The sequence below is a fragment of the Camellia sinensis genome, chromosome 3 (assembly GCF_055761805.1).
Source record: "Camellia sinensis isolate YWXY chromosome 3, ASM5576180v1, whole genome shotgun sequence".
NCBI classification, from domain to species: Eukaryota; Viridiplantae; Streptophyta; class Magnoliopsida; order Ericales; family Theaceae; genus Camellia; species Camellia sinensis.
Window position 1 is genome coordinate 90,300,152 of NC_138963.1, and position 72,089 is coordinate 90,372,240.

General features: G+C 39.4%; 1 protein-coding gene across 1 annotated transcript; it reads left to right on the forward strand.

Annotated features, from left to right (window-relative positions):
• Positions 1 to 38,207: 38,207 nt before the first annotated feature.
• On the forward strand, positions 38,208 to 43,279 carry LOC114258549 (Leucine-rich repeat (LRR) family protein). The gene is made up of 9 exons (XM_028198520.2): positions 38,208 to 38,616; positions 38,981 to 39,521; positions 40,901 to 41,364; positions 41,701 to 41,839; positions 42,146 to 42,217; positions 42,314 to 42,382; positions 42,478 to 42,549; positions 42,743 to 42,814; positions 42,918 to 43,279. Exons 1-9 carry the CDS (start codon positions 38,352 to 38,354, stop codon positions 42,952 to 42,954), a joined length of 1,731 nt encoding a protein of 576 aa, XP_028054321.2. The 5' UTR covers positions 38,208 to 38,351; the 3' UTR covers positions 42,955 to 43,279.
• The last annotated feature ends 28,810 nt before the right edge of the window (positions 43,280 to 72,089 follow it).

Sequence of the window (72,089 nt, forward strand, 5' to 3'; positions counted from 1 at the left end):
CATTGTTACTCACAGAGTACTGGGCTACAGATAGGCTAATGAGCGTCATCGGATGCCAACCCTACAGTTGCAGAACAAACACACACTCGGGATTAATAACTTAGCTCCTAATCTTGACTTGGTGTGGTTCTATAACATTATCCTCATTAAGATGCCTTAAACTTGGCCTAGGAATGCCTAGAATGGAATGAGGATGCAAAAGTTACACTTTAAAACACTTTTCAAAATTTGCTGAAACAGGGGTCTCGCTCGAGCGTGGCTTTCTACGCTCGAGTGGACATGCAAACAAAGGAGCTCCACTCGAGCGTGACTTCCCTCGCTCGAGCGGACTGTAAACTCATGAAAAAAGTACTGGATGCACAATTTTCACACTCGACGGACGCTCGACCTCCGCTCGAGCGTGAGACTCAGATCCTCACTCGAGCGTAAATTCTCTCGCTCGAGCGGACTGCAAAACATATGAACTTCTGGGCATATGCATTTCAAGCTCGAGCGTGACTTCCTACGCTCGAGCGGAAGTGCATGTACTCAGAGTGTACGCTCGAGCGTGAAGTCCTCCGCTCGAGCGTGGATCCAAAATCTAGAATTTTCAGATTGATCCTCAAGCACAAAATTCAACTTCTAAAGCTTCAAACTCGATTCTTTTGGGCTAATTTTCTGGAAAACACTTGAAGACTCATAGTACAACATGTTTCAAAGATCAATTTTGTAAAATCAAGCCCAAAGGTGAGACAATTGAACATAATTTCAAAGGAACTTTCATGAACAATACAAGAACTTAACATGCATGAGTTCTAATGAATTCCAATGCTCCAAAACATAACCAAATGCAAGATTGAGCTCAAAACTATGGTGAATTCATGGACTACAACCAAAATGTAGATATGCATGTGGAAATTCATGAAGAACAACCTCAAAATTCAAGAATATGTACATGCATGCATGAATTCACTCTCAACTCTATACTTTAAACCAATTCTTGACTTTAACTCCAAATTTCCATGAAACATGCAAGAGATAACTTGAATTCACAATTAAGAATATGATTTTCCTACCTTAGGCCTTGAATTCAAAGTATAGAAGCTCAATTATGCAAATTCCTTTCAATTCTCCTAACTCTCCAAGCCAATTTTGATGAACTCAAGTTTTCTCTCCTACTCTCCCTCTCTCACGGTTTGGTCTCAAGAAGATGAGCAAATGATGCCTCAAACATATGCAAGGGTGAGAGAAGTAGTGGCCTAGCATAAACCACTCAATGGCAAAATGGTAGTAAATGCAAACTAATGTAATTTAACTTTATTTAATCTAATTTAATCATTCCAAACCAAATTTTCATTAAACTTACGATAAAATCAGATAACTTCTAACTAGCATATAACACTAATCAATTTCTGCTTCGGCCGCCGATAAGGCCTTCAATTTGCGGTTCGAAATCAGATCACGAACAGATCAGTCTATAGTCAAACAGATAGAAATGCAAATACAAACAATACACTCATGTAATCAATCTAGGATTTCATCCTAATCAGTTACTTATCATGCTTAAACATAGATTAGCACTAATCAGAGGTGAGGGTTGTCACAGTCTTCCCTCCTTGGAAAGAGTTTGGTCCTCCAAACTCGAATTACCTTCATTTTGGAAGAACACCGAATTCAGGGGGGAACAGTTCAGGATATCTTTTCATCATATCATCTTCCCTTTCCCAAGTGGCATAAATGCCACCATGGTTTTGCCAGTCCACTTTCACTAACGGGATTTCTTTATTCCTCAATTTCTTGATTCGTTGGTTTACAATCTGAATAGGTCGTTCTTTATAAGTGTAGTCATCACTTAGCACTACACGGGTAGGCTCAATAACATGGAAGGGATCCCGAAGATAATCCCTCAACATTGAAATATGGAAGACATTATGCATATGCTCCATTTCAGGAGGGAGCGCTACTTGATACGCCACCGGATTAATCTTTTCAATGATCTCATACGGTCCGACATATCTCAGTGCTAGCTTACCCTTGACTCCAAAGCGAGTTTGGCCCTTCATTGGTGTCACTTTAACAAAAACATGATCACCCACTTCATATTCCCTGTCCCATCTTCGGACATCCACATAACTTTTTTGTCGGCTTTGTGCAGTTTTTAATCTTTGTTGGATCAGTTTCACTTTTTCAGTGGTTTCTTGTACAATCTCGGGCCCAAGCAAAGGCCCATCTCCAACTTCTGCCCACCAGATAGGAGATCGACATTTTCTGCCATATAAAGCCTCAAAAGGCACCATACCAATGCTCGAGTGAAAGCTATTGTTGTGGACAAATTCGGCTAACAGTAAATGATTTTCCTAATTTCCTTGGAAATCAAGAACACACATACGCAGTAAATCCTCCAAAGTCTAGATGGTCATTTCTAACTGGCCATCTGTCTGAGGATGGTAGGCACTACTCAGCCTCAATTCGGTACCCAATGCTGTCTGCAGACTTTGCCAAAATCTCGATGTAAACTTCGAATCCCTGTCAGAAACAATAGATACAGGCACTCCATGTAATCTAACAATCTCGTCAATATAAATTATAGCCAATTTGTCCACATTATAGATTGTTTTGACAGCTAAGAAGTGGGCAGAATTAGTCAATCTATCAACAATAACCCAAATTGAGTCCATACCTTTACTAGAGTGAGGTAAACAGACAATGAAATCCATAATGATATGTTCCCATTTCCACTCCAGTATTGGTAAGGACTGAAGTAAGCCTGCGGGTCGTTAATGTTCGGCTTTGACTTGTTGGCAATGTAGACATTTCGATACAAACTCGGCAATTTCCTTCTTCATTCCCAGCCACCAGAAATTCAGTTTCAAGTCTTGATACATTTTTGTATTTCCTGGATGGATGGAAAGTTTTAAGTTGTGGCCTTCTTGTAAAATTCGTCTTTTCAGTTTGGAATCATTCAGTACACACAACCTTTCCTGAAACTTCAACACATTGTTTTCAAATTTGAAGCCTGGTCCTGGTTTGGATTCCCGTTCATCAATGATCTTTTTCAGATAGTCATCTTGGTGTTGTTTCTCTTTAATCTCCTCAATAAGTGCCGGTTGAGCAGAAATAGCAGCCAATGTTCCACCTTGTTCACGCAAAACAATCTCAAATTCAAATTTTTCAAGGTCACATAGCAATTCTTTGTCTGGTGAGTAAACAGGCTAAATTCCCAATTGATTTCCGACTCAATGCATCAGCAACGGTGTTGGCTTTCCCAGGATGGTACAAAATTTGTAAGTCATAGTCTTTTATCAGTTCTAACCATCTCCGCTGCCTCATGTTCAACTCTTTCTGTGTAAAGAAATATTTTAAGCTCTTGTGATCGGTGTACACCTCACATGTAGCCCCATATAGCTAGTGGCACCAAATTTTCAATGCAAAAACCACAACGGCAAGTTCTAAATCATGAGTAGGGTAATTCTTTTCATCCGGTCTCAGTTGTCGGGAAGCATACGTGATAACTTTTCCATTCTGTATTAATACACATCCCAAACCCTTATAAAAAGCATCACTAAAAATAATAAATCCATCCGTACCTGAGGGTAGGGTAAGAATCTGTGCAGTCGCAAATCGAGTATTTAATTCTTGAAAAGCTGATTCCCTTTGATCCGTCCAGTCAAATGATATACCCTTTTGAGTCAACTGAGTCAATGGTAGAGCTATTTTGGAGAAATCTTTCACAAATCTTCTGTAATACCCGGCTAAGCCTAAGAAACTTCAGACTTCAGTAACATTAGTCGGTCTAGGCCAATTCACTACTGCTTCAATCTTCTGTGGGTCAACTGAGATGCCATCCTTACTAATTACATGTCTCAAAAACATAACATTATCAAACCAAAATTTGCACTTTGTCAGTTTAGCATACAGTTTCTGTTCCCTTAAGTTCTGTAAGGCAATATTCAAATGACGTTCATGTTCTTCCTTACTCTTGGAATAAATCAGAATGTCATCTATGAAAACAACTACAAATTCATCAAGGAACGGTTTAAAAATTCTGTTCATAAGGTCCATAAATGCGGCCGGTGCATTAGTAACTACGAAAGGCATAACAAGGAATTCATAATGTCCGTACCTCGTTCAGAAGGCAGTCTTTTCAATGTCCTCTGGTTTGATTTTCAGCTGGTGATATCCAGATCTAAGATCAATTTTAGAGAAAACCTACGCACCCTGTAACTGGTCAAATAAATCATCAATACGAGGTAATGGGTATCTGTTTTTCACTGTTACCTTGTTCAGTTCACGGTAGTCAATGCAGAGTCTCAGTGAGCCATCTTTCTTTTTCATAAATAAAACTGGTGCGCCCCACGGTGAAGTACTGGGCCTAATGAACTTCTTATCCAGCAATTCCTGCAGTTGAACTTTTAATTCCTTCAATTCAGTAGGTGCCATTCTGTAAGGAGCTTTAGAAACTGGCTGTGTACCTGGCAATACTTCAATGGTGAACTCAATCTCCCTATCAATCAAATCCCCTGGCAAATCATCTGGAAAAACATCTGGGAATTCTCTGACTATAGGAATACTGTCCACATCAGCTTTAGTATCAGTAAGTACCGTCAATATGCAACATAGATACCCTTTACACCCTTTTTTAATCAGTTTAAATGCTTTCATGGATGAAATCAGATATGGGGGAGGTACTACTCCAACTCCGTTAAACACAAATTCAGGTAAACCAAATGGACGGAAAACAACTTATTTCATCACACAGTCTATGGTAGCATGATATTTCATTAACCAATCCATTCCCAATATTACATCGAAATGGTCAATGTTCAAAGGCTATCAATATATAAATGTACATCCCCAATAACAATTTCACATGCAGGATACACATAAGCACAAGTCATGGATCCCCCAGCAGGTGAAGATACAGCAAACAAATAGTTCATGGGTTCTAGTGGTCTATTCAGTTTTTGTGAAAAAGCATGCGAAACAAACGAATGCGTAGACCCCGAATCTATCAGAATATATGCATTTTGAGCACAAATTGAGAGTGTACCTGACACAACTGTCTCGGTATTCTGCACATCTCCCGGTACGAGTGCGAACACTCAGCCTTGTCTTAAAGGCTCCTTTCCAGTAGTTTTGGGATTGGGTTTTGGTGGGGCAATTGATGCTGCGGCACTAACTGCAGCTTTATTGTTGCCATGAGATGTGGAAGGGCAATCTTTAACGATGTGGCCCGCCTTGCCACATCTGTAACAAGCACCAGAAATTTTATAACAAACTCCTTTATGCCTTTTTTCACGTTCGGAGTAGGGTGGTATGGAGTTGTTTCCTTGACTAGAGCTGGTCGTTGACCCTGTATTTTGCTTCTTGTTCGATGAGTTATTTCGGCCTTTCTTAAACTTGAAGCCCCGTCTCTTACCGCGCCACTCAGACACTGGTGTTTCAGTCTGTTTCAATGCCTCGATGTTCGACTCAGCTATTATTTCTCGATCAAGAACATCTACATATTTCAATAACTTCAGAACATTAATTCGATCAAGTATCTCGACATTGAGCCCGCCTTCAAACTTTCGGGCCTTTTTATAATCAGTGTCCACCATGTGTGGTGCATATTTGGCGAGTTCAGGGAATTTAGATTCATACTCTGCTACCAACATGGTGCCCTGTTTCAACTGTTCAAACTCAGTCACTTTGCGGTCTCGGACACACTGGGGAAAGTATTTTTCAAAGAAGGACTCCTTAAACTGAGCCCAAGTCATAACATTATTTACATCACGGACAAGCATTCACCACCGCCTAGCTTCTTCTTGCAAGGTAAAGGTGGCCAATAACACTTTGTATGCCTCCGAACACGGAAACACCTCAAATAGTTTTTCAGTTTCCAGAACCCATGCTTTGGCCTTTAGTGGTTCGAGGCCTCCTTGGAATGATGGAGGTTTCACTTTACTGAAATTCTGTGTCAGAGCAATTATATCATCATTAACATTCTGTTCAGGTTGTACTGGAGGAGGTGGGGGCTATTGATTCTGTTGTTGTCTTAAAGCTTCAGTCAACAGTTCAACTGTTCTTTCTAACCTTGCCATTCTTGCCTCAGATGATTCAGATTCATCGAGATTTCTTGCGTTGTCCATTTCACTATAGGCAATATGGTAATAAACATAGGAAGTTGTTGACTTAAGCATATTAGCACATTAGCACATATATTCATATCATAGCCACACACACTTTCTCGTGTTCATGCAATGATTACTTTTCTAGGACATCCTATAGCTCACTTGGACACGTGTGTACGGTATAACTCGTGCTTGGTATCGCTCTGATACCACTCTGTCACGACCCAAACCCGCCCCTATGGGTTTAGCACCGTAACCGGCCAGTAATCCGTGATTACCGAAGGCCTGCTTAACAGTAATGACAGTAATACAGAGTAAAGGTGCTGGCGGAAGCCAAAACGGTAAATAAAATATGTCCAATGAGCTGTGACAGTCTGAATGCAAAAAGACTTTATGCATAAGTCACGTTGATAAACAAAACATATATACATGCGATATATCCACAAACATCTATGTCAGGGACCAAATCCCTAACTATAACTGTACAGTCAAGTCATAAACATTTATTACAGATCAGAAACAAAAGGGTGAAACTGAGACACCCCAAAATAGCCTTAGCTTGAACAGACTCGGAACCTCGAGGTGAGGCACGGTGGTTGGCTTGACAAAACGAGAGCTTAACCTGACGCTCCTAGCTCCGGTCTGGTGCCTGGACACCTACATATAAATATAAACAGTGAGCTAAAGCCCAGTGAATAACAGTTGTGTAAAGAGGTTAAGAATGAATGTCCTTTCAGTAATTAAACAGTCATATCAGTCATTTAGAAACCAAAGTAGTCATATGAGGTACATCCAATAGCAAAATAGTACCGTAGGTCTTAACAGACTGAACAGTCAGTTGATGGCCTTCATAACGGTAAACAGTAGTAGTTCCAACATGGGAACTGATAGAGATCTCTGTAACAGTAGCAGTAGCAGTAACAGTAAAAGTAGGTTGCTATGGATGCCACGAGTACAATTTACAAATAGGACAAACATTCATTCATTGAACAATAACATTTCAGTAAGCAGTATAGTTGATCATTCAGAAAATAATCATAATTGAACATATTTTTACAACATTGTTACTCACAGAGTACTGGGCTACAGATAGGCTAATGAGCGTCCTCGAATGCCAACCCTACAGTTACAGAACGAACACACACTCGGGATTAATAACTTAGCTCCTAATCTTGACTCGGTGTGGTTCTATAACATTATCCTCATTAAGATGCCTTAAACTTGGCCTAGGAATGCCTAGGATGGAATGAGGATACAAAAGTTACACTTTAAAACACTTTTCAAAATTTGCTGAAACAGGGGTCTCGCTTGAGCGTGGCTTTCTACGCTCGAGCAGACATGCAGACAAAGGAGCTCCGCTCGAGCGTGACTTCCCTCGCTCGAGCGGACTGTAAACTCATGAAAAAATTACTGGATACAGGATTTTCACGCTCGACGGACGCTCGACCTCCGCTCGAGCGTGAGACTTAGATCCTCGCTCGAGCGTGAATTCTCTCACTCGAGTGGACTGTAAAACATATGAACTTCTGGGCATATGCATTTCATGCTCGAGCGTGACTTCCTATGCTCGAGTGGAAGTGCATGTACTCAGAGTGTACGCTCGAGCGTGAAGTCCTCCGCTCGAGCGTGGATCCAAAATCTGGAATTTTCAGATTGATCCTCAAGCACAAAATTCAACTTCTAAAGCTTCAAACTCGATTCTTTTGGGCTAATTTTCTAGAAAACACTTGAAGACTCATAGTACAACATGTTTCAAAGATCAATTTTGTAAAATCAAGCCCAAAGGTGAGACAATTGAACACAATTTCAAAGGAACTTTCATGAACAATACAAGAACTTAACATGCATGAGTTCTAATGAATTCCAATGCTCTAAAACATAACCAAATGCAAGATTGAGCTCAAAACTATGGTGAATTCATGGACTACAACCAAAATGTGGACATGCATGTGGAAATTCATGAAGAACAACGTCAAAATTCAAGAATATGTACATGCATGCATGAATTCACTCTCAACTCTATACTTTAAACCAATTCTTGACTTTAACTCCAAATTTCCATGAAACATGCAAGAGATAACTTGAATTCACAATTAAGAAGATGATTTTCCTACCTTAGGCCTTGAATTCAAAGTATAGAAGCTCAATTATGCAAATTCCTTTCAATTCTCCTAACTCTCCAAGCCAATTTTGATGAACTCAAGTTTTCTCTCCTACTCTCCCTCTCTCACGGTTTGGTCTCAAGAAGATGAGCAAATGATGCCTCAAACATATGCAAGGGTGAGAGAAGTAGTGGCCTAGCATAAACCACTCAATGGCAAAATGGTAGTAAATGCAAACTAATGTAATTTAACTTTATTTAATCTAATTTAATCATTCCAAACCAAATTTTCATTAAACTTACGATAAAATCACAGAACTTCTAACTAGCATATAACACTAATCAATTTCTGCTTCGGCCGCCGATAAGGCCTTCAATTTGCGGTTCGAAATCAGATCACGAACAGATCAGTCTATAGTCAAACAGATAGAAATACAAATACAAACAATACACTCATGTGATCAATCTAGGATTTCATCCTAATCAGTTACTTATCATGCTTAAACATAGATTAGCACTAATCAAAGGTGAGGGTTGTCACACTAAGTGAAGTGCATGCAAAAATTTATCCTCTTTTCCTCTCCTCCACTACCAAGGTTCACTCTCTTCCTCTCCTCTCTCTCTCAGCTGAATATGTAAGTGTGTGAGTGTGTTTTGTGCTTTAAAGTCTAGAGAGAAATGGTGTATTTATAAAATAAAAAAAATTAAAAAATATGGTGAAAATTCCAAAATGTCCTTAGTTCCAATTCAATTAAATGGTCTTGGATTTAGTTAGGATGAAATGGAATGTATGGTGATTAAAGCCTTAATTACTCCTTTAAACATGATATAGTTAGGCTTAGGTTTAATCAAAGTTGAATTGGTTACAAGTACAATATATATCAATATATAATCATATTTGTACCCTAGGTCTCTTTTTCTTCCCTAAATCAAGCAATTTGTCCCCAAAAGGACATCACATATATATAGGCATAGCATGGCCGGCCATGGGGAGTGGATTTGAGGAGATTTCTTTTGATTATTTGTGTACAATATGAAAATATTTTGTATACAAAATTATTTATTTAAGAAAGGTACAAGTGTATATATATATATGTGTGTGTGTGTGTGTGTGTGTGTGTGTGTGTGTGTGTGTAATGGTACTAGTTTGGGGTCAAAATGTAATTCAAGAAAAATATGGGGGCCAAAGTCTTAATTTATGAATTTGAACATTTAATTAAGTGTAGTGTTTAATTTATTTAGAATCTGAAATTTTAATTCAGTTAAAGTTTCTTTGTTTTGAATTAAATGCCGAATTGTACTAAGAACCGGAAACCTAGGGTTTATATGTGGAAAATATACTTAGAAAATTAATTTAATTATTATTAGGGTTTTAGAAATGATTCATGAGTTTCCGGTTTCAATTTAGGGTTTGCGAGTTTTTGGTTGACGCATGTTTTCGATTCTAGGGTTAAAATTGAAAGTAATTAAGAAATTGAGGAACTATTTAAAAGTAAGGGCTAAAGAAAATATTGCAAAGATTAGGGGTTTCATACCTAACCTAGCCATCACTGCCATCGTCGTTGGAAAGATAATAGCCGACGTCCTTCCACCTAGCCTCGTCTCTCCTCCCGCCATTGTCATTACAATTCTTATCTCAACTCCTTCATTTCAGCAAATCCCCAGGCCCGTCACTCCTCCCGTCCCCACTACCACCATGCCCGCCCCTGCTACTCATCATTAAGGTTTTCAACCCTATAGTCATGAGTGATTGTGACTACAATTCACATCCCTATTTCTTCTTCTTCTTCTTCATTTCTTGTGACAGTAGTGGGGGTTCGCGGATGCTGGTTGGGTATTGGTGAGGTGGTAATGAGGTTGCAAAATGAATGGTGAGATGACGGATATAGGAAAGCGATGGAAACAAAGCGATGGATCTGGAATGGTGTGGTTGAAAGGTGTGTTGGTTCACGGTGGTGGCGGGGTGAGGCTATTAGCGATGGCGAGAAAGAGTGAGATGGTTCATGATTGAAATGGTGGCTGTTGATGGTGATGGAAGCAAAGGCTGGTGGTGGAGAGGGCGAAGGAGTAAGGGATGTAGGATTGAGGAGGAGATTCGCCAGAAAAGAAAAAAGCAACGACGATGAGCGACGAACAGCAATGGCAAGAGTTAGGATTAGAGGTGGTGGGGTGAAAATGAATGTAAAGGTTAAAAATGTAATTGATTGCAAGGATAAAAATGTAATTAAAAAATTAAAAAAAAATAGTATGTACTGAGAATATTGGTGATGTGTAAATAGAATTTCCCATATCACTACCATTGTTCAGTACGATCGACAAAAGTAATTAGATTGTCTAAATTACCCTTGTTCATTAAGTATAACTAACAAATGATTGTAATTGACAATTTTTAAAGTTGAGGATTTAAATTGAAATAATTAAAAAAATTAAGATTTGATTTTTGACCCGATGTCAAATCATGATTTTTTTTTAAAAAAAAAAATTTCCAGTCATTTTCTATTCTCATCGCTCGAGCGACGGATTGTTCGCTCGAGCGATCTTACGGGTCATTCAGTACTTTTGCAGGTCTGAACTTTTGGGAGTTTACGTTTTGAGCTCGAGCGAAAGTTTCATCATTCGAGCAGTCTTATGTCTCTGACGCTGGAATGCAAGTTTCATCACTCGAGCAGTCTATTCGGAATCAACACTTTAAAAAGCCATTTTTGGTCAAATCTAGATCATTCTCTCTCTCTCTCTCTCCTCTCTTGCACCATTTTTTATGGTTTCAAACTTTCTAGCTTAGTTTTCAACTATTTCCACTCACTTTCTACCCTTAGTTCCATATACCAAAACGTAGAGCACAAAGAGAGCTTTCTGGTAATTTGAGCGAATCGTGTTTTCATCGAAATTGGATTTTGGGGCTTTCTCCTCTTCTTGCTAGAGGTAGGAATTTCTTTGCTCCTTCTCAATACTTCCTTATAGATAGACATGTGGTCTATTTTTATTGCATAAAAAACATTTGAGTTGTGGAAAGTGAAATTGCATGTTTTGGGAGGTTTTGGTGCATTGAAAGGTAGTCTATCTTATTTATCTCATGAAATGGAGGAAAAACCCTAATTTGTATTATTTAAGGTTTGATAAAATGAAAAAGGGGAAAAGTTAGATAATAGTTATGTTTTGTATTATGTGGATTGTATTAATGTAGTAATTGCTAAAAACGGAGTTAGCCGAGATATTGAGATTATTTTGAGAAATATATGTTGAGTTAAGTTAGGTTGTGGTTTTGGTCTACTATGGATTTGGAATTATTGAAGAATGAAAATTAATATTTGGAACATGATTGGAGTATTAGGAATGACATTCATAACACTTCTGTAAATTGAGAATGAACGGGGGGTTAAACTTTGAATATCTTACATGTCATTATTGTTGTTAGGCTTAATGCCCCATAAGTTTTGGATTATTGTATTATGTGTATTAAATGTATGTGCCTATAGGTTTTGTCCTTGGTCATCAGTGGAGGATAACATTGACGTGTTGAATAGATTATGTGTATGTATTATACTTGTGTTATTTATGCTTTTTGCATGTTGTTATGATCGACGATGCTCACACGCTAAGAATGAAAGGTACCAGTATCTTCCAGCTAGCTCTTGGAGAACTTGGTAGCTCTTAGAGTGAGAGGTACCAGTAACCTCCAACTAGTGCCTGGAGAACTTGGCAAAGGTACTGTGGACGCGCCTGAACGTCACGGGGGGAAATCCCGTTTCGTTCATTTAGGCTTACCACAGTTCGGACTCAAATGTCACGGTTCTGAATCTAATCTCACAATGTGCGATGTAAGATCGATAAATCACCAAAGAGTCTAAATCCAGCAAATCATTTTGGAAAACTGATTTTTAATAAAGAAGTGCCAAACATGGACTGCTTTGCCAGATACAGAGTCGCTACCTAAATATTTTACTTTGGGGGAATTTAGGAAACCCTGACTCGTGCCTAAGGCCACGTGTCCGTCATCACCAAAGTTGCCTCGGCTCGAGAACTTGGGTACGATTAGGGAAGGTCATTTAATGAGCACCCCCGCTCACCCGATCAAAGATTGGCCTATACTAAGCATGATATCTTATTTTTGAAAACACATGTGTTCTTATTCCGATTAATTAGCTAGTCTTACTCTGTGATGCACACAGCATACAAGTATAGACTAGATCGCCTAATTTGAAACAAAACATTGCATATCCGTTTGTTTGGAAAATGGTTTGAAGTTTACTACTCGCAAGTAGGCTAAAATACGGATTTCAATGAATTGTTCCAATTCAAGTAATCCAACCTTCACCCACAGGCATTCAAGCAGTTAATCAACTAAGCAGTTAGCCTCATGGAAAGCATGCTTTCATGGCAACATTAACACATATGCAGTATGCTAAAGCGTAAACACTCACAGTGTACTCCGAGCCAAAATAAAGAACTAGTCAGAAATCATGCATGATCCTAGTTCATGTTAAGATGGTTAATGCAACACATGCGAAGATGCAGCTAAGATAGGCTCGGCTATTCTAGTCATGTCATGTGAAATGCAACTTGATACATGTATTCAAATAGGTATTGAAAATACAATGCAGTTAGTATGATGCGCCAAGCCTGGTGCATGCAATACAGATGAATGGATGCACGCATGCGAACATAAGGTATACTAAATGAAATATGCCCTAAAACTAACCATCGTAAGCAGTTAAGTAAAAGGGAGAAAGAAATAGGGATTGGAAGACATGCATCACACACACGCACGCTTATTACAACACTTGGCTCTCTCGAGGGAGAGACCGAATAAGAAGCTAACTAGCTAATCTAAGCTAATTAAACTAATTATTACAAAACGAATTGAATAGCTAACGCATTAACTATTAAGAGTACAAACCAAAGCGTAAACTAGCTATCTAAGCATGGCAGCTAAGGAAAGCAGTAAAACAGGAAATTCTCGAAGGGAGAAGACTGGATGCATGCTCGGTCGCCTCGTTCGGAAATCCAATGCGATGCCCCGATTTGCCTCTGTTTTCATTTGTTCTCAGAAACTTGCACCAAGCTCCAAAAACCTGAAACTTCACCTTGGGAGTCTTGTGGGAGGGTGGCTGTAGACACCCCATTTTTTACCGCCTTTAAGACTCGGACGCGACTGCTGGTTTTGGAAGATGTGCAGGGCAAAGGTTCAATTTCTTCAGCAATGAGAGAGTCAAAGCTCAACTTCATACCCCTTTTTGGACCAAAACAATCTTGATCAAAATATTTTAGCCGTAAAACCCTCTCTTTCAAAACATTTTTGAAATAAAGTTTTTACGATGTTCCGAGGCTCGCATTTTGTCAAATGTTGCGCTTTTCGGTAAACCGAGCAAGGGCAAAGTGGAAAAGAATGAAAGAGAGATGAAATCTTTGAAAAAATCTTTCAAAACACCTTGCTTAGGGGTTTGAAGTTGAAGAAAAGAGGAGAAGAGGGAAGATATCCAGTTGGGGGAGAAAATGGGCATGAACCGTTAAGAAAGAGTCGAGCAGCCCTCGCCAAATCGGGCCTATTCATTTGCACACTTGGAATCAAGCTATGAGGCCACCACCATTGGAAATAATACTTCTGGGGCTTCATTTTTCACTCAAGAATCTCCTAAATCCAATTCCGGACGGGGGAGATATAGTTGATTGAAGTAGGGCATCACTCCGGTTAGGACTGAATCTGCGCGGCTTCACGGAAACTGGTATAACTTTTTCCACAGGAGTAATTTTAATTCAAGGTTTGCGCCATTGGAAAGCTAACTTCCGGGGCTTCAATTTGGACACTTGAATGGTCACCATTGGACTTCCCAATCACCCACCGGCCACTTTTCTTTTCGGCAGCCCATTTTTTTGTCCTGAAAGTAGCAGGCCGGCCACCTAGCTGGTGAAATGACTTTTTTGCCCTTTTTAGCTAGCCGGCCATAACCCCCTCCCCAAGTGTGTCCTAGAAGTGAATTTTGTTTTCCTCTAGGCCTTACGTCCGAGGGTTTGGCCTTTTGGGGGGAAACTTGAATTGTTTTCCCCCCCATTTTTCCCCCTCTTTTCCACCCTTTTTGTCTATATAACCAGCACTCCCAGCTGGTTTTGGGGGTTACAAAAATTTGCTTCAAGCCTCTTGCCTTGTATCTCTCCCTCTCTACATCCTAACCCTCAAAACCCTTAAGTTCCTACACCATTTCTACACCACCACCTAGCACCACACCACCACCTCCATTCCAGCCACTTGGAGCTGCTTTCCAGAGCTGAGGAGCACCATTTCTTGTGCCAAGAGGTTGTCAAAGATTGGTCTACAAGGGTGAGTCATTTTTTCCCTCTTTTGAGTTCATTTTTGCATGCTTTCTTAACCATTCTTTCTTACACTTTTGGGCTTCGACCCTAACTGAAAATAACATTTTTTTGAGCTCTTTTTCATGTTTGTTTAAGGGCCTCTCACTGTTTGAGACTTCCTTTTTGCACTTGCTTCTTTACCTCTCTTGTATGCCTATTTCTTGTGTAGTATTTTTGGCCTACGTGTAAACTATTTTGAGCTCTGTCATAAACTGTAAAGTGGCTTATTTTGAGCCCTTCTTAAACATTGTTGAACGGCTCATCACTGTTTGAGGCTTCCTTTTGGCACTTGCCTCTTTATCCTTCTTTTGGCCTTATTTTTGCATGATTTGTTAGCCCTTTGTGCTTATACTTTTCGGCTCTGGTCCGAACTGTGAATAGCCTTATTTTGGCCCCCTCTTCATATTTGATCAAGGGTCTTTTGCTGTTTGAGGTTCCCTTCTTGCTCTTTGTGTTTAAACCTCTTTTTAGGCCTTATTTTGCATAGTATTTTAGGCTTGCATGTGCACTGTTTTGGGTTTGATCATAAACTGTAAAATGTCATTTTTTGGGTCCCTCTTCAACATTGTTGAAGGGCCCTCTCTTTTTTGAGGCCAGAAACCATGACTTGCTTCTTTATCTCACATTTAGGGCCATTTTTGTATATTGGTTTAGCCCTATTTGTGTCCATTGTTTGGCCTTGATTAAAACTGTAAGTATGCTTTTTTTGGGACTTCCTTGAATCTTTCTTCACACTTCATGTTCAAATAATGCATGTTTTGCATGGCTATAGGCCATTGCGTGTGCCTAGTTTTGCATTTCGGGTCTCATTCCGTGCATCGGGTGCCATATTGCCATGTTTCAGGGCTGTTTTATGTCATATCTTAGCGCTGAAATTTTCATGTTTGCATACCATGTTCCATGCCTTGCCATGCTTTGGTAGAGTGGCATTCGTGCCTTAGGATCGGTCCTCGGTTTGCGTGCATGCGTGCACGCATCTCGAGTATCTCATTTCCATCTAATGGCCTCTTATGTGAGTGTGGCTGAGGTCCACTCATGTTGGTGTAAGTCCATTATGCATTGTGTATGCCATTTCATTTCATAGCATTGCGTATGCTAGGTTGTATGTTAGCGCATTGTGTATGCCATGTTATCTCGTGCATCGTGTATGCCATTTCATAGCATTGTGTATGTTAGGTTGTATCTTAGTTGCATTTCATGCATATCATGCATATCGCATTGTGTTTGGGATAGGAGTTAGCCCGAGCACGAGAAACGAGGGACGTTTCGTACTTCGAGTGACGGAACGTGTCTCAAATCCCAGTCACCGACACTCCAGATAATCCATGATGGAGTTTAGGTCTTGTTGTGTTTACAGGTGCATTCATCTCATATTGAGTCGTGCAATTCGACTCCTCAGCCATCATGCATCGATATGCGTGATTGGTGGCACGAGGATCGAGGCATGCATACATTTGTGAAAATACATTGCCATGCCCTTTTCCTGCTCTCTGTTGCAGCAGATCAAGAATCAGTAGCCTTTCAAAAGCCTTGCACAGCATTCCAGCATCAATCGCAAACAGAGGCTAATTGGGGCATCGCAGTGGATTTCCGTGCCAAGCAACCCAAGCATGCATCATTCATCATCCGGAGCGGAGTCGAGGCAGTCCCTAGCTTGCATGCTAGTTTACAGCTTTCCTAGTTTAATTTGTTAATTTAATTAGGATTTTGTAATTATTTGGACTGTAATATTCATTCGAGACTGTATATTATTTATTCGGACCCTCTGCGCGAGGGTAATATTGTAATAAGTGTGCGTGTGTGTGATGCATGTCTTCCAACCCCACGTCTTTCTCCCTTTTATTTATCTGCTTATGATGGTTAGATTAGGGCATATTTCAATTAGCATACAGTATGATAGTATGTTTGCATTCATTCATCTGTTTTGCATGCACCGGGCTCGGCGCATCATACTAACTGCATTGTTTTTTCAATTCCAAATTGAATACATGTTAGCTGTAGCATTTCATATGCCATGTTTAGAATAGCTGAGCCTGCTATAGTTGCATTTTTGCATGTGTTGCATTAGGCATTTCTGTATAGTTAGGATCATGCATGGATTTTTAATTAGCTTTTGTTTTGGCTTGGAGTACTCGGTAAGTTTTATGCTTTAGCATCCTTGCATACGTGTGAGTGACTGCCATGAATAGCATGCTTACCATGAGGCTATATGCTTATGTGATATAACTGCCTGAATGCCTGTGGGTGAAGGTTGGGTTACTTGGATTGGAATAATTCATCAAATGTGTGTTTTAAGCCCACTAGATAATGGCAAAATCATATTTTCTAAAGCCCACCTGAGGGTGGCAAATCCACGTCTTAGCCTACTTGCGAGTAGCACCATCAAACCATTTTCAAACAAACAAACAAACATGAAATGTTTTGTTCCAATTCAGGCGATCCAGTCTATACTTGTATGCTGTGCGCATCACATAATAAATCTAGGCTAATAACCAGAATAAGAACGCATAATATTTTCAAAAATAGATATCATGGTTAGTAGAGGCCGATCTTTGATCGGGCGAGCGGGGGTGCTCACGAAGTGACCTTCCCCAATCGTACCCAAGTTCCCGAGCCGAGGCAACTTTGGTGATGACGGACACGTGGCCTTAGGCAAACGAGTCAGGGTTTCCTAAATTTCCCCAAAATAAAATATTTAGGTGGCGACTCTATATCTAGCAAAGCAGTCCATGTTTGGCACTTCTTTCAAAATCTGTTTTCTCAAAACGATTTGCCGGAATTTGGACTCTTTGGTTCAGATTTAGAACCGTGACAAAATTGAGAGTCCTGAACTGTAGTGAGCCCAATATTGAACGGAACGGGGGACTCGTTTCCTCCCGGGGGCGTTCGGGGACGTCTACAGTTTTTGGCGACTCTTCTGGGGATTTAGAGAACTTGACTCGAACTCTTGATATCTGGTTTTGACTACACTTGTGTGTTTCTTTGCATTGCATTTGCATTGGTACGCTTTGGACACCGTGTTTGCCATCTGCTATTCCTGAACGGTTTACCGGAGGCTTGTCTTGTCAAGACATGACCATAAGGCTGACCGGTTGTGGGCTCTGCCAGTATGGGAACACAAACCCCGGTTTTACCGGGGCACCCTTTTGACCATTCGACCTAGTGCATATTCGAAATCCATAGTGACCATTCCAAGCTAGGACAGGTTGCTTACCCGATTTAGGTTGTTTGAAACCGCTGCGTGCGTAGTGAAACCCTAGTTCCTGACAAAATAGAATAGGGAAACCCTACCCCATCATAGGGGTGTTTTGGCTCTCACTTGTTTGCTATGTGCTTTTAGAGTGCGTCTCTATAGGAATGCATGTATCAGTCTACAAGTTTGGACATCAGGCCTGCGGGCACCAGTTTAGTAGTTTGGGCATCAGGCCTGCGGGCATCAGTATTTGGGAATCAGTTTTACCTGAGGGTATCAGATTTGAGGCAGAATTTTGGGGGCAGAATTCAGTAGAGGGCACAGTCATCCTACTATGCTCGTATCTGTTTTGGTGAAGTTAGGCTGAGATGGTGCATGTTTTCTCTTTTGCTAGGGTAGTCTGGGAACCATAGCTTCAGAAGGCTCTGATATCCCCCGAGGTTCATCGAACTTGTGCTGATAGACTTTGTCAGGTCAGAGATTCAGTTCAAGGGCAATCAGTGTTCCTTTGCCAGAGGCAGGGTAAAAGGGCCAGTCAGGCACAAATCACCAGTTCAGCAGTTACCAGATCAGTGGCCCTTATCCACCCCACCAGTGAACAGTCAGGCTGAGGTCTCAGTTTCTACTGCAGGGATAGATACCAGTCAGTTAGATGGATCAGCAGAACACATCAGGGATGGAGGCAATGATGCACCAGATGCAAGAAAGTATGAAACTCATGCAGCAAGATGCTGTCCGCCAAGCTGAATTCGCCAAACAGCAAGCTGCGGTCATGGCCCAACAGGCAGAGCTAATCACCAGATTGCAACAGCAAAACGGAGCATCTGCTTCGCACCAAGCCCCTCCCCCACCAGGAGTTCCAGCACCCGAGGAGGCACCAAATGTCCAGGGAGATACGAACATTTCGAGAGGACCGGCTCCGCCCCCAATCTTACCCCAGCTGTCTAAAGCACCGATCAACCTGCCGGATTCACCCTTTGAGTTCGAGTTAGACCCTACAGCGCTGAAGGTGAGCAAGCTGGAAAAGATGTTCAAGAAATCTCAGGGAGTAAAATCCATTCCGGACATTGAGGACGGGTATACCGACGCAGCTGTGATGCTGCCGGACAGATTTAAGATGCCACACATCGACCGATTTGATGGATCTGGCGATCCCATAGTGCACCTCCGGTTGTTTTCGGACATACTAAGGCCGATGGGCCTCACCAGACTGCAGAAACTTTCATTATTTGGCCGGACCCTGTCGGGTGTGGTCGCTATCTGGTATGCAAAATTAGAAGACGATGTCAAACGGAACTGGGATGAGATGGCCGAGGCCTTCGTTGCGCAGTACTCCTATAACACGCAAATCGAGGTCACAACCCGTGATCTTGAGACAATAAGGTAAGAGCCTAAGGAGAGTTTTTCTGATTTCGTAGCCCGCTGGAGGGCCAAGGCCTCAATGATGACCCTTAGGCCCACTGACAAAGATCAAATTCGGATGATTGTGCGCAATCTCCAGCCCAAGCTTATGCAGAAAATGATCGTTCTCCCCTTCCCCACCTTTTCAGACTTACATGAGATGGAAGTACAGATCGAGGACGCTATGAAGCAGGGCCTTCTTGACCAGGAGAAAGAGCAGCCCAGGAGGGCGTTTACCCGCAGTTCGAATGCGACCACCAACGGTGACGCAGCTGCAAGATCTTCCGAAGTGGGCATGGTCGCCACCACCACACCAAGAGTAGCCACCCCCTTTGTTGGTGCATCCACTTCAAACCCCCAAACTTCAGACTATCTACCCCGAGGCAAGAGGGTTTTCATCCCACTCTATATGTCTTTGTCTAAAACCCTGGGGGTCCTACTCAGGAAAGGACATCTGAAACCGTTAGAGCAACGGCCTCTACCCGATCCTCTCCCTCCAAAACATGACCCGACTAAGTACTGTGCTTTCCATCAACAAACCGGTCATGACACCGACAGTTGTGTCCGTCTCCGCCACAAGATACAAAATTTGATTGACAACGGGGTCATCCCCGCACCAGGTCCTACAAAATCTATCGGCACTTGATCAGTGAACTTATGGGGGATAATGTGATGTGATCAAGGGATGAACCACCTGCGGGCGGCGCTCAGTTTACTCCTGATGTGGCGTATGGCACGCACTGTTCCGAGCATTTGTGAATGCTAGTTTTTGTACCTTCTGACTTAGGTGTTGAGTCAGTTCTGTGGTTTTGTTTTGAGTCTGTCTCTTTGTTTTGAGTCGGTCTTTTTGATTAAGGGTCTGCCTTGTTGTATCGAGTCAGTCTTGTTTTGTTAGAGTCGGGTGATTCCGGGGGTGTTACTTCGGATATCACTATTTTATTTTGTGTTTGTCCTTTTGTTCTCTTTTGAGTCTGTTTCTGCCGGGGAGCCAGTTGTGCCAACAGATTCTAATTAAAACAGCAGTGATTTTCACACTCTTATGTTTGCTTCGGCCGTGCGCCAATTGTGCCAGAAAGTTTGAATGAAACGGCAGTACTTTTCGCCTACTCTTCTGCACCCCAAAATCATTGCATTGACCTAAGTTTTTCAAAACTTTTTAAACACTGCGGTGAAAACGAAGAGGAAGGAATTCCTCGGGTTTTACAAAAATTTGATCATTTGAGAGAAAGAGAGGCATGCTAAGCCTTTAATGATCGAGATCATGCTTGTTAATGTGAGTACTGAGAAGGATCCTAGCTTGATCCAGATTGGTCCCACACTGTCTTCAGCGCAAGCGACTAGTCGCTTTCTTAAAAGATTTCAAAAAATGTTTTGCGCGGTCCTGCGAAGAATTGTGTGGAATCGCTCTTGAGATTGTGCAGCTTAGGATCGCTCTCAGCCTCGACACTTGAGCCCTTGCTTTCAAACCTTGACCTTGGATTCAGAGTGTTCAACGGTCAACCGTGATATGAGGCCTGTGTGGCCAGATTTGAAACAGCCCTCGAACAAGAGGCACCAAAGTCAGATCAAGAAGATCGGACCTCATCAAAGAAAGCTTGTAAAGCTAGATCAGAAGCCCCCCCTCAAACTAGGGACAAAAATGTCAGATATGCTCGAAGAGCCGAAGATGGATCCTTCAGTAAATCAATACAACAGCCACTCTCCTGGATACGGATGGCTTCAAAACCCTAAAACCATTTGGCATGAACTTGTTACATTTTTACCCTTTGAGAGGTTCGCTGGGCCGAAAACCCGGAAGGGCGACCCAGGCAAAAGTTAGAGCAAGAGAAAACTACAAAAAAAAAAGCAAAAAAAAAAAGCAAAAGAAAAGAAAAAAAATGCAAAAAAAAAAAAAATGCAAAAAAAAAAAAAAAAAAAAAGAGAGAAAAAGAAATTGAAAAGGAAAGAAGAACAAAGCTCGCAAGGTCGAAAACCCGCAACGGGCGCCTTGGCAAAAGTTAGAGCCTAAAAAGGAGAGGATAATACCCGAGTGTACCTTACCCCGAACTACGTGAGGCTTGATTCCCATCTTTGGGATACGTAGACAACTTCATTCTGAAGTCCAGCCGTAAAATACTTCAAATTCAACTGTGTCCATGTGACGGTTCTAGTCATCTTTGTCTTTTCTGTATCCGGGAGTTCGGTTGCAATCATCGCTCTGAGGACTGATTACAATACACTACGGTGCCATTCAGACAAGGGGCAACTTTCCGTTGCCATTCAATGCGCTACGGTGCCATTCAGACAAGGGGCAGCTTTTCGTTGCCATTCAATGCGCTGCAGTGCCGTTCAAACAAGGGGCGACTGTCCGTTGCCATGCAGCTCCCCTCAAGCAAGGAGCAATTTTCCTTCGAGTCTGAGGTTGTGCATCTCGATAGTGGGTTCCGTGCTCGTTGAGCAGTGGCCGTTTGCAAAAATAGTTTTTGAAAATTTTTAATGAAGTTGACTAATTTTCTCTCTAAAATTATTCCATTTTTCCAAAACTGGACCATTTCTTGGACCCCAAAAAGGAAAAATTTTCAGTGCTCACAGCCTAACTTGCATGATTTCAAATCAGAAAATCGAACAAGCGCGTTAACCTAACTCTCATTTTGATCAAAATTGTTTTAGAAAGCCAAAACAAAAAAAATGGTCAAAATGATGAACTAGGGGCACAGTTGAGTCAGGTGTTCTGTCTTTTCCCCTTTGTCAAAATACTTGCCAGAAAGGGCACTCTACTTGTTGGAAAGGGCACCGTATTCGCCAGAAAAGGGCACAACAAAGGGCAGAAAGCTCTCACATCCTCCGAGCAACGAGGTATCAAGCAAAGCGCGAAGCACGAACTAGAATGGGGCAAGATATTCCACTCCATCATCTGGACAGATCTTATCACGTACAAGCTCCCCAGCAAAGCATCATCAACTGATGTTAACTGCAGATTTGCTACACACCCAGTTGTAGCACAGCCCCTCTGTGAGAGAAACTCACTAGCTGCGTACAGAAGAAGAAGAATCTAGCGGAATGCTAGGGGCAAGAGCCCACAACTTTCTGTTTATCCATCAACCACCCAGGGGAGGGATTTAAAATGAGAGATTGAAAAATAGAGAGGTGTGCGCTGAGAGGAAAAGTGAGAAGAGGGCTTTTTCAGAAAAACAGAGCTTGAGGGCCGAGTGATGTGAGAACCACAAATGAGAAAAGGGTGGGAAACAATACCCAGAGAAACTGGCTCCTCGTGCGCGGAGAGGTCTCTCGTCTTTGTAACACGTCTGTGCGTCGTGTCTCTTGTTTTGTTTGTCTCAATTCTTGCTTTGAGTCGTTCCGAGCGTGTCTCGATGTGTTTAGGTTGTTTTACCTTGTTTTTCCTTTGTTGAGTGGTGTTTAGGTTGTGTGCCTTTTATTTCCGTGTTGAGTTGTCTCGCTGTGTTCAGTCGTAGGCTCAATACCTGGTCGAAAACTCCTCTCTCAATTTCAAAAATAAAATAGTTTTGTGCTCAAAGTGCTGTGCCATTCTTCACGTTTGTGCAAAACAAGATTCGTTCTTTCATAAAACCGCACGGTTCAACCCAGGTCATGTAAGAACAGTAAAACCAGGACCTATCTGAAGCTATATGGGTTCCAGACTGTAAAGTAAAAGAAAAGAAGGAAAATCGAAGCATCTGAGTGTGTTTCACCTTCAGCAAATTCCGTGATTGTACTCTGGATGTACCTCTTCAGGCCTTGTCACTACTCCGAAGTATGGATGTGCCTCTACCTCAAGATCAGGTCTGCTTCAAGCCAGAATGGCAATCAAAGTGCTCCCTCAGAAAACCAGTCCTTGCCAGGAAAGAAAGGTAGTAACTGCGTTTTGGAAGTATAAGCAAGAGTAGCCCACTTTCAGCTCAAATTGTTTCTGCGGAATTTTCAATTCATGTCTTCGATGCGTAGCTCATCGTCAGTCGGCATGCACGAGGTGTATCCTTTTGAAATATATATTGTGACCCTTCTGAGAGGTAAATCGGAGGTTGTGTTTGAATTGGTCTTGTTAAGGCTTGTATTCCTTTATTCGGCATTTTGTTCCAAATATGCGTTGTCATGCCCATTCCACTTGCATTGTGATGCATGTTCCAATTGCATTGTTATGCACCCACTTCACTAGCATTGGTATGCTCATTCATTGCATTGATTTTGCACATCTATCTAGCATTGTCATGCTCATTACTTGCATTGTTATGCACCTTTTCACTTGCAATTATCATTCTTTCTCCTCGCGCGTGCGATGAGTTAGACCTTCTCTGGTTAAGAGCATTTGGAATACGTTTCAATGCTCACACCATTCCGAAACACCGGGATACGTCCCTATGCTTCTCCTTCTCTCCGAAACACCGGGATACGTCCTTATGTTTCTTCTCCTTCCGAAACACCGGGATACGTCCCTATGTTTCTTTCACCTTTTTTGAAACACCGGGATACGTCCCTACGTTTCTCTCTCATTCTGAAACACCGGGATACGTCCCTACGTTTCTCTCTTTTTGAAACACCGGGATACGTCCCTATGTTTCACTCCTCCTTTTCCGAGACACTGGGATATGTCCTTATGTTTCTCTCCCTTTTCCGAAACACCGGGATACGTCCCTACGTTTCTTTCTCCTTTTCTGAAACACCGGGATACGTCCCTATGTTTCTTCTCCTTTGTCGAAACCTTTGGGATACGTCCCTAACCTTTGGGATACGTCCCTAATCCTTGGGATACGTCCCTAACCTTTGGGATATGTCCCTAATCCTTGGGATACGTCCCTAATCTTTGGGATACGTCCCTAATCCTTGGGATACGTCCCTAACCTTTGGGATACGTCCCTAATCCTTAGGATACGTCCCTAACCTTTGGGATACATCCCTATGTTTCTCCCTCTTCGGTTAAAAGTGTTCGGAATACGTTCCAATGCTCACACCATTCTGAAACACCGGGATACGTCCCTATGTTTCTCCCTCTTCGGTTAAAAGCGTTCGGAATACGTTCCAATGCTTATACCATTCCGAAACACTGGGATAAGTCCCTATGTTTCTCTCTTTGTCCCCTTCCTCACACGATTTCAGCGTGTCTGGAATTTATCTTAGGATGCATGGAGCACGCTCCTGATTAATCTTCTTTATTCTTCCTCCACTCACGAGTCCAACGTGGTTGGAGTATGTCACCATTTTGCATCTATTGTACTCTCTGTTACATCGTATCTATTATCTATTGCATCACATCTATTACATCCATTGCACCATATCTGTTTTATCGTCTGGTCTAAGGAGACCTTAAATCTTGCATCATCATTCACACTGTTTTGCGCATCGTACTTGCATTTTACTTACATTTCTTCGCACTATCTTGTGCACTCCCGGTCTAGGAGACCTTAAATCCTCTAAAGGTGCAATTCCTTTGGTGTTTGTCGTGCCCGAACGACTTCCAGTGGTTTGGTATACCCACCTGCCTATGTTAGCAGTGAGTTCCTAGGAGATCAACTGAGACGGTGGAAACTAGAGTTCGAATGGCTCTTGCCTAGAACACAAAGGTTCTGGATTTCCGAGACTAAAGTCTGGTTTAAATACCCAGAGGTATATCCTCGGCTTGAAATCTGTATGGCAGCCCCATAGATTGAGATAGCATGTGTATGCACCTCAATTCTGGATACTGAACCAACCTAGTTTGTCACCCTGTTGGAGAATAGGGAAAGCTGCAACCATAGTCAGGGAGAAAAGTAGTACCTGCGGTTCAACCAAGAAGAAGCGAAAGATCCCCAGCAGCATGAGGTAAGTCATTGCCAATTGCCCCTGTAAGGTACCTTTACCTCTTAGCTATTACATTGCATTTTAGCCACTACATTACAGTGCATTGCATGAATCCTCAATTTTCAAACCGGCTTCGCGTAGCGTATAAGTCCAATTATCAAACCGGCTTCGCGTAGCGTATAAGTCCAACTTTCAAAACCGACTTCGCGTAGTGTATAAGTCCAACTTTCAAAACCGGCTTCGTATAGCGTATAAGTCCAATTATCAAACCGGCTTCGCGTAGCATATAAGTCCAATCTCCAAAATATTTCTGCATATCATTTTGCATCCTGCCCCTGAACTACGCTGGTTTGATTCCTTGCAAAGGGGTACGTAGGCAGCCTGCAGGCGCAACCATTTATTTGTCTGTACTCTGTTTGTTTGTCCAAAGTCTTCGGCCTTGTCAAAAATGGGTCGTCTCTAGGCTTTGACATTCACTCCCTTCACTTCATGACTTCCGAGTTCTGTCAAAGAGGGGCAACTGTAGACACCCCATTTTTGATCGCCTTTAAGACTCAGACGCGACTGATGGTTTTGGAAGATATGCAGGGCAAAGGTTCAATTTCTTCAGCAAGGAGAAAGTCAAAGCTCAACTTCATACCCTTTTTTGGACCAAAAGAATCTTGATGAAAAGATTTTAACCGTAAAACCCTCTCTTTCAAAACGTTTTTGAAATAAAGTTTTTACGATGTTCCGAGGCTCGCATTTTGTTAAATGTTACGCTTTTCGGTAAACCGAGCAAGGGCAAAGTGGAAAAGAATGAAAGAGAGATGAAATCTTTGAAAAAATCTTTCAAAACACCTTGCTTAGGGGTTTGAAGTTGAAGAAAAGAGGAGAAGAGGGAAGAAATCCAGTTGGGGGAGAAAATGGGCATGAACCGTTAAGAAAGAGTCGAGCAGCCCTCGCCAAATCGGGCCTATTCATTTGCACACTTGGAATCAAGCTATAAGGCCACCACCATTGGAAATAATACTTCCGGAGCTTCATTTTTCACTCAAGAATCTCCTAAATCCAATTCCGGATGGGGGAGATATAGTTGATTGAAGTAGGGCATCACTCCGGTTGGGACCGAATCTGCGCGGCTTCACGGAAACTGGTATAACTTTTTCCACAGGAGTAATTTAAATTCAAGGTTTGCGCCATTGGAAAGATAACTTCCGGGGCTTCAATTTGGACACTTCAATGGCCACCATTGGACTTTCCAATCACCCACCGGCCACTTTTCTTTCCGGCAGCCCATTTTTTTGTCCTGAAAGTAGCAGGCCGACCAGAAAATCTAGCAGGCCGGCCACCTAGCTGGTGAAATGACTTTTTTGCCCTTTTTAGCTAGCCGGCCATAACCCCCTCCCCAAGTGTGTCCTAGAAGTGAATTTTGTTTTCCTCTAGGCCTTATGTCCGAGGGTTTGGCCTTTTGGGGGGAAACTTGAATTGTTTTCCCCCCCATTTTTCACCCTCTTTTCCACCCTTTTTGTCTATATAACCAGCACTCCCAACTGGTTTTGGGGGGTTACAAAAATTTGCTTCAAGCCTCTTGCCTTGTATCTCTCCCTCTCTACATCCTAACCCTCAAAACCCTTAAGTTCCTACACCATTTCTACACCACCACCTAGCACCACACCACCACCTCCATTCCAGCCACTTGGAGCTGCTTTCCAGAGCTGAGGAGCACCATTTCTTGTGCCAAGAGGTTGTCAAAGATTGGTCTACAAGGGTGAGTCATTTTTCCCCTCTTTTGAGTTCATTTTTGCATGCTTTCTTAACCTGCTTCGACCCTAACTGAAAATAGCATTTTTTTGAGCTCTTTTTCATGTTTGTTTAAGGTCCTCTCACTGTTTGAGGCTTTCTTTTTGCACTTGCATCTTTACCTCTCTTGTATGCCTATTTCTTGTGTAGTATTTTTGGCCTACGTGTAAACTGTTTTGAGCTCTGTCATAAACTGTAAAGTGGCTTATTTTGAGCCCTTCTTGAACATTTTTGAAGGGCTCATCACTGTTTGAGGCTTCCTTTTGGCACTTGCCTCTTTATCCTTCTTTTGGCCTTATTTTTGCATGATTTGTTAGCCCTTTGTGATTATATTTTTGGGCTCTAGTCCAAACTGTAAATAGCCTTATTTTGGCCCCCTCTTCATGTTTGATCAAGGGTCTTTTGCTGTTTGAGGTTCCCTTATTGCTCTTTGTGTTTAAACCTCTTTTTAGGCCTTATTTTGCATAGTATTTTAGGCTTGCATGTGCACTGTTTGGGGTTTGATCATAAACTGTAAAATGTCATTTTTTGGGTCCCTCTTCAACATTGTTGAAGGGCCCTCTCTTTTTTGAGGCCAGAAACCATGACTTGCTTCTTTATCTCACATTTAGGGCCATTTTTGTATATTGGTTTAGCCCTATTTGCGTCCATTGTTTGGCCTTGATTAAAACTGTAAATATGCTTTTTTTGGGACTTCCTTGAATCTTTCTTCACACTTCATGTTCAAATAATGCATGTTTTGCATGGCTATAGGCCATTGCGTGTGCCTAGTTTTACATTTCGGGTCTCATTCCGTGCATCGGGTGCCATATTGCCATGTTTCGGGGCTGTTTTATGTCATATCTTAGCGCTGAAATTTTCATGTTTGCATACCATGTTCCATGCCTTGCCATGCTTTGGTAGAGTGGCATTCGTGCCTTAGGATCGGTCCTCGGTTTGCGTGCATGCGTGCACGCATCTCGAGTGTCTCATTTCCATCTAATGGCCTCTTATGTGAGTGTGGCTAAGGTCCACTCATGTTGGTGTAAGTCCATTATGCATTGTGTATGCCATTTCATTTCATAGCATTGCGTATGCTAGGTTGTATGTTAGCGCATTGTGTATGCCATGTTATCTCGTGCATCATGTATGTCATTTCATAGCATTGTGTATGTTAGGTTGTATCTTAGCTGCATTTCATGCATATCATGCATATCGCATTGTGTTTGGGATAGGAGTTAGCCCGAGCACGGGAAACGAGGGACGTTTCGTACTTCGAGTGACGGAACGTGTCTCAAATCCCAATCACCGACACTCCAGATAATCCATGATGGAGTTTAGGTCTTGTTGTGTTTACATGTGCATTCATCTCATATTGAGTCGTGCAATTCGACTCCTCGGCCATCATGCATCGATATGCGTGATTGGTGGCACGAGGATCGAGACATGCATACATTTGTGAAAATACATTGCCATGCCCTTTTCCTGCTCTCTGTTGCAGCAGATCAAGAATCAGTAGCCTTTCAAAAGCCTTGCACAGCATTCCAGCATCAATCGCAAACAGAGGCTAATTGGGGCATCGCAGTGGATTTCCGTGCCAAGCAACCCGAGCATGCATCATTCATCATCCGGAGCGGAGTCGAGGCAGTCCCTAGCTTGCATGCTAGTTTACAGCTTTCCTAGTTTAATTTGTTAATTTAATTAGGATTTTGTAATTATTTGGACTGTAATATTCATTCGGGACTGTATATTATTTATTCGGACCCTCTGCGCGAGGGCAATATTGTAATAAGTGTGCGTGCGTGTGTGTGATGCATGTCTTCCAACCCCACGTCTTTCTCCCTTTTATTTACCTGCTTATGATGGTTAGATTAGGGCATATTTCAATTAGCATACAGTATGATAGTATGTTTGCATTCATTCATCTATTTTGCATGCACCGGGCTCGGCGCATCATACTAACTGCATTGTTTTTTCAATTCCAAATTGAATACATGTTAGCTGTAGCATTTCATATGCCATGTTTAGAATAGCCGAGCCTGCTATAGTTGCATTTTTGCATGTGTTGCATTAGGCATTTCTGTATAGTTAGGATCATGCATGGATTTTTAATTAGCTTTTGTTTTGGCTTGGAGTACTCGGTAAGTTTTATGCTTTAGCATCCTTGCATGCGTGTGAGTAACTGCCATGAATAGCATGCTTACCATGAGGCTATATGCTTATGTGATATAACTGCCTGAATGCCTGTGGGTGAAGGTTGGGTTACTTGGATTGGAATAATTCATCAAATGTGTGTTTTAAGCCCACTAGATAGTGGCAAAATCATGTTTTCTAAAGCCCACCTGAGGGTGGCAAATCTACGTCTTAGCCTACTTGCGAGTAGCACCATCAAACCATTTTCAAACAAACAAACATGAAATGTTTTGTTCCAATTCAGGCGATCCAGTCTATACTTGTATGCTGTGCGCATCACATAGTAAATCTAGGCTAATAACCGGAATAAGAACGCATAATGTTTTCAAAAATAGATATCATGGTTAGTAGAGGCCGATCTTTGATCGGGCGAGCGGGGGTGCTCACGACGTGACCTTCCCCAATCATACCCAAGTTCCCGAGTCAGGGTTTCCTAAATTTCCCCAAAATAAAATATTTAGGTGGCGACTCTGTATCTGGCAAAGCAGTCCATGTTTGGCACTTCTTTCAAAATCTGTTTTCTCAAAACGATTTGCCGGATTTGGACTCTTTGGTTCAGATTTAGAACCGTGACAAAGTTGAGAGTCCTGAACTGTAGTGAGCCCAATATCGAACGGAACGGGGGACTCGTTTCCTCCCGGGGGCGTTTGGGGACGTCTACAGTGGCTGACCACTTTTGGTCTCTCCAGGTACCTGCCGACCACTTTTCTTTTGGTTGTTGAAAAACCAGAAAAGTGGTCGGCCAGCTAGTTTTTCTGGCTGGCCGGCCAATTGTTGCTGCTGAACTGCAATTTGCTGCAACAGAGAGCAAGAAAGGGCATGGCAATGTATTTGCAAGATATGTGTGCACAACCACCCTCCCTATCATGTCATGAACTCAAGGGAGTATAGGTTCTCAACCCTCGGGCCACTAATCGCGCATTTCAAGGCATGATGGCCGAGAGGCGAAGTTGCACAATTCAATATAAAATGAATGCACAAGTAAACACATAAAGCCTAGAACTCTATCATGTATGATCAAGAGCGTCGGCAACCGGGAATTAAGGCACGATTCATCACTTTAAGTATAAATGTCCCTCGTTTCCCATGTTTGGACCAACACCTATTCCAAACACAATGCAAGCAAGAAACATGACATGCACAATGCTATGTAATGCAACCTTAGCATGCGAACATGCAACTACATGGCATACTCAATGCAACTAGCAACCTAGCATACACAATGCAAGGCATAACATGGCATACACAATGCTAAATGCTAAGAACTAGATAGCATACTCAATGCAAGGCAATCATGAGGGTTCTTAACACAATATAATGCATCCATGCACAATGCAATGCAACAAGGGCAACAATGTGCAATGCACCAAACATGCAACAACATGCAAACCATATACTCAATGGACTTAAACCAAAATGGACAGACCTCAGTCATGCCAAAACAGTGACCATAATGCTAAAATGAAGGCACCGAAAACACGTACAAGCATGCATGCCAATTGGCTCACCAACTAAGGCATTAAGGTGCAACTCTCAAGAACACTTAAAGAGTGAAAAGCATGAAAGTGTAGCAACACTAAGTGCACTGAAATTAGACAAGAAATGATGCCAAATCACTTAGTCAACACAAGCATGGCATGCAATGGTCCTTAAAGCTCAAGACAAGCCAAGAGGACTACACATGAGGCATGCAATACATGGCATAAATGCATGAACTAAACATGGACAGAGCTCAAGTAGATCAAAATAAGGACCTAAACATGCTGAGACGAGGGCCCAAAGGCCTAAGCATGCAAGCATACGAGCTAAGGCATAAACTAGGCGACAATGCATAACACTCAAAGGCACTTAAAGCATGATTGAGGTCGGAACATGGCAATGCTAAATGCTCTGAAATGTCATGTTAAGTGATGCCAAATCATGTACACAACACAAGTGAAGCATGCAATGGTGCTCAAAGCTTGAGGCAAGCAAGAGCATTTGTACTACAAGTATACAAAACATGAAGCGTGTGACCAAGGCAACCCAAAATAGTCCTAGAATATGTTAAAATAAGTCTAAAACATGCATGGAAGGAAGCCAAAATAAGCTAGCATGGAGGGCATAAGGCATGGTGCATATAAGGCAAATAAGGTGGATTACACTACACCTATTATGACCAAGCATGGGATGACTTAAGCAATAAAAATCAGAGTTATATCATGGCATAATAACCTCAAATAAGCACTGAAATGATGGCTCGCAAGCTATGGCATGAAGGCATACGCAATGACCCATATTAAGGCATAAAGGGGCAAACCCTCCAACGCATTGAATAAGTGACAAATGCAAGTGTATGGCCATGGAACAGGGACTGAAATCACATAATAAATGATGTCAAATCATTCAAATAGGCCAAGTAATGCATGCTAGAGGATTCAATACACAAAGCCAACAAGCTAGATTGAACTATGGCTATACAAAACAAGTCATGCATGGCCAAAACAACCAAAATCAGACCTTAAACATAGTAAAACATGAATAAAATCTTCTTTAAGTCAAAGCCAAAAGCATGCTAAAAAGACATGTCAAAGCATGAAGCATGTTAGGCTATTTCATGGAATTGTACTACAAGTGCATGGAACATGCAAAGGCCAACCAAACCAAACCCTAACAGAGGTATGACATGGCAAAACATCATCAAATACATGCTGAAATAGACTCAAAGTAAGTTAGAATGAGATGTTACTTCGTGAAGCATACAAGACTAGTTTAAGAGATTTACACTACAAGTGTATTAGGCATGCAAGAACCAACCAAACCAAGCAAAAACAGATCTAAGGCATGTTAAAACAACACCAAAAACCTACTGAGATGGCCCCAAAACAAGCTAGAAAGACATGCTCAAACATGAGGCACACAAAGCTAGTTTGTAAGATTTATACTACAAGTGTATAAACCATGCATGGAGTGACCAAACCAGGTAAAAATAGTGGTATGCCACAGCAAAATAACCAAAAATACAAGCTAAGATATGGCCAACATAAGCTTAACAAAGATGCTCAAACATGAGGCATGTGAAGCAAGTAAACAAAATACAAGGAGATGGGATGACCCTCTCCTATTTAGGACACTAAAACCACATTTCTACCACTGAAAATCTTCTAGATTTCAGTGGTAGAAAGGTCATGCAAAGGCTACAACAAGAGCCTAAAGGGATGGCTCAAAACAAGGCCTAAGAAGGGGTAAACCACCCCAAATGAAAAAGTGACCTTAAACAAACTTTTTAAGCATACAAAAATAGAACTTTTTGCAGTTAAGAGTTAAGCTTAAAAACGTATGCAAGAAGGGTTAAAAGCTTAAGTAAGAATGGGGGTTTTAAGGGCTAGTGACTCACCCTTGAAGACCTTCTTCAAAGCTGCAACTTCAGCAAGTTTTCCAAGCTTAAACCAACCCAAGAACACCAAGAACAACTCCTAAAATGATGGTGTTTGAGTGTGTGTTTGTGTGAAAAAGTAAGACAAAACTACACTTTTAAGGCACAAAAATGAAGCAAAGGGGAAGATAGATACAACTATGTATGTATAACTCTCAACCCTCAAATTTCTGAACCTAGAGGAGGGAGGAGGAGCCTCTCTCTTATAGAGAGCAAAAGCATAAGCTTCTTGAAGAAGCTAAGGCTCAAGGCCATCCCTACATACACGTGTATGGAGGATGGTTCTTGTGCTCTCTAGTTGTGCCAACTGGACCAAAATATCTTCAGAAAGCTGAAGGAAAGCTGCCAACCAGTTAAGTGGTCGGCCAGCCACTTTTTCTGGTCGGCCAACTACTTTTTCTGGTCTGTCGGCAGAGAAAGTGGTCGGCCAGTGGATGGAAAGGCCAAAAATGGTCAGCCAAGTGTCCAAATTGAAGCCCCAGAATTTAGCTTTCCAATGGCGCCAGCCTTGCATCAAAATTCCAACTGTGCAAAAAGTTATGCCTGTTTTGGTGAAGCCACGCAGTTTCGATCCAACCGGATTGATGCCGAACTTCTCCCAAACTAGTTTTCTTCTCTCCTTTCTCATTTTCTTCAACTCCAAACCCATAAACAAGGTGTTTTGAAAGATTTTTCAAAGATTTCATCTCTCTTTCATTCATTTTCACTTTGTCTTCGCTCGGTTTATCGAAAGGCGCAGCATTTAACAAAATGCGAGTGTCGGAACATCGTAGGAACGTTGTTTCAAAAATGTTTTGAAAGAGAGGGTTTTAAGGTCTAAAAACCATTCAAAATAGCTTTGGTTCAAAATAGCTTTGGTGCAAAATGGGGTGTGAGGTTAGGATTTGACTCTCCTCTTGCCGAAGGAATCGGACCTTTGCACTGCACAACTTTCAACACCAAGTAAACTATCAGTAACGCCCAAGTCTTAAGGGCGGTCAAAAATGGGGTGTCTACAGGTACCATTCCTTTCCACCTTGTGTCTGGTAAATTGACAAATATACCATTCCCTTCCAGTTTGTGACTGGTAAATTGGTGTTTCATTGTGGAAAGGTGTATCCTTCGCTTACCGTGTTTGAGGCAAGTAGAGCATGGGTTGGGGTGTCAGTGTTAAATCGGTTTATCGGTGTGTGTCATAAGTGGTAGCGGTTTGGTTGATGAGGTCGGGTTATCTCATATGATTGTGTCGTAGTCTTGGCATGTACGTTATTTTCCTTTTATGTTAAAGGTATTGTATAAAAATTTGTATGTAGAACAGATTGTAGAAATGTTTCATTACCCTTGGCTTAGGGCTTGGAAATGTCATTCACGTATTAGTAATTGGGGTATGTGATGTGTTGGGAGTGTAAGGAATGAAAGATGATTTAGTTCTGTGAACACGTTATCAAAAAACACGTCGTTAATATATGTTATTTATGAAATGGATGATGTATAAGAATGAAGAGTTAGCGTTATGTATTGTTAAGCAAATTGAACGATTTTTAGAAAAATATTATATATTAGTATACTTTGATTACAATCTGTCACATTATTCATAATTTATGATATGAGCATTCATGATCATAACTATCTGTATATTGTTATTGTTTAGGATCATGTTGGGATTCCTATTGAGTTTTATGCTCATCCTACGTTGTTAATCCTTTTTCAAGTACAGGTCGATAATTGAAACAAGATCGGTGATCTTCTTTACGTGTTGGCCACGAGGCCTTTATTTGTTGGCGGAACACCGTTGTTGTTGAGATTGTTGAATCCTTTCTCTTTTATGTAATAGTGTAAGCCTACAGACAATTTATTCAATTATAATTCCTGTTACATCTCAATTTGTTTATACAATTGAGGGAATCTTTATGTATTTATGAATGTAAGTGGATTTCATTTCCATATTGTATAAATGAAATGGACTTTAACAACGGATATGGTAATGTTAATCGGGTAATAAAAAGTGGGGCGTGACATAGTAACAGAAAATAATTTAAAAGCTCCATTTTACTCTTAAGATCACTATTAAGTCCTATCAAGCTTCAGTACAGATAACAAATCTTATTTGTTATAAAATGTTCTCAAAAAGTTCATTACTCTAAAATTGTGTATTTTATCCTAATTTTACCATTCTCATTTAAAATGAACAACAACTTTATTAACAATTTTAACTTAATTAAAATTTAAAATTTTAATTGTAAAATTATTAATATTATATTTAAAAATCATAAACAACTATTGGATCCAACAATTATAGTATAAATGCATAATTTTCTATTATTTCAAATTATGCATTTTTTTTAGTGTAAACAATCTAAAAGGACAAAAATCTATTAAAATTATAAGTGGTATGAAAAATAATATTTTAAAAATTTTATATATTTTTCAATGTATGTGATAGTTGATGAATATTATGCTTATGCTTTTGTTTATTAAAATGCATTTAATTTCAACAATAAAAAATATTTTTAATATAAAATTTTAAACAAATTAAAATTATTTATGAAAATTTTGGTTCATATTTTAATGTATAACAATATACTATTATGAATAATTGAATTTTTTTATAACAATTTATAAATAAATAAATAAATAATAGACTTATTTGTTAATATTAAAATTTGATATAATTCAATAATAATTTTCAAAACAAAATAGAACTTATTGATAATTTTATCATTGTGGTTTATGATTTTATTAATACAACATCATAATTTTTACAATTTAAAAATAAAATTTTACTTGGATTAAAAATATTTGTGAAATACTTGTTCATATTAAGGTCAAGTTTGGCAACCCAAAATAAGTACACACTTTTTATCTTTTTTCTATCACATCATCTCTCTACTTTTCTGCACATCTTTTTGTAAAAAGACAAAAAGTACACTTATTTAGGTCATCCCAAACAACCCATAAATGATGGATAAAATTGAAATAACATACACCATTATGCAATAATGAACCTTTTGAAAATAGAAAAATGCTTGGGAGCACTAATTAGTGCTCCCACTAATTAGGTGCCAATGGGTCCCGCCATTAATGATATGATGTTTTGGTCTTGGAGTTGTATTTTTTTTTTTTTTTTACTTTTTTAATACATTAGTGCTATTAGTGATGATGTTTTTAGTGGGATGAATCATTGTTGTTGAAAATATTCCATGAAAAATAGGACTTTGTTGTTTATATAAAATTTGACAGGACTAAACTTTTTTGTGAACAAATAATAATTAGTTTAACTTGGTATAAGATCTTTTTGGTTTATGAAAAATGTTGGATTCAAATCTGCATATGATTCTTAACAACGTAAGGAGTTATAAGTTAAAGTGAGAAAACAAAGGAATGGCGGCATCAAAGATCACAACGGTCGGTGAAATCTGGAGATCACGATCTACAGCTCCCATCCCTTGATCTCAATCCCGTCCCGTCAACGCCGTAGTTTTGTTCCTATATGTCCGAACTCTGCGCGGGCTTCGCACTCAATTTTGAAGAAGAACTTGGTCAGAATTCACTAGCGGCGACTTGATCAGTTTTTCAAATATACCATCCATCAACATTCAAGTAAGGCTTTCAGCATCGTCTCTCACCTTCTGATTTAATTTGGGTTTTGTGATTTGGGGGAAGCAAAGAGTAGCTGGTCTTGTTTTTTACCAGTTAAGAAGTTTTCGCACTCCACCTGTTTGATAAAATGCTTTAGTGACAATGCAATGGCACAAGGAGGAAATAGAGGCTGGATTCCGGTAATGAGGTAGCGGGAAAGAGGTGGAGTTCAAGGCAAGGAAGTTAAGCATAGACTATTCACTTTATTTGTGGATAATTTACCTTCAGCTATGGATGCTAAAACCCTGTTCAAACTCTTCACACAGTTTGGCATAGTTAAGGATGTCTTTATATCCTTCAAAAGAAGGACGGTGTCAAACTCTAGATTTGGTTTTGTGAGATTTGACTGCCCTGTAGCAGCAGACATTGCCATCCAAAAAGTGACTGGTCTGTTGGTAGATGAAAGGGTGCTAGAAGTTAAAAAAGCTACCAATATCAGGAGCAACAAAGATGATAAGAGCAGGAGCAGACCTCATACCACCAGAAGACCTCCTGAAACTAACAGAAACAGGGGTGATGTTTCATTTACAGGCCTAAGATCATTCGCTGAAGTGTTAAAAGGGGACACACCCACTGTGGCTGAGAAAGCAAGATTGATCATAAAAGCCAATGAAGAGGGTAATGGATGGTTTTATGATAGTGCAATGGTCAAGCTTAATTCTGAATACTCTACTATTAGCATTGAAAATGTCCTGAAGGAGAAAGGGTTGGATCAGGTAATGGTCAAAAAATGGGGAGGAAGAGATATAGTATTAACCTTCAAATCTCAAGAGGAGCTGAAATCAAATATTTGCAATATCAAAGAATGGTTTAAGGATTGGAGCCAGTTTGTGGTAGAATGGAAGTCAGGTTTTTATTTAGAACAAGAGAGATGTGTGTGGTTGAGGTGTTATGGCTGACCTTTAAGTCTTTGGAATAAGGGCACACTCAACAATATTGGAAGCATTTGGGGTACTGTTCTAAGCTTGGATAGAGATATTTGTCAACCAAAGCCCTTCTCCCATACCAGAATCAGAGTGGCCACATCTTCTATGAAGATTATTAACAAAAATATATTTTTGGAGTGCAAGGATAAACTTCATCCCATTCTTGTGTGTGAAGAACATTTAGCAGATTTTAGTATCATGAAGCACGATGGCTTGGAAGAGTGCAGCTCCAATGAAATCTGTGGCAATGGTGTGAAAGGAACAATTCCAGAGGAATGCTGCAGAGAGAAGGAGGGAAAAAGTGTGATGGAAGTAAACATATATAGTTGTTGAGGAGTCAAAGTGTGACGGAGGTTTCAACGGAGAAGATGAAGCTTGTACCAAGGAGGTAGAGCAGAGGACAGGGCCTAGTAATTGTCATTTGGGAGAGGAAGTTAACACAGTTGTCGAGGAGACCATGATGGAGGAGTCAGTGCACAGTCCAAAAATTAATGTTGAGCAAGTCTTTACTCTTGGTTTTCTCAGAAGCTTTAGTGGATCTAAAGATGGGCATGGGCATGGCATCAATCTTGAAATGGATTTGGCCCAAGCACTAAGAATTTAAATGGGAAGCGTTTCTGAGCCTAAATCATTCAGGCTTAGGGAGGCAACCTGCTTTTGTCCCTAAACTCCTGCAAAATGAGAAGAAGAAAAAAAAAAAAAAAAAAAAAAAGAAGGTTTGGCTAGAGGAGTTCACCAATTTTGCCAGACTTCATGGACATAAAGCTACAGCAGTCAGCAAGCACATCTCTGAGTCTATCATCTTCAGACCAGCAGCAACTGCGATAGCTCGTTCAGATCTGTCTGAGGGTGTTTCTAGCCTGAGCAACCTTCCCCTCAATGAAGCTAAAGCCACTATACAATTGGGTAAATCTCTTGGCATTAATTTCAATGGGAAAGAAGAGGATGTTCTGAATAAGATTATTAAGCTAGAGCTACAGGACAAAGAGAGGTCCAAATAGGAAGGATAGGTCTAAGAAGGAAGTAGGATGGCAATAAGTAAGCAACATTGGAGCATGTAGTGGGTTATATGCTTTTGTTAGATAGTCTTTGGGTGGTGGCAACAAGCTGTTAAGCTAGTTTTTAGGTGGTGGCATCTAGTGTTTGTGGTTATGTGAGCTAGTGTTGGTTTCTCACCAACACTATGTTTTCCTTTTTCTCCTTTATTTCTCATCCTTATTGATGTATTCTCATATGTAATGTATGGTTTCATCATCAATAAAGATTTTCTTTACTGATCAAAAAAAAAATTGACAGGACTTAATAGTAATCCTAAAAGTAAAATAAAAATTATTGATTATTTTTCCTAATAATAATAAGAGGAAAATACAATTCGGGTAGGGGAAAAAAAACTACAGTGAATTGATAAATCTTTATAAATAATTAAAATTCTAAAGTTTTTCATATATTTGTCAATATTTTTTTTAAACCCCGCTAAATTATAATTTTTCTTAATAACAATGATGGTAAATTATAATTTTTCCTAATAATAATGACGGTGATAATGGTATGGTATGTGACCCAGTCAAGTATCAATTACCCTATTCTGATGGTCTACCATCCATGTCAAACATTCCTTTCTCATTCTCAATCTCTCTTTCTCTCTCCTCTCTCAACGTCTCTCTTTCTCTCTCTCTCTCCCAACTTCCCCATTCATCCTTTCTGCTATCCCTTCCCTACAATGTCCGTCCCCATCTTCCTCCTATGGCTTGTTAGCATCCCTCTCATTGTCCAAGCCGGCTCTGCACCACCTAGAGGTAACCCATTATTCCACTACCACCTCTCTCTCTCTCTCTCTCTCTCTCCATGCATATTTGCGTACATAACATTATCATACAAACACCTACATAAATACACAAGTTTATTTTAAACAACAACATCAAGTATTGAAATATCAAGTAATACGTATTAAAAATATTGGGTATTTTGATAATATAAAATTTTAAAACCAGAATACATGCAAACACATCTACTCTATTAAATAAAATATAGAACACATAACAATTTTAAAGATTCACACCCTCCCCTCCCAAAAAAAGAAAAAAAGAAAAACTAAAAATGTTTATTTCTTAACTGTTTTACTAAATAACTGCTAACAGTTTTCAAATGCAACCAATCTAGGTTTCCTGCTAAATTGCGGCTCGGACAATGAGTTGCAGGAAGGAGGCCTGAAATACATCACCGACGATGGGTTCATAACGGTGGGAAACAAAACCACCTTGAAACAACCTGGTCTCCACATGGTGTTATCCACACTCCGGTATTTCCCTGACAATGCGGCTCATAAATACTGCTACGTATTCCCGGTGATCAAAGGCGGGAAATTTCTGGTGAAAACAACTTACTACTATGGAGGCTACGATGGAGAAAAAGAACCACCAGTGTTTGATCAGTTCATCGATGGAACCAAGTGGAGCATGGTCAACACCACAGAGGATTACGCCAACGGTCTGAGCTCGTTTTATGAAATCATAGTGACGGCGCACGGGAAGACGTTGAGCGTTTGCTTGGCGAGGAACCAGCACACGGTGTCGAGTCCATTTATTTCGGCACTTGAGTTGCAGCATTTAGAGGATTCGCTTTATAATTCCACCGATTTTGACAACTATGCTTTGAGTACCGTTGCCAGGAATTGCTTCGGATGTGAAGCCCAAATCATTAGGTAATTAATCTCTCTCTCTCTCTCTCTCTATTTGTTTGTGTTATTGTTTTTTGTTTGTGTTTTTATGGTAAATCATTTCTGTATTTTACATAAAATCTTAATTTGTTTTATAGCCTTTTAATCGTCTCATTAATCCCCAACTTCAAGTCAACGTACAATTGGGTTCAGTTGGGTTTCAAAAATTGATGAAAAAAATTGAAGTGTAGATGTTAATAGTGAGATTTTAGACCTCGTTTGGAATAAATTAAAAAAAGTCAATATTGGTTTATTGATTTATTTAAGCCATATTTCTTTTTTACTTTTTTATACGTTTTTTCATAATATAAAAAAAAATCAACTTATAAGTCATATTAAAAAACATCCTAATGAAAACCCAAGAGTGTTAGACTGAAATGAAATTTTGATAAAAATATAAAGGTGCTAAATATAATTAATACCATTACATTGCTATTGTTAGTTAGTTTTCGAAACAGGGTTAGACAAATGGATCAAATTGTTATTTGACTCGAAATTTAAAAATTGATTGAGACAATTAAAATGTTAGAAAATAAAGTGAGATTAGATATAAGGTGTGAGATAGAAAAATGTGATTAGTCCATTATTTCTTGTATGCTTTTTACATCTGAATTAAATTTTTAGTAATCTTTCTTAAAACATATCCCTTGATTGAGGATTAATTGCACTTTTTATTCTTATAATTTGATATAAATTTAACCGACAATGCTACGTAGCTCAAATTTTGTGGCTCAAAAGTGGCTCAAATGGCCAAAACGACGTCGTTTTGAGTACAGAATAACATAAAAATGGCCAAAACGACGTCGTTTTGGCCATTTGAGCCACTTTTGAGCCACAAAATTTGAGCTACGAGACATTTTTCAAATTTAACTTTAGTCTCTATAGTCTCATATTGAATAATTCGGTCCCAACACTTCATGTGTAATTTTAATTTGGTCATTCCATCCAAAATTGAATGTTACAATTAACAATTTTGAGATATTTGTCAATTTTCTAAGGTGTACACCTAGACAAAACTAATAGAAATTTAAATGAAATGACTGAATTAAAATTAGACTTAATGTGTAGGGATTAAATTACTAAAATTAAAATAATAAAAATCAAACTAAAATTTGAATCAAACTAAGAAGTGTAAGAGAAAATTACATGTCAGGGTTTGTTTGAAAAAATATTTAGAAATTAGTGATAAATTTTAAAATATCATTAAAATCTAAAATGATAAACTTTTCCATCAACTACTAATTGACAAGTAATTGAACTTTTGAATGTTCCAGTGAGATATAAATTCCCCCAAGTGTAATTAAGCCCTTGCTTGATTGATTACCTTGTAACACTCACTGACCATTGAACACATGAAAAACTAGTTTTCCAGACGACCAATTCAACCGCTTCTGGACACCCTTCAAGGACAGCAATCCCGTCGTCACAAGCCGCTCCAACATAACAGCCTCCGAATTCTGGAACATTCCTCCGGCAAACGCCCTGTCGGCCGCCATCACGACAAGCCGAGGCAAGAAACTGACAGTCCAATGGCCTCCATTTTTGCTACCTAAAACCAACTACTACATTGCACTCTACTTCCAAGATAACAGGAATCCGAGTCCATATAGCTGGAGAGTTTTCAGTGTTGCTGTCAACGGAATGGACTTTTATACTGATATTAATGTCACCACTAAAGGAGTGAGTGTGTATACGGCTCACTGGCCGCTGGCCGGACAAACTGAGATTGTTTTGACTCCCCATAGCGATTCGCCGGTGGGGCCGCTCATCAATGCCGGGGAAGTGTTTCAGATTTTTCCTCTGGGGAAAAGGACTCTCACTAGAGATGGTATGGTATCCCTGCCTCTACTTTCTTCATTTTCACTTCTCCTTTTGCTTGTTTGATTGTGTTTAAGTTGAAAATTTGTGCAAGCAAAAAATTTGATACAAGTTTTTCATAGCATCAACACAAAATGATTGTAATATCATACAAGTGCAAGCAATTAATGCATTAGATTGTGCAATTAAGATTTGTACTTCCATCTCTTAGCAATTATTTTGAGTCTATACCATTTTTTTTGCAATTATCCCTTAAAATTACAATGACCAAAATGACGTAAAAGACAAATTAATTTGCGCTAATTTTTTGTGATTGAATTTTGTTTATATGGGCATATTTTTGCAGTGATAGCTATAGAGGATTTAGCAAGAGGGTTTGACAACCCACCTGGAGATTGGCATGGAGATCCATGTCTACCTGAGAAGCATTCATGGACTGGAGTTACTTGCTCTATTGGTGCAAAATATGCCCGAATTGTTTCTCTGTAAGTTCACCAGATTTATATTAGGGTAAATTACATGTTTAATCCCTATAATTTGACTCAAATTTTACTTTAATTCATATAGATTTAAATTAAACAATTTAATTCCTACACTTTAAATGCAGTTTCAATTTTGTTCTTCCGTTTAAATTAATGATTTTCAATTTGGCATTAGACAAACCAAAACATGATACTCATTCCAAAATCAAATTAATTATATGGAAGTCATGATCCAGATAACAAACACATGTATTGTTTAAATTCGATTATGTTTAATTTGGGTACCCTTTTTTTTCTGGTTAAATGAAGAAATTTAACCAATGTTGGGCTCATAGGAGAGTTGGCTGAGAGCGTAGATCATTTAACTGCACTTACAAGTCTGTAAGTACACAACCCTATTTTCCTACCTCTCTTGAATGATTCATTGTGTCATTCAATATATAGAAGCCTGTTAATTGGAAATGTATTTTTTTACAGTACGCTTGAAGGCAACAAACTCTCAGGTTCAATACCAAAAATGAGCTCTTTGAAGTCCCTTGAAATATTGTAAGTTTCCCCTATAAATTTCTCAATTTTCACAACAAATTTCATATTTATTGGCAAAACCTAATTAAATTGGCTTTGTTGATGATCAAATAAAGGCATTTGGATGGAAACCAATTCCAAGGAGAGATCCCTGAGTCCCTCGGTCAACTTACTCATCTTCGTTCCCTGTATGTTTCTACCGCTGATAGAAGCCATTTAACAATCTAATCTAGGCCTATCAACGGATCGAATTTAATCTGAATCTCCTAATGAATATCTTATGCCAGATTTAGATCCAACCTCAGATTTGTTGATAGACCATCTAATATCCAATTGCATATGAGTAACTCACTTGGTTTGATGATATGCTTTGGTTGACAGGCAACTCCAAAATAACTACCTCAATGGCAGCGTACCGAATTCACTACTGAAGAAAAATGGCTTAAACCTCCAGTAAGGAAAATATATATATATATATATATTACTCAACTTTTGTTATACAATTTCTAACAAAAACTTGTTCAAATGCATACAATTGATGGTGTTTTTGCTTCAGGATTACACCGGGAAATCAGCTGGTGACAGCACATTAATGCTAAAGAAATATGTCCCGGAAAGAGTAGCAGATTTTTCTGAACTGGTTTTGAGGTGATTGGGAAGCTTTTAGCCCAAATGAGATCATAAAGTTTGATGATGGAGAAGATGGTCACAGAGGGTTGGGAGAGGGAGAGGGAGAGAGAGGGAGAGAGAGAGAGATGCATAGATCTTAATGCACCTGTTTGAATTGGGATGGTCTATGTGTGGATACTTGTGTTTTTACCCTGTAATTGTGCTTTTATAGCAGCATAGAGTTGAATCAACAATTCTTGAAAACACCCATTGTGGTAAAATGACTAATGAAAGTTTTACTTTTTAAAATGTTCATTTATTTTCATAAATCTAAGATCCAAACATAGCATAGACTTCTTGCAGAAATACTGAACAATTACTAGAAGGTGACTTCAAAATCTCCAATTGTTCGGAGAAAGTAAGACATTACTAATTATAGATGAATTAATGATAAAATTAGAAGGCAGAGTAGACTAATAATTAATTGAAGCTACTCAAGTTTAAAATTTCTCATATCTCTAGAATATCATCGTGTTAGACTGTAGGCTACCATCTTTAATGTTTAAAAAAAGGGTTAGGCTAATCATATAAAATTAATTTTTGCATTTATATTTTGGAATCTCTATTGCTACTTGATTTTTTTGAACAGATCTATTGCTACTTGATGGAATAATCATTTTTATAATGAAACTATTAATCTACCATACACCATCTATGACTGTCAGAAGGATTTTGAAAGCCTAGTGTTACTTGATCAAATAGTATTGGCATAGCAGTAGGATGTGGGAGCTCATTCCACTGGATTAGGTAAGCAAGTTTCTATGGGGTGATGTGGTCGCTATCTGTTGGCATCATAAATTTGAATTCTTCTATCGATAGGGGCATAACCAAGTGCAATAAGGGTCCAAAAGTCAAAGGCATGAAATTAGTGGCCCAAGAAGGAGGATTGAGGGTGTGACACACGGCAACCCCAGAAAGAAAGAGAATTCAAGGCAGTCGTAACAGTTACAACAGTCGCAACAGTTGCAAATCATGGGTAGATAAAGAAAATCGACAAATGGACACATGGCAGCATGGCATGGCCAGTTAAGCCATATAAAAGCTAGAAATTCGAAGAGAAAAAGGCTTTCAACCAAATTCACAACTCATGTGAAGTCTAGGAGTAGTGTAACTTATCTAGGAATAGTTCTGGCACTTAGGAATAGATTATCTGTAATTAAGTGTTTGTAACCTAGTTTGGACTTGTCGATTGTAATGTTATTTGAACTTGTAATTTGATTCTTGTAATTAAATGACAAGTTTAAGTGTTATCAAGCAAATTTGTTGTTTGTTTGTTCTTGTTTCTTCATATTACAACCTCCAAAGAAGTCCTTAAATCTGTCAAGGCATAAGACACCAACCACATTGCTTAATTGTATTTCTGTTTGCGAAATTGGTTTTCCTGTTGAATCTTCTCTGTCAATTTGACCTAAACCAGATTTTTACTAACATATTTTGGCATGCCCAGTGGAACCTGTCTAATTTGGAGTGATGGCTAAGAAAAAACAACATGAGATCTTTGGTGAGTCTGAATGAGTTAAAGACAACATAGATGATGGCTATCCAGTGGCTGGACAAGAAATAGGCCAAGGGAATAGCCAAAATGTGGCCTTTGCAAGCCAAACAAGTAGTCCTCCTACAGATCCAAGGAAAGCTCTTCTACTGGACACTCAGCAAACAATTGGTTCTATGTCTTCACATGAGAACCAGATGATGGTTGATGAACTATTGGCTTTGTTCAAGTAGGCCAATATTAAACCCAGTCAGTCAAGGAAAGCCATGAAAGAGACTCAAGTAAACAAGGTACAATGTGGTCCTTCTATAACTCCTCAAAAACATACAATTGTAAATGAACATGTATCATTTTATAGACCTCCTACACTTCAAGAAAGATATGAAGAGAGATGAATATGAATCCTATGTTTGAATATACAGAGATGAGAGAATATCCTCCAAACGTAGTCTTTAATTATAATCCAAATGACTTAGGACCGAGGCCTAGGGGGCTACCAGGACTACAAGTGTATGACAATTATGCATTTGATAGGCTTGCAGTGGGCCATTATGGTATGGAAAACCAAAGGCATAGGCCATTCAATCAAGTTAGGCCTCAAAATGTGCAAGGCCATGTCATGCAATAGCCATACTATGGCCCCGTTTGGTAGAGCTGTGGGAAAGTGATTATAACTTATAGCCTAACAGCTTATACCTTATAGCTATGAACATAAGCTGATTTTTGACTTATAAATTAAGCTTCTCCTCCCCCACTCAAAGAATAAGTTGATTTTTGACTTACAAAAAGCTATAAGTTGTATTGTTAAGCTGAACCAAACACATCAAAATAACTTAAATTAAGCTAAAAGCTGAAATAAGCTGGAAATAAGCCCTACCAAACAAGGCCTATGAACCTAATATAATGAATTCAAGGCCTAGAAGGCCTAGTCCTCCTTTCCCTTACTACCAACCAGAAGTTCAAGGAGGAGGACAACAGCAAACATACATAGGCATGGATCCTATGATCAACAATAGGCAACAAATAATGAATTTAATTCAAGAAATGTATGCCCTAGGTTTAAGGAGGCCAGACAAACCTACGTTTAGGAGCCCATAACCTCCAGATGTAGATAATACACCTCTCCTAAGGAACTTCAAAGTGCTTAAATTTCCCTTGTTTACAAGAGAAGAAAGACAATCCACAATTGAACACATAGGAAGATTTGTTCTAAAATGTGGAGAAGTAGGGCAAAATGACTTTCTAAAGATGAAATTGTTCCCAAACTCATTGTCTATGACTGAATATACTTGGTTTATTAACTTGCCAGAAAATTATGTGCATACTTGGCAAGAAATGGAGAGTCAATTTCATGCTCAATTCTTTAGAACTGAACCTGAAGTTACTCTGGTAGACCTATCAAAATTTAAGAAAAAGCAAGAGGAAACAGCAAAACAATATATAGAGAGGTTTAAAAGAGCAAAAAATAGGTGTTATGCATATGTCCTTGAGATAGAAGTCATAAGATTGGCTCAAAATGGTTTGAATTTTGAATTAAGAAAGAAATTTGAAGGAATGATGTTTAGAGACTTGTATGACTTGTCTTTAAGGGCAACAAGTTATGAGTCAATTCTTAAAGAGGAACAAGAAAGAAAGGAAACTTCACTTGGTACCTATTACCAAGAAGTTGAATTTGACTTTGATGTAGACATTGATGTGGCACAAGTAATTGGTAAAAAGCCTATGGTTTGTGAGACCTTGAGAAAGGTTGAAAAGTTTGTTGATAGACCATTAACACAGCTAACAAAAAGAAATGTGGCTGCATTAAGTTTATAGTATTCCTTTGACTTGTCACAAACAAATGCTTTGTTTGATGAGTTATTAGCCAACAAATTCTTAACTTTAACTCATGGCCACAATATTCCTAAAGAAAGAAATAGAATTGGAAAAAAGTATTGCAAATGGCACAATTCTTTTAGACATTCGACTAATAATTGTATTAAATTTTGAAATTGTGTGCAGGATTTGATCCAAAAGGGAACATTGAAATATGATGAGAAAGATAAAGTGGTAATGGCAGTTGATGGTGTTCCCTTCCTAGAGATGGTGGGCATTAACATGGTGGCTACTGGCATCCAGTCGACTGACTAGAAGAAAAAAATAAATAAATAAATAAAAATAAAAAGTGGAAGGAACCCTAGAGTCCTCTTGGTAGAGTTGGAGAAACTCTATAAAGAAAGGATAGAAAAGATTGCCAAGGAGGCAAAAAGGAAGAAGATTCAAGAAGAACCTAATGAAAGGCTTATTTGCTTCAGATGTGGCACCAAAACAAAAGAGCCAAAACCATTGTGATAGATGGAATCCAGAAAATAGGAAAAGATATTGGTCTTAGGTTCAACACCATGGGTGGAGGTGACTTGCAAATATTTGACAATGACCACATCTTTTATGATGGATCAGACCTAGGAATATTTGGGCCTGCAAGAGATTATGGTGAAGATGATGCTCCATTCTTATTCCAATGAGCTCATGTTCACCCATGTTTTGGTGGCTCAAGCAGCATTAGAGCCATGCTAAGGTAGCAGAAGGGATCTTAGCCCTATAGAAATCTAAAAATACTAACAAGGCTATACAATGGCCAACAACAACAGCTTATAAAGCCACATATTGGCCAATAACAAACTGGAAGGTCATATGGAGGCCAACAACAATTTGCAAAACCATTTGAGAGACTGCAGCAGCAGAGTGGCCCAAGAATAAGGCCAAATGTGCAACCAAGAATGGTGAAACCACCAGTGCTACCTAACTTGGGATGGCATGGGGTTGTTCACCCGAAGTTTCCTTCAAGAGGATGGAGGCAAATGGGACTCACTAGAACTTAGAAAAGAAGATAACAGAGAACGTTTCATTCCATAATGTCTAGGATGGCAAATGATGGAGGTCCAAGGAATTTGGTTTGGGCTAAGAAAGTTGTTGTGCCACCAAAAGCAATGGTGGGATCATCATCAAATGAGCAAGTAACCCAACCGCCTATTCAAATACTGAAAAAACCAGTTGTGGACAAAGAGAAAAAATAAGGAAAAGTTATGCCTGACGAGAAAATGCTGAGGTTGAGATTGAAAGAGTTAGAAAAAGAATTAATGTCTGCTGATAAAGATGGTATGGTTTATGCAGAAATGAAAGATCAAGAAGGTGCAAAGTCAACTGTAAGTGAAAGTAGTGTTATTGTAAAAGAAGATGCTAAGTTAGAAAGTTTAGAGGAGTTTGAGGAGAAAATGGCAGCCATTCATTTTGGTTTTTTACCTGTTTCTAAAGAATGCAACAATATTATGGCCATCCCCAAGAGGTTCCAAGCCAAACCAAACCAACCAAACATGTTGATAGGTGATGTTAAAGACTGGACAAAGTCAATTGTGCAAATAGTAGTGACTAAGGCAGAAGTTAAGCCACCAAGGTCAATTAAGGTGGTAAAATCAGTCGATGGGGAAAGACTAGTGCTGTAAAAGCTTGAAGAAAAGCTAATCAAGCACTTAAGGCCATTATATGTAAGGGCCCATCTAGATGGAGTCCTAGTTGACAGGGTTTTGGTTGACAATTGAGCCATATTCAACATTCTCCCTTCTAAAACTTTGAGAGCTATAGGCAAATTAGCAGAGGACTTGTTACCTACTGATATTAATATAAGTTACTTTGTTGGAGGCTTATCTGAAGCAAGGGGAGTTGTTGCTATATAACTCCAGGTTGGTTCAAGGCTAAGAGAACCACTTTTTTTGTAATTGATTCCACTTTTAACTACAATGTGTTGTTAGGAAAAGATTGACTACACCTCAATTGGTGTATGCCATCCTCTTTGCATCAAGCATTAATATTATTGACTAACAATGAACAAGATGAATAGAAGGGAATGGAGATCTATTGGGCAATGCCAATCTTTTTGCAGCAGATGTCAATAACATTGAGGCTGTGTTGTATGATGAAGACATAGGCCTAATTGAGGTGGCTAAGGATGAGGTCAAATCCTAAGGAAAAATTCTAACCAATGAAGAGTTCAAGAGCACCACTGAAGAAAGATTCCAACAGATAAACTAGGAATTGACCAAGCCAAGCCTAACGCAGAAATAAAAGAGACTTGGGATTGAAGAAATTATAGAAGATACAGATGATACAGATGCAAACAAGTGAAGAAGACAACCTGGATGAGATAGTTACAACTCTTGTAATTAGATCTCCTTTTTCTAGGATTTTTAATTTCTTTTTAGCAAGTAGATTTAAGTTTAAGTCTATGCCTAATTGTTCATGGATAGAATGCGTAATAGACAACAGCCCTCTGAGTTGTAAAGAGGTGCATTTGGAGCATTTGAGTGTTGCTCCTACTAAGCTTGATGACCTCAAAGCAGATGTTCAAGATCCTTGGGAGGAATTCAACTTAGGAACTAAGGCTTGTAAAAGGCCAATCTATATAAATGCTAGTTTATCTAATGAAAGTAAAGGCACACTGGCTGGTTCGATGTATGAGTATGTGGATTGTTTTGCTTGGAGTTATAAAGAGATGCCTAGTTTGAATAGAACACTAGTAGAACACAGGTTACCAATAAAGGAAAACTTCATTCCATATAAACAACCTCCAAGAAGAACGACTAATGAAGTGACTTTGTTAGTTAAGGAAGAAATCGAAAGGTTGTTAAAGGCAGGTTTTATTAGGACAGCCAGATATGTTAAATGACTGTCGAATATTGTACCTGTTATGAAGAAAAATGAAAAGTTGAGAGTATGTATAAACTTCAAGAACTTGAATCTAGCAACTCCAAATGATGAATATCCTATGCTAGTCGCTAATTTGTTGGTTGATTCAGCAGCCAAGAGTAAGGTTTTATCCTTCATAGATGGGCATGCTGGGTATAATCAAATTTTCATTAACCTAGAAGACATCTATAAGATTGCTTTTAGATGTCCTAGAGCCTTAGGCACATTTGAATGGGTAGTGATGCCTTTTGGTTTGAAGAATGCTGAAACCGCATATCTAGGAGGCACCAGTCAAAGAAGCAGCTACTGACTTCAACTGGTTGATGATAGCTTTCATGAGTGTCTACCATTCTTTAAACCTTCTAGAGGAGTATGAGGTGATATTGCAAAAGTAGGAGTTGAACTTGTCAAAGAGTTGCTTGTTCTCAGTTAGGATGGCTTCAACCTCTGTTTTTTCCTTAAATTGATCCCTAATGCCAATATATTCATGGATGTTGGCATGAAAGTAAGGACAGGGGAGAATCTGAATCAATCCAAACTGCCTTGCCAATTAGCATGGGTTGTAACTTTCAAAACTACAATTCGATTTCTTGTTGGTGGAGATAGAGCCTCCAACCAAGATGTACCTCGCAATAAGGACTTGAGCCCAGAAGTCTTTTTGTTTGTTCCGCAAAGTATCATCTAAGGGTTGAGGGTCAGTGTAAACATAGATGAGTCCAGAGGCAGTGAAGTGGAAATCATGAAAATGAATAAACAGAGCTGGCTCTTTGTCGAGGGGAAGTTTATAGAAAATGGTGAAGGCTTTAGTAAATGTTATGTCAGAAGAAGGTCAAAAGAAAAGAAAATGCTCAGCATAGCTTTCAAAAGGGGTGGAATATGGTGTTTATTGGGTAGGCCTAATTTCAAGAAAATAAGCATACAACCAAGCTTGGAAAAGCCAGAAAGGGCCATTGTAGTTCACATCTATTTCTTTGGAAGTTACAGTGAAGAGGCCCTTATATAGTGTGGCCAAAAAGAATGGAGCAAGGGAAAGCTGAGTGCCCTCTTGAATATAAGTAGCCAGAGGAAGATATTCCTTGGTAATTTTAAAACCAGGAACACAAAAAAAGAATTGGCATAAGCATCGAAGGTATAATGCTATTCTTCAACAAAGGGTTCTAAACCAAACTTTTGGTATTTTTTCATGAAACTACCATACCTGATGTTAGTAACAATGTTGAAATCTATTTTACGAGGGGCCGAGAGTGCACTAATATGTTGGCCAAGAATAGGTAGGCCAGTCAGATGCACAACATCTAAGAGAGTGGGCGAAATCATACCAAATTTCAACATCATGGAGTTACATGACATAGACTAGAAACAAACGAATAGCACTAATTGTCCACTGATATAACACTAATTGTCCACTTGTCCATATCAAAAGAAAAAGTTGATAGACGAATAGCATCATAAATGCCTAGAGCTCGCTATAAACCAAGGTTATACTCCATGATCCTGTTTACCCATAGCTTCCAATCTGCACTAGGTTTCTCCCATGAATGCAGGGGATTGCAACTAATGTCCCGCTGATGCCAGGCCAATTTGGCTCTATCTAGTAACAGACTTTCTGTTTGGGCAATGGGGTAATATAGAGCCAATTCATCAGGCATGGAAGTAAGGAAGGATGTCCCTAATTCTCCTTAGGCAATAGTGCTACAAGGGATAATACAGCTATCAAACTTGTGGATTTGAATGGTCTCTTTGATTTCAGGGAGGGAAACGAAGCATTGGAAAGGGCTCTGGAGTATCAGGTTGTTTGGTCTTCGATTTTGATTGAGCCTTCTTGGGTGCCATGTTTAGGGTTTTACAGGAAATGAAATGATGACAGAAAGGATGATAAGAAAGGAAACAGTATAGGGTGAAGAAGTAGAAATGAAGTCACAATTCAAATTTCTAAGTTTATATTGTTTGAGTTGTTTTTATTCATTGGGATTTAAATAGTTTTGGGCTTGTGAATAGGCCTAGTTTATTTCATTTAAACCGTGGTTTTATTTGGGCTTTCAAAATTGTCCATATCAGTGAATATTCATTCAAGGAATAACCCCAGTTTTACCTTAAATGAAGGAGGCATTATTGGCACCATAAATTTGAATTCCTCTATCGATAGGGGCATAACCAGGTGCAATAAGGGTCCAAGAGTTGCGGGCATGAAATTAGTGGCCCAAGAATGAGGATTGAGGGTATGACACATGGTAACCTCAAAAAGAAAGAGAGTTCAAGGCAGTTGCAACAGTCACAGCAGTTGCAGATCATAGGTAGATAAAGGAAACCAGCAAATAGACACGTGGTAGCATGGCATGGCCGGTAAAGCCATATAAAAGATGAAAATTTGAAGAGAAAAAGGCCTTCAACCAAATTCACAACTCATGTGAAGTCTAGGAGTAGTGTAACATATCTAGGAGTAGTTTTGGCACTTAGGAGTAGATTATCTGTAATTTTATGTTTGTAACCTAGTTTGGACCTATCGATTATAATGTTAATTAACTTGTAATTTGATTCTTGTAATTAAGTGACAAGTTTAAGTGTTATCAATCGAATTTCTAGTTTTTTTGTCCTCGTTTCTTCACATTACAACCTCCAAAGAAGTCCTTGAATTTGTCAAGATTCTTTTTAAATCTTTTTTGTCGATTTGACCCAAACCAGATTTTTGCTGATACTATCACATTTGCTTTCGACTTTCGCTTAGTAAGACTTTAATGTGACTACAGTCAAGTTACAATTCAAGCTCATTTTGAGAGAACGCAACTCCATATTTAGTAGCTTTCTTGTCAAACCCATCATGTCCAACTCTCTATTACATATTTGTAATGAAGAGGTTCCATTACATCATCTAATAGTGAGTGTAATGATCTTTTTTAATTTAAATTAATTATAAATTTATATTCCTATTTCATAGCCATTAGATATGTAATTAAAATTCTACATTACATAGATAGAATAGAGATGATAAAAAATATGATAGAGGATACATATCCAAAATATGATATGGGTACAAAGATTCATTATGGACACACACACACACATATATATATACATTACATATTACATAATATTATTAGAAAAGATGTTATAAATTATGTAAAATATATTAAAATTAGAATTTTTCTCTCAGTTATAAATTTTCCTTTTCTAGCAAACGTGAGTTTCTTATTCTTCAAACATTGAAAAAAGTTAGAAGATTTAAGTGTCTAAACTAAGTAATGAGTGTCGAACATATATTTCACGCTGTTATCTTTGTCATATCCAATAGACAAGGGTACTTTAATGAAAAAAAAATTAAAAATCCATGTAACATAAGTCACAGTTCAATGAGGATTGTTACGTTTGACGATTCTCTTTCTCATTTTTATCAAGCCAAAAAAAAAAGTAAAGTTATGCAAATAATATTTTTGTACAAAACTCAAACATAGAATATGTGATCTTTTTGTATTTATTTCAAATCAAAATTGCAACCATTGTGTTTTTTAATTTCAAAAAAACTATTGTCAAACTATTTTTGATAAATTTTTATTATAACATTTTCCAATAGAAAATTGTAATATAAAAACTAAATTTATCTATTCTAGGCCAGTGAAGTTAGCTAGTTGACAAGAATTTCTATACTTACTAGTTGACAAGAATTTCTATACTTACTAAACCCTCCTTTGACATGAGGTTTTTTAGGGTTAAAAGGTTAAAATAGTCACAAAAAGGCAAAATATACTAAAAAGTCAATAAGATAAAATGTCATATCTAAACCATAATCATTTCATTTTTTCTCTCATAAAAGTTAAAGAAACTAAAAAATCCATCTCAAACAAGATTTTTTAACCCCAGATTAAAATAGTTAAAATGTCAAAAAGCTAACCCACATCTCAAACGAAACCTAAGATATGATGTGAGATTAGAGAATGAGAAGGAGAAGGAGTAGGGGTAAGGGTAGGAGAAGAGTGGCTAGCAACGAAAGGCAGTGGGAAGGGATGTTGTTGGCAGTTAGGAATTGTAGGGGCAAGTGAAGCAATGGAATGGCCCCCTTTGATTTTTGAAAATCATACATCAAGCATTAAGGGTCAGTTGGCAATGACTTTTTTAATTGGCTTTTTGATTTTTTTGGCTTTTTTGACTATTTTAGCCTGGAACTTTTTTGGTTGTTTGGTTTTCTTTTTTGGATTTTTTGGCTTTTTGGCTTTGGAATGGCAAAAATTTTTTGTCCTTTTGTGATTTTTTGACTTTTTTTGGTTCTTTTGTGATTTTTTAGCCAAAGATGATAACCAAACGAGCACTTAGTACAACAATTTTTTGTTCCCATTAATTTTTTAAAAAAATAATAATAATAATTTATATAGTATAATACAAAAATATTATTTTGCAAAAGTTTTCAAGTGGTATAGTGCAAATCTCTTACAACGAGCTTCATATGATTTATGATACTTTACTATTCATGCTTTGATATACATTATTTCAAGGTAAGTTTTAAGCTAAAGACATAACCATAACTAGATATGGATTCATTAAATCACTTTTTGATGGTTTAGTCATTTATTTTTATCATATTCTTAATTTAATGGGCCATTTTTTTAGAAAGTCCTATTCCGAAGTGTTTTTATTTAACTCATCTTCTTTTTAAATATTCCATTAAATCCTGTTTAGGGTAATATGACAAAAACGCCTTTCCAAACTTTTTACTCATGTTTTCATTTTGAAACTAATATACAATCAAAAATAACAGCAGTCCCTCATTCTATGAAGAAAATCTCTCTGTCATTCCAAGGAGAAAACCTATTCCTTATTCAATCCAAAATTGTAAATCGTCTACCTTCTGTAACCCGACTTTCTGTGCTCCTTTCGGAGGGCAAATAGCCCTACAGTTCGGACTCCATTTGTGGTTCTGAATCTGATTTCATAAATGCAATGTGAAATAGTGAAAACACAAAAATAGTCCAAATTCGGCATTTCTTTTTGAAAAATTAATGTTCGAATCAAATGCCAAAAATGGACTGCTTTGCCAGATTTCAGAGTCGCTACCTAAATATTTTTGAAAAATTTAGGAAACCCGAGACTCGTGCCAAAGGCCATGAGTCCGTCATTACCAAAGTGTCTCGGCTCGGGAACTTAGGTACGAGAGGGGAAGGTCATGAATTAAGCACCCCACTCGCCTGATCAAAGATCGGCCTCTACTAATCATAGTGTGATTCTTATTTACATTACATGCTCTTATTCTGATTTTTTAGCTATATTACTATGTGATGCACACACAAGGTATAGACTAATTTGCAAGAATTTGAACACTTGATCTCATGTTTTGTTTCGAAATTGTCTTGTGAATTTTCCACTTGAAAAAGTGGGCTAAAATGGACATTTGATCAAACCATCCTAGTTCAAGCAACAAGCCTTCATCCACAGACATTTAAACAATTATATCATTTAAGCACTTAGCCTCATGGTATTCATGCTTTAACATGACAACACAAGCATTCAATGCAAGATGCTAAAATATAAAATTACTCACCTAATACTCCGAGCCAAAACAAAGTAAAATAATTAGAAAAATATGCATGTTCCTAATTAATTCAATATGACTAGTGCAACTTGCACATTATGTATTTTACAGGCTCGACTATGAGCATGGCATATGATTCCATTCAAGACATGCGAGAGAGCACATATTCAAGTAATGAATTTGAACATTTGATATCAGGTTAGCATAATGAACCGAACCTTGAATGCATGTAAGACAAATGGATGCAAAATATGGAGTATGCTAACAAAAGGTGATGTCCTATACTAACCATCATAAGCAAGTAAGTAAAAGGGAAAAAGACGTGGGGTTGGAAGACATACAACTTATTACAACATTGCCCTCGTGCAAGGGGGTGTGAATCAAAGTCCAAAGTCCGAATTTAAACTAATTATTACAAAATCGAATGAATAAATTAACTAGCTAACTAGACTATTATCACAAGGGTAACCATGATAAATAAACTAGCTATAACAATTACAAATAAACAATAATAATAATTAATTACAACATTAATAATTAACTAGACTAATAATAACTAACAATATTAAATAAATTAATTAATTTCAACAACCCATGGAGCATTAATACATAAGGTTTGCATGCACAAGGTCCCAGAACAGCACTATCTACCTTGGCTTGCTCTGTTTCACCTTTAACCACTGCCTTTTGTTTTCTGCAAAAAAAAACACTGCTGACCAAACATTGATGACCGGCCTGTCCTCAATGAAAGCCCGGCCAGGCTTAACGAAGACCGGTCATGCCTCAATTTCATGCCAAATTTTGTTTTGTGCTCTGAAGTGAAAACAGTGCAAACAAAGTGTTTTGGATTCTGTTTGTCCCTCTCACACTTCTCTATCATAGGAAAGCCTCGAGAGAAGGTTAGAACTGTTTCTGAAACCATCAATGAGCAAATTGATTGCTTGATGATTTCGATACACAACTTGGACAAAAAATCAATAAATGAAATGAACAATAACCACCCCTCCCTCATATCATGGAGTGAACTCAAAGAGAGAAGTAAAGACGCTTCAAGGTTTATCTAGAACATCATGAATTGATGTAAGACAACCCTTGAAACAACGGATTCGACATAACGTTCGGGCGAACCCCAAGCAAGATAACTCATTTTCTTTATGTGAGTTAGTTCATTTTAAGCCAAATTCATTAGTCTTTACCATCCTTTAATCCATTAAGTCCAAGGTGATTAGTATGTCCACTAAGTGAGAAATATGTCAATCAAGAGGTGATTCTCAACATGAAAGAGAGACTACACCGTTGGTAATGAACCTCCGTAGAGATTGAGCAATTAAGCGTAAATCGCTAGTTCATGTTTTGAATAACCGTCAAGCGATTGAAACAACTCTCAAATGAAAGAGATGAACGACAAGTTGATTTTTTAAAATGAGGTTCTTAAACATGGAAATGAGTTGAAGAAAAGCTTAGAACAATATACTACAAGCTATGTATGCAAACTTATGAGACAACAACCAAGGTAATTAATGTATGAACTATTTAAACAACTTATAACAACCCTGAAACAGCCTTCAAGTGATAAAAAAAACAGTGGCTAAAATGCATGAAAAATGTTTAAAAATCCTAAACGACAAAGAAAAGAAACAAGACTAGTAAGCAAGAACAAGGAGGGGTGGCTAACCCCTCCATTTTTGAAACCTCAAAGTATAATTTTTTTAGCCCTTTTTTAACTCTGAAAATCAGTGTAGAGAACAAACAAAAATGGTGTAAAGGTAAGTGTTTGAGCTATAGGTAAAAGTGTAAAAAGAGCAAACTTTCTCTACCCTTTTGGTAGCTTTTCAAACCCAAACTTAAACACTTAAAATAGGATCAAAACAACACAAAATAATAAAAACTAAGTAGTAAATAAAAGAAATGAAAGCAAGAGTGAAGATAGCAAGCTTATACCTCTCAAGGGAGTAAGTTTTTTGTTTGTGATCAAACTAAGCTCCAACACACTTTCAAGCTTGAATTATGGTGTTCAAGGCTCAACCAAGGTTCCTAGACCAAGGTATGAAGGTGTGTACGGTGTATGAATATAGGTTCAAGGTGGTAGGTTAACTCAAAGTGTTGCTTGCATAAGAAGAAGGAGCTCTCAAGGTGATATAAAGGCTTTCTTGAAATTCTCCAACCCTCAAAACAGAGATATATGGTCGTTTTTATAGAATTTAAGCCAAGAATATCATAAATATCTTCAAAAATGGACAGCTGGCGGCCTCTTGTCCAAAACAATATTTCTCGCTACCAAGGCCCAGCTAGCTCTCAATAGCCACGGTCGGTCCTCAATGAGGCACGATCGGGCCTCAATGCATTCTCTTGTTTTTCTGTTTCAGCCTCAGTAAAGGGTGGCACAATGTATAAAAATGGATTTCTTGGGTATAATCAGTGGGAATATGGGAGGTTTGGGATTGTTTTGGAGCTTAAAACATGGCCCCTTTATTGAGACCTCGAACCACACATAATACCACTTTCATCATCGAGTGTACCGGACAAAGCACTTGAGCCTTGCGGGCGGTCAAAAATAGGGTGTCCACACCTTCTAAATCATTTATCTCTCAAATAAATGTTGATGTAAACTTTTACATCACAAATGTATGCTTGCACACTCAATGTTACGTGAGTGTGCGAAAATTAATATTAGGTGCAACTACCTATTTGTATTACATAATTAATATGAACATTCACATCTTTATGTACACACTATGCTTGTAACCAAATTAACATATTATTATTTATGCTAGTATGACTATTTTTTAATGTAAATATTAACATTGATTGTGATTTGTAAGTAATTCATTGTTGACGTTGTACTATTGTTTTAATATTATAGAGCCACTGTGAACATCCACATTGTTTGTAATTGCTTGTTATTATGTACACATTACAATTGATTTAGTGTGCATTTGGTAAATGCAATATTAATGTGAACATTCACATCTTTATGTTGTATTGTTAAGATGCACAATATGTTGTGACTAAAATAATATATTATTGTTTACGCTTGTATGACTATTCCTGAATATGAATATTAACATTGATTAATGATGTGATAATCACAACACCAATTGCAACACATTAAAATTTGATAATTCATAACAACAATAACTTCAGTGGATGTATACACTCACATTCACTGAAATACCAAGAACAATGCAATAAAATTAATTTTAAAATTTTACTTTGGGTCTATGTGCTCTATTTTTGTTTGGGAGAAAGAGAGTAAAATTTTACTCCGATACTATGTGCTCTGTTTTTATTTGCGAATAAAAGTTTACTCTGATTTTATGTGCTTTGTTTTTGTTTGATAAAATGAAAGTAAAATTTTACTCTAATTTTATGTGCTTTGTTTTTGTTTGATAAAATGAAAGTAAAATTTTACTCTGATTTTATGTGTTTTGTTTTTGTTTGATAGAATGATAGTAAAATTTTACTCTGGTATTGTGTGTTTCTGTGATTTGTTTTTGGACTTGTAGTGACAGTAAAATTTTACTTTGGTTGACAGTAAATTTTTACTATCAACTGATTGTAGATTTGAAAAATGGTTCCACCTCTTATGTTGTTATACAAGTATGGTGATCATATCATTATGTTCAATGTTGTGTCAAACTGCACATTGAAGGATTTAACCGATTTCTATTGTTTGTTGATGGTATTTTCCTGAATGGCAAATATAAGAGCACATTGTTTTCAACTACAATAAAGGATAGGGATCAAGGTAGATACTGCTGTCAGTGTCTTACAAAGTAAAATCTTACTTAATTTCAGAGTAACATTTTCCTTATTTTTAGAATAAACTTTTACTTTTAATTATAGTAATATTTTACTGTTTTACTATTTTGGCCTTTTGTGTATTATACTTACTAATTGTAAAATGTTTTCTCTTATAAATTTTTTTTCCCTCTTGCAATTGGTATTGTCGATACAGAGACTACGGATAGTTGTGAATGATCTTGTTGTCTTTCATCCAATTTGTAAGAAGCTACCCGATAGGCCAAAAAAGAATAGGATTCCATCTAGGGATAGAAACATAAGACAAGTATAGTGTGGTAGATGCAAGATGTACTCTCATAACAGGAAGACTTGTAAGAAGACATTGTCGTGAAAGAAATTATTATTTTGTAATAAAAGTATGAAAATAATGTAGTACTTTTGCAATAAAAGTCCATTTTTACTGTTTTGTTGATTGATTGTCTATCCAATTCACTAAGTTCCTTTATAATTCAATTTGGCATTTTAATATTTTTTTTTAATGTTCTTGATTAATTTCATGTAATAGAATTTGTGATGGTGCTTGTTCAGTAAAAGTGAAGGTGTAGTGTAAAAGTTTACTTCGAAAGACAATAGAGTAAAATTTTACTATTTTCTAGAGTGAAATTTACTTTGAAAGACAATAAAATGTTATTGTCAGAAACAATATAGGTTTAGTATGAGTTCTACTGTAAAACATATCCAACATGTACCAATATATGTGCCCTTTTATTTTTAAACTTTAAAATGATATAAATTTTGATCTAGATGTCGGTTTTTAATAAAATTAGTATTTTTATAATCCTCTCATCAAAATCTATCAAACAAAATCCAGTTACTATGAAATTCTTTAAAAAATATATATATAACAAAATATCGTCGAAATTGATGTAGACAGTAAAATTTTACTGTCATTATCAAAGTAAAGAGAAATTGTAGCGTCATTCAGAGTAAAATTTTACTGTCGTTAAGCAAATCAACAATCAAACTTTATTTTTGTTAACCAGAGTAAAATTTTACTGTTACGAAAAACAGAGTACATACTAGATAAAGGAATTATAGTCAAATTTTATTTTAGATCTATGAACAAACAAACAAAAAAAACTCTTGATTTTTCATTGTAATATCTCAATTTATCATTTTTTTTTTTTACACCTATAAGGTCATTTTATCTTAAATCTGAAGTTATTGATCTCAAATATGAGTTCGTAGGCATCAAATCTAAGATGGTGATGATTGGCGGTAAAACTGGTGGTCGCCAGCTAACGGTGTGGATAAGTGATGTTGACTGATGATGGAGATGATAGAGGCTATGAACAACCATCGACGATGGAGTTGGTGGATATATATATATATATATAGAGAGAGAGAGAGAGAGAGAGAAAAGAAAGAAAGAAAGAGAGCTGTAAAAGAAATAGAGCTTCTCTGACTTGTGATGGTTGATTCGGAAGTAACGACTGGTAGAAGATAATGAAAATGTTCAATAACTTTGAAACATTCGACAATGACACTTGAAAATCTCTCATAATCTTCAATTTGTGCTTCAATTAACAGTTTTCGAATAAGGGTTTTCCATTCAAAAGTTTTTGAACTTCGATGGTTTTCAACAAAGAAAAAGAACAAGAGAGACAAACAGCACAACAGCTTACTATTGCCCATATATATGCAAGGGTATTCGTGTCTTTTCATCTTATTTTTTAATTCTGAGGGGTTTTGACAGCATTAATTTATTTCATGTCCTTTATACAAAAAAGACCCAATAAGAGAGAATTCTCACCAAAAAAACCCAATAAAATTATGTCTTTGCTTCTAGGTATGAGAGAAAAAAGGAAGAGGAAGGATGGAAAAAGATGAGAATAAGGGTAGAAATTTTTTACATGAGATAATGATACGATTTTAATTATGCATGAATGCCTATTTTGAAAAGTAGGTTAAAAATTAATTTTTAAATTTTTTTTTGAAAAAAGGTACAAAAATATGAAGAGATAATATAATTAAACAAAAGGTAGAAAGTCAAAAAATTAACTTTTAATCCCATTACCAAAATAGACTAAAGTTAGTGAGAGGGTAATTTATAAGTAAATTGGGCCGAGCTAGGTAATGGGTCATTTTGTGGGCTGCAGTAAAAAGGGGTGAGTAAAAGGGCCTGGTAGTTACCACGGTCCAAAAGAGTTTTGTAGTTAGCTCAGTCGGCATGGTCAGAACGGCAACAGTTAGCTCGGTCAAAACCACATTGAGCCGAGGTATTTTGGGCTTTTTCTCAGGACCTTGCTGCTGAATAGCTCGATCTAAACACGCTATGGATAGCATGGTCTCAACAGGTGAAACCGAAGTACTAGTAACAGAGGAGAGAACCGAGCTAGCTTAAGCTCGGTCGTTTCAGCCAGTTTAGCATGGCTATGTTATCTCGGTTGTATTGACATCCAATCCAACCATGGTAAAACCATCTCACTTGGTTTAAGTAGTAAGGGGGGTGTTGAAGGATAAGCATTATCTTTCAGGAATGTGATTCCTAGGAGGACACTACGTGGAGGAGTAAGAGTCCTACTAGGATTGTGCCACACGGAACCTATAAAAGCTCATAACATCACCTATGGAGAGGTAACAAAACTTTGATTCCCGAATACACAGAGCTTTTTGTCCATTTGTCTATTTTACTGATTTAGGCATCGGAGAGGTGTCCGGCACACACCCACCGGCTAGCTCACGTTTGTGTTTTCAGGGAGTAAAGCGACGACGTTTGGAGGAGCGCGGACTTGATCAACAGGATTATATAAGAAGAATATTTCTTGCTCGTACAATTGGCGCCGTCTGTGGGAATATCAGACAAAGAACAAAACCTCTTGATTAAGTTTCCCTCGCTAGTTAAATGGCGCACAACGAAGATTTGCTGCAATCCGCCATCGACGGACAAACCCCAGAGGGGGGTGGGAGGTGCGAAGGATTACCCTCTATCCCTTCCATGGCGGACTTAGAGCCCCAGCGACAGAATCCCCAGAGGGATGCAAGGGGGAGGCAGAACAACAACCCCCGTCGCTCTCGCTCACAAAGTCCTGAAAGGCAAAGGCGAAGAATCGACCCTCAAGCTCTAGAGGATCGCGTAAAAGAGCAAGATGAACTAATAAGGAAGATGGCGGCGGACATGGAGGCCATGAAGTGCCAGATCAAGGGAAAAGGAGTGGCAACAGGAGAGGAGCGCAAAGGCAATACGCCTCCTCGCCACTCAGAAGATCGTGGTAGACATACCACGCCATCGCAAGTAGAGAGTAAGAGCCTCAGGACAGGCGACACTCAATCAAGAACTTCCAAAACTCGTTACTCCAGGTCTGAGAGAATGAAATCATTAAGGTCTTACACGGTGCCGCTTTTCCTTATGGAAGGTACACCGAGATCTTTCGTCGTAGTCCATCTGTGCCTCTCCCAATTTAGCTGGCCATCTAACGAAAGGTTCATCACGTATCTCACTGAGAATTCGGTAGATTGGTTTCTTGAATACCGTGGTAATGGCAGTGCGGACTCTCAACCATCTTTTGTCTTGGTCCTCTTCGTTGTCTCGTCTACCTCGTCCATTCTTGCTTGGACGTTCTACCGTGTTGATTTTTGCCGTGGTCTTCTTATCTGGCGTTGCTGTTGTACTAGATTTTGTTTTAGCACGGGCGCCATCTTTCTCCACCCGAATGTACTGGTGTACCCTCTCCATCAAGGCTTCCATTGTGAGGGGTGGCGTCATGGTGATTGAGTCCCTCAACCTGTTTCCGACTGGAAGTCCTCTTTTGTACTACGCGATGGTGAGATTTGTGGGGCAATCCTCTATCTGGTTGAATGTCTCCCAGTAGCGACTGTTGTAGGATCTTAATGTTTTCTTGTCGCCCATGTCAATGGAGAGTAGCTGATTGATCTCCACTGGCGTCTTGGTGTTCGTTCTGAACCTTGTTAAAAACACCTCCGCTAATTGCGCCCAGGAGGCTATGCTGCCTTCTGGTAGCCTTTCGAACCAGGTTAAACCTAGGTCGCCAAGGCTGGATGGGAATAGGATGCACATCAAAGCTTCGTTTCGCCGATATGCTGCCATGACCTGGCGAAAGTGGCTTAAGTGCATGTAAGGGTCTGTCTTCCCTTCGTACGTGGTAAATTTAAGATGGATGAAGCCTGAGGGTAATGGTGCGTTCTCAATCGCCGGAACGAACGGCGAGCTATGTAGTCTTGCCAATACTTTATCTGTTGGTTCGTAGGTAAGGTGCGGTATTGGCATTCCAACCTCGATGCTTCCATGCGTCCGAGGAGCCAACCGCTGAAGGGCTGAAACTCTGTGTGGGTTGCGTGCCCTGGCATCCTCATTTTGTCGTGCCCTTTCTTCAAGCACAGTCCGTAAGTCGGACGATCTAGGCAACTCCGTTTGTCTGGACGATGTCTGGTGCGTATGTGAGGGCCGATAGATACTTCTCTACTAAAAATTGCATGCCGTTGAGACAGCATCTGGAGGAGTTAGTGGCAACTGGTCACTTGGACCGGTTCATAGAATGAGGGACGCAGCCAGCCCCCCAAAACCACGATCATCCAGACGGAACACCAATTGACGCCCCACCTCAAGGCGTGATAAACGTAATACATGGGGTATTCGAGCCTGAGCGAGTATGTGAACACCGGGGAATGATAAAGAAGGCTGAGCACTTAAGGGAAGTATTAAGTGCGCAACCCACCATCAAAAAGGGGAAAACAGGGGCCACGAATGTCATGTCTTTTTCAGACAAAGACTTGGCAAGGATATATTGCCCTTACAATGATGCACTGGTCGTCACTCTCCGCGTCAAGGATTACGACGTCAAGCGAATTTTGATCGACCAAGGGAGCTCATGTGAGATAATGTACTACGAAACTTTCAAACAGTTGAAACTAGAGGACAAAAACTTGGCACCTACCGTATCTCCCCTGATCGGATTCAACTCAATACCAGAGTGGCCAGTTGGCAAGATTATCCTCCCAGTCAGAGCAGGAAGCATGACGAAACAAGTGGAATTCTGGGTATGGAAAGTCCCTTCCACTTACAACATAATCTTGGAAAGGACATGGCTGCACGCCATGCGATTGGTAGCATCAACCTACCATCAAGTAATGCGGTTCCCCAACGAAGCCGAAGTAATTGAAGAGGTCTATGGAGACCAAATTATGTCCAAGCAATGCTTCGTCACAGTAAATGGCAGCCGAGCTGCCAAAGGGTTTGTTCAGATGGTGGAAGAGCCCAAGAGTAATGAATTGTTTGTAGATGTTGGCAAAGCCGCTGAACAGAAGGTAGTGGAAGACTTGGTATAGGTAAGCATAGATGAAAAGAACCCAGATAAGTTCTTTTTGCTTGGCTCATCTATGTCCAGCACTGAGAGAATTGAGGTCATGGAATTCTTGACCTCCAACATCAAAGTGTTTGCCTGGACGCCGTATGACATGGCTGGCATTGAACCAAGCTTTATTTGTCACCAACTGAATGTCCACCCAACTGCCAAACCAATTATACAGTGCACTCGCAGATCGGCACTCCACCATGCCGAAATAGTAACGGAAGAAGTAGAAAACCTGCTAAAAGTAGGAGCTATCAGAGAGGTGCACTACCCCAGATGGATCTCCAATACGGTAGTGGTACCTAAAAAGAATGGAAAATGGCGTGTCTGTGTGGACTACAAAACAGTCAACAAGGCATGCCCTAAGGACAGCTTTCCTCTACCATGGATAGACCAACTGGTAAATCTGACGGCAAGACACAACCGTCTTAGCTTTCTCGATGCGTACAGAGGGTACCATCAGATCGCAATATATGAGCCAGACCAGGAGGTTACATCTTTTACGACGCCAAGAGGACTATATTATTACAAGGTCATGCCTTTTGGCCTTAAGAACGCAGGGGCAACATTCCAACGGATGGTCACAAAGATGTTCGAACCATTATTAGGCAAAACGATGGAGGCCTACATCGACAACATGGTGGTCAAGAGCAAGAATAAGAATGACCATCTCAGGGACCTAGGTGAGATGTCTAGATCCTAAAGAAGCACAAACTACGCCTTAATGCATCCAAATGTGCGTTCGGCGTAGGATCTGGCAAGTTCCTAGGCTTCCTGGTGACCAACCGAGGTATAGAAGTAGACCCCTCTCAAATCAAAGCAATTCAGGACCTAAAGAGACCCAACTCAGTAAAAGAAGTACAGCATCTCACTGGTATGGCAGCTGCGCCAAACCGGTTCATAAGTCGGTCGTCAAATAGATGTCGACCATTTTTTCAACCATTAAAGGCCAAGTTTGAATGGGATGAAGAATGCGACTGCGCCCTAGAAAGTTTAAAAGAATACATGTCCTCTCCACCACTGCTAGTAACCCCAATACCTGGAGAAGAACTATTTTTGTACCTGGCAGTTTCACAGCACGCAATCAGCGCAGTATTGGTCCGAGCGGAAGGAATCCAACATCTGTCCATCCTTTATGTCAACAAGACATTGCTGGGCGCGGAAACCATGTACTTACCATTGGAAAAATTAGCCTTAGCCTTGATGATGGCGTCTAGGAAATTGTCGCATTACTTCCACGCCCACACAATAATCGTCCTCACAGTTTTTCTATTAAAAGCTCTGTTTGAGAGGGCGAACTTTTCTGGACGAGTCTTGAAGTGGGCAGTCGAGTTAGGACAGTTCGACATCAAGTTCTAACCCAGAACCGCTATCAAAGCCTAAGCCTTGGTAGACTTTGTCGCAGAATTCACCCCAGGAAGTCATCATGTCTGCCTAGTCGACCTGACTGATACCACCGAACTAGGGTTAGAAGTTGACGCCGGAATAGCGCAACCCCTGGTGCAGTCCCGGGAGGGAAATCCCGATTTGTTCATTTAGGCTTACTACAGTTCGGACTCAAATTGTCACGGTTCTTAATCTGAACCAAAGAGTCCAAATTCGGCAAATCGTTTTGGAAAATAAATTTTTGTAAAAAAGTGCCCAACATGGACTGCTTTGCCAGATACAGAGTCGCCACCTAAATATTTTACTTTGGGGGAATTTAGGAAACCTTGAATTGTTTGCCTAAGGCCACGTGTCCGTCATCACCAAAGTTGCCTCGGCTCGAGAACTTGGATACGATTGGAGAAGGTCAGCTATGAGCACCCTCTCTCGCCCCATCCGAAGATCGGCCTATACTAACTATGATATCTTGTTTTGAAAACATTATGCTTTCTTATTCCGGTTATTAGCCTAGATTTACTATGTGATGCGCACAACACAAAAGTATAGACTAGATCGCCTAATTTGGAACAAAGCATCGCATATCCGTTTGTTTGGAAATGATTTGAAATCTGCTACTCACGAGTAGGCTAAAACACGGATTTCAATGAGTTGTTCCAACTCAAGCAATCCAACCTTCACCCACAGGCATTCAGGCAGTAATATCACGTAAGCACATAGCCACATGGTAAGCATACTGTCATGTTAACATTCACACTCATGCGAGATGCTAAAACATAAATACTTACATCGTACTCCGTGCCAAAGCAATGAACTAGTTAGTAATCATGCATGATTCTAGTTCAAGTTAACAAATGGCTAATGCATTGCATACTGAATGTCATTAGAACAAGCTCGGCTAATCTAAGGATGACATGTGAAATGCGACAACTCGATGCACGTATTCAAGTTTGGAATTGAAATACTATGCGGTTAGCATGATGCGCCGAGCCCGGTGCATGCAAGACTGATGAATGATGCACGCATGCATAGTATAAGGTATGCTAAATTAAACATGCCCTAATACTAACCATCAAAGCAGGTAAGTAAAAGGGAGAAAGAAGTGGGGGTTGGAAGACATGCACACACGCACCCACACTTATTACAAATTCACCCTCGCTCGGAGGGACCAACAGAATAATACACTTTAATTAACCTACAAGCTAATTAAATAATTTACAGACCACCTAATTAATTAACAAATCAATTAAGCTAAGGAAAGCATTAAAAGGCCTCGGGAAGAGGGATGCACGCGTGCTCGGATTGGCTTCGCCCGGAAATCCAATGCCATGCACAAGCTGCCTCTGTTTTCCCTGCTCTGCTCCTCTGAAAATGGCATAATTCCCAAGGTATACCTTATGAACACTGGGGAATGCCACCGGCCATGAGGAATGGTCACCGGCCAAATAGAAGTGGTCATCAACCATCTATGGAGTTATCGGCCATCAATAATTGGTCGATCGGCACTTGATGTAGTCGACTGGCCAAAGCTTCCTGCAGAACCTATTTTGACAGCAGCAGAGGGCAAAACAAGGCATGGCAATGCATTTCAAGCAAATATGTGCACCAATACACCCCTTATCATGTTTATGACTCAAAGGGGGATAGTACTCGATTCTCGGACCACCAATCGCGCATTTCAATGTGTGATGGCCCAAGAAACCAAGTTGTGCACTTTCATGTCAAATGAAATGCAAACCAAATAAGCACATAAAGGCCCAACCTCTATCACTTGATTTCAAGAGGCAAGGCATGTATGTTCAATGCAATGCACCCTAGGCGTGGAAACTAAGTAGGCAACATGAACATGTGGCAAGCATGGAAAGCATATAACAAGTATGCAAGCTAATTAAGCATGCAAGATACAATGCCAACATGCAAATATGCAAAACATGTGGCATGTTAAGCAATCAAAACAAAGATGAGAATGCATGCCAAATGCACTATGATTCAAGCATGCAACACATGCGATAGGCCAAGTATTCAACAACACACAAGGCGAGCATGCAACAACACGCGAACAATGGACTCATACCAAGGTGGACAGCTCTCTACTAAGCCCAAATAGTGGCCAAAGGCTATGGAAATGGGGCCAAATGCACATACAAGCATGTATGCATACATGATCCAATTCCTAAGCATCAAAAGGCAACTTTTATGCACACTAAAAGGGAGGACAAACATGGACTAATGGCATGCATACTAAGCTCTAAAATCATGTTATAAAAGGTGCCAAACCAAGTAAACAAGACAAACTAAGCATGCAACGATGTCCGAAACTCATGGTAAGCCAAGGGGCTTAAACCATGGCCATACCAACCAAGCCTCACAAGGCTAAGAGGACTTAAAGTAGTCCCAAGGTAGACCTAAACAAAACTAAGGACACGCCTAGATAGCATCTAAGTGGCCTACGCATGGAAGCATACAAAAGAGGCCAAACTTGGAGCACAAGACTACAACCTTTTAAAGCATTAAGGGAGCATCAAATGCAAGCAAACAAGCATACCATGGGGACTGAAATGATGCTATAAGTGGTGCCAAACCACTGAAACAAGCTAAGCAATGCATGCTAAATACTCACACACCCGAGGCTAGCAAGCCAAAATGCAAGGCGGCTATACAAAGCAGGTCAAGCATGGCCAAAGCAATTAAAAACAGAGCTAAAGCGTACTAAATCATGCATAAAAGCTTCACAAAGCTTGGCCAAAATCATGTTATAACAAGGCTCAAAGCACAAAGCATGTTAAGGCAAATTCATGGCATTACAAGACAAGTATGCTAAGCATGCATGGTGTGTCTAAACTAACTAAAAATAGTGCTATATCATAACAAAATAAGCACAAATAACACTTAAGACATGGCCAACATTAACTTAAAAATGGTGCTCACACATGAGGCTAAAATGGCACTTTTTGAAGGCAACAAGGAGAGGGGATGGCCCTCTCCTTCTTAGGACCTTAAAGCACCATCCCCACCACTGAAATCTCTCAAGATTTCAGTGGTGAGGAGGCCCAAACAAGGTGGTCCCGAAGCTCACCAAAATAGCACAAAATGGGGGCCAAACAAGACCTAAGAGGGGTCAAACAACCCCAAAGCTCAAAGCAACCTTAAATAACTATTTTAAGCAAGTAAAAACAAGACTTTTATATGTTATACACTAAGCTCAAAAATAGATGCAAGGTAGGCAAAAAGACTATGCAAAAATGGGATACTTAAAGGTAAAGTTCTTACCCTTGTAGACCCCTTCAAGAACAGCACTCCAGCTACTTTCCTTAGCTCAAAACCAGCTCAAAACTTCAAGAACAACCTAATGGCTCCTCAGCAACCAAGGTAAGGTGTAAAACTAGGTGTTTGTGCACAAAAGTAAGGACAAACACACACTTATACACAAAGAGAGGGAGATATAGAGATAGAATAGATACACTATGACTAACCCTAATCCAGACCTCTGGAACTCAACCCTCTAACCCTTGAGAAGGGAGGAGAAGCCCTCCTCTTATAGAAGATCACTCTTGCAAAGCTTACAAGACAAGCTAAGCAAGAGTGAAATCCCTACATACACATGTATGGAGGGCGTGCAAGGTGTATGCCAGCTAGCACAGCTGGCATAAAAATATCTACAAAAGCAGATGCACAGTGGTCGGCTAGCCAAAAATGACAAAATGGCAAAATACATGGTCGACCGACCACAAAGAGTGCCGACCGACCAAACATATGGCTGATGGCAACAAAACAATGGCTGGTGGCCTCAAGCCATGGCCGGTGAGGTGTGGGGGTGGCCCACAAGCCACTCTTTGCCCCTCAAAAGCAAAACACAAGTGTTTGGTGCAAAACCAAACACAAAACAGTCGAGTTGAGAAATCCTGAGGCAAGGCGCGTGGCCGAGACCTCCGGGAACTCAAGACGAACACAAACATGGATGATCACCGAGTGTTCAAATAGTGACGTCCAAGTCTTAAGGACGGTCAAAAATGGGGTGTCTACAGATACCCAGTCAGACCCTAAGGCAGACCAGAGTAAAGTAAGGGAAGAAAAAGCAAACCATGCTACACCAAACCAAGACTCACTAACAAATAACGACTCGGTACAATCAGATAGCTAGGGGCAAAAAGCAAGCATGAACCTTGAAGAAAACACCAGCAACACTCTTGATCCCAAGGCATCATCTGATCCCTCTACTTGCTGGAAACTATTCGTTGGAGAGATGTGGAAGCTCTTCGTGGATGGAGCGTCCAACAGGCACGGTGTAGGACTAGGCATAGTCCTCATCTCAGCAGATGGCCTAGTGGTAGAGCAAGCAGTCAACCTTGGCTTCCCAGTATCGAACAACGAAGCAGAATATGAAGCACTTCTGGCAGGCTTAAAATCAGCATCCTACATGAAGGCAACCGAGCTAATGGTTTACAGTGACTCACAGCTGGTGGTAAACCAAATTTTAGGTGACTACGAGGCAAAGGATGACAGGATGGCTAAGTACCAAAAGTTAGTCAGAAAAGAGATCAAGAAATTTGAAGTAGTACGGATAGAGCAGATTGGCAGGGAAGAAAACAGTAGAGCGGATGAACTAGCAAGCTTTGCTTCGATGGCTGATACATCCGTCCCACATCCGTTACTGATTGACTACTTACCAAGACCAAGCATTGAAGAACCGAAAGTAGAAGAAATATGCTTCGCCGAACTAGGCCCTTCATGGATGGATCCCATCATAGCATTCTTAAAAGACGGCGTCCTACCAGAAGAGAAGAAAGAGGCCAACAAAATAAGAGCAAAGTCGCAGCGATTTTGGCTCTCCCCATCAATGGCCTTGTATAAAAAATCCTTCACAGGACCTTACCTAAAGTGTGTCCATCCTAGCAAAGTTAAAGCATTCTTGTTCGAGATACACGAAGGCGTATGCGGAAGCCACCAAGGAGGAAGATCATTAGCCTACAGAGCCATTTCGCAAGGATATTGGTGGCCATACATGCAAGCTGATTCTGAGAAGTATGTCAAGAAATACGAGGAATGTCAGAAGTTCGCACATCAAATACATCAACCAGCCAGAGAGCTTCTACCTTTAACTAGTCCATGGCCCTTTGCGATGTGGGTCTTGGACATAGTAGGACAACTTCCAACGGCACCCGGCAACAGAAAGTTCTTTCTTGCTGCAACAGACTACTTCACAAAGTGGGTAAAGGCAGAAGCACTAGCATCAATAAAAGAGAAAGATGTAAAGAGGTTCACCTGACAAAATATCATCACTCGGTTTAGCATACCGAAAGCTCTGATATCTGACAACGGCACTCAATTCGACGACAAAATTTTCAGAGGCTTTTGTGAAGAGTACAAGATAGAGTTCTACAATTCTACACCAATATACCCCCAAGCGAATGGCCAGGTGGAAGCATCAAACAAAGTCGTCTTGGATGGACTAAAGAAAAGGTTAGAGAAAGCAAAAGGCAAATGGGCAGAGGAGCTCCCCCATGTTTTATGGGCTTACCACACCACACCACGGCGGTTAACTGGCGAAACACCATTTTCCTTGGCCTATGGCATGGAAGCAGTAATATCACTGGAAGCTGGCCTCCCCACCATCAGAAGCGAAAATTTTGATCCAGACTTAAATAGAGAAGCCATAGCATTGGAGCTCCACCTTGCAGAAAAAAGTAAAGAAAGAGCACTGGTTCACATTGCTTCATACCAGCAAAAGTTGTCCAGAAAGTATAACAAAACAGTGCACCCAAGGCAAATCAAGATTGGAGGTTGGGTACTACGCAAAGTAATGGGAAACACCGTGATACCCGGAGATGGCAAGTTGGGGCCCAATTGGAAAGGACCTTACAAAGTAGTCAGATTAGCAGGAAAATGGACATACCACTTGGAAGATGAGGACAGCAAAGCCATTCCCAGGCCATGGAACACTGTCAATCTCAAACTATTTTATTTTTAGCTTTTCTTCTAAGTATTTGTAATTTTCTTTTTTCTTTCTCAATAAAACAAGTAGCATCTTTTCAGCACAGTTGTTTCATTTTGTAAAAGATTGTTTTAGTGAGTTAGGGACATTGTAAGCATAGTTGGCCGGAATAACCAACTTTTTACCCCTCCTAAGCCTAGGATAAGGATCCAGGCTACAGGACGTTTGGTCAGAATAACCAAACACTTTGCTCTAAGTTGGCAAGAATAACCAACTTAGAAGTTGGCTGGAATAACCAACACCCCTCCTAAGCCCAGGATAAGGATCCAGGCTGCAGGACGTTCGGTCGGAATAACCAAACACTTTACTCTGAGTTGGTAAGAATGATCAACTTAGAGTTCGGCTGGAATAACCAACACCCTTCCTAAGCCCAGGATAAAGATCCAGGCTGCAGGATGTTTGGTCTCAATAACCAAACACTTTACTCTGAGTTGGCAAGAATAATCAACTTAGAGGTTGGCTGGAATAACCAACACCCTTCCTAAGCCCAGGATAAGGATCCAGGCTACAGGACGTTTGGCCAGAATAACCAAACACTTTACTCTGAGTTGGCAGGAATAACCCACTTAGAGGTTGACTGGAATAACCAACACCCCTCCTAAGCCCAAGATAAGGATCCAGGCTATAGGACGCTTGGTCGAAATAACGAAACACTTCACTCTAGGTTGGCAAAAATAACCAACTTAGTGGTTGGCTAGAAAAACTAACACTTAGTACTCTTCAGCCGAAGTAAGGATCCAGGTTGAAGAGTGGTTGGCTGGAAAAACCAACACTTATTGTTCTTCAGCCGAGATAAGGATCTAGGCTGAAAAGGTTGGCTGGAAAAATCAACACTTCTT

Bases quoted from the DNA above. Each gene is read 5' to 3' on its own strand.
- LOC114258549 (XM_028198520.2), top strand. From the start codon at position 38,352: ATGACGGTGATAATGGTATGGTATGTGACCCAGTCAAGTATCAATTAC. The intron at 41,840-42,145 runs GTAAGTTCACCA...GGTTAAATGAAG, and splicing joins TATGCCCGAATTGTTTCTCT to AAATTTAACCAATGTTGGGC. The intron at 42,218-42,313 runs GTAAGTACACAA...ATTTTTTTACAG, and splicing joins TTAACTGCACTTACAAGTCT to TACGCTTGAAGGCAACAAAC.